The 58,841-nt window shown below is 33.2% G+C and overlaps 7 protein-coding genes across 7 annotated transcripts; 3 read left to right on the forward strand and 4 right to left on the reverse strand.

Moving 5' to 3' along the window:
- Positions 1–11,281: 11,281 nt before the first annotated feature.
- LOC121119274 (proteasome subunit alpha type-7-like) lies at positions 11,282–12,286 on the forward strand. The gene is made up of 2 exons (XM_040713908.2): positions 11,282–11,665; positions 11,731–12,286. The coding sequence occupies exons 1-2, from the start codon at positions 11,362–11,364 to the stop codon at positions 12,186–12,188; spliced, it is 762 nt and encodes a 253-aa protein (XP_040569842.1). The 5' UTR covers positions 11,282–11,361; the 3' UTR covers positions 12,189–12,286.
- Ocrl (Oculocerebrorenal syndrome of Lowe) lies at positions 12,207–16,005 on the reverse strand. Its single transcript, XM_040713906.2, has 3 exons — positions 15,504–16,005; positions 14,851–15,104; positions 12,207–14,795 (listed from the first exon to the last, which is right to left on the reverse strand). Exons 1-3 carry the CDS (start codon positions 15,743–15,745, stop codon positions 12,658–12,660), a joined length of 2,634 nt encoding a protein of 877 aa, XP_040569840.1. The 5' UTR covers positions 15,746–16,005; the 3' UTR covers positions 12,207–12,657.
- Positions 16,006–18,271: 2,266 nt separating this feature from the next.
- Positions 18,272–19,836, reverse strand: endos (endosulfine alpha). Its single transcript, XM_040714323.2, has 2 exons — positions 19,267–19,836; positions 18,272–19,164 (listed from the first exon to the last, which is right to left on the reverse strand). Exons 1-2 carry the CDS (start codon positions 19,523–19,525, stop codon positions 18,983–18,985), a joined length of 441 nt encoding a protein of 146 aa, XP_040570257.1. The 5' UTR covers positions 19,526–19,836; the 3' UTR covers positions 18,272–18,982.
- Positions 19,837–20,247: 411 nt separating this feature from the next.
- Positions 20,248–21,782, reverse strand: LOC121119612 (uncharacterized). The gene is made up of 3 exons (XM_040714322.2): positions 21,276–21,782; positions 20,677–21,162; positions 20,248–20,611 (listed from the first exon to the last, which is right to left on the reverse strand). Exons 1-3 carry the CDS (start codon positions 21,492–21,494, stop codon positions 20,303–20,305), a joined length of 1,014 nt encoding a protein of 337 aa, XP_040570256.1. The 5' UTR covers positions 21,495–21,782; the 3' UTR covers positions 20,248–20,302.
- Positions 21,783–28,720: 6,938 nt separating this feature from the next.
- Positions 28,721–34,056, reverse strand: LOC121120763 (dynein axonemal intermediate chain 3-like). Its single transcript, XM_040715622.2, has 13 exons — positions 33,928–34,056; positions 33,425–33,618; positions 33,096–33,338; positions 31,786–32,099; positions 31,477–31,664; positions 31,292–31,417; positions 30,933–31,238; positions 30,515–30,877; positions 29,917–30,218; positions 29,720–29,850; positions 29,482–29,665; positions 29,301–29,419; positions 28,721–29,226 (listed from the first exon to the last, which is right to left on the reverse strand). Exons 1-6 carry the CDS (start codon positions 33,947–33,949, stop codon positions 31,314–31,316), a joined length of 1,065 nt encoding a protein of 354 aa, XP_040571556.1. The 5' UTR covers positions 33,950–34,056; the 3' UTR covers positions 28,721–29,226; positions 29,301–29,419; positions 29,482–29,665; positions 29,720–29,850; positions 29,917–30,218; positions 30,515–30,877; positions 30,933–31,238; positions 31,292–31,313.
- Positions 34,057–34,781: 725 nt separating this feature from the next.
- On the forward strand, positions 34,782–36,694 carry LOC121119433 (ubiquitin-conjugating enzyme E2 S). The gene is made up of 3 exons (XM_040714094.2): positions 34,782–35,257; positions 35,320–35,564; positions 35,620–36,694. The coding sequence occupies exons 2-3, from the start codon at positions 35,345–35,347 to the stop codon at positions 35,973–35,975; spliced, it is 576 nt and encodes a 191-aa protein (XP_040570028.1). The 5' UTR covers positions 34,782–35,257; positions 35,320–35,344; the 3' UTR covers positions 35,976–36,694.
- Positions 36,695–36,720: 26 nt separating this feature from the next.
- LOC121119432 (maternal embryonic leucine zipper kinase-like) lies at positions 36,721–39,599 on the forward strand. The gene is made up of 2 exons (XM_040714093.2): positions 36,721–36,957; positions 37,011–39,599. The coding sequence occupies exons 1-2, from the start codon at positions 36,721–36,723 to the stop codon at positions 38,652–38,654; spliced, it is 1,881 nt and encodes a 626-aa protein (XP_040570027.1). The 3' UTR covers positions 38,655–39,599.
- The last annotated feature ends 19,242 nt before the right edge of the window (positions 39,600–58,841 follow it).

Below are 58,841 nucleotides of genomic sequence, written 5' to 3' on the forward strand. Positions count from 1 at the left end.
GTGGGGGACACAGCTTGAAAAGAAATTCTGAGTTTCTGAGGGAGCTAAAGAAGAAGATCAAGGATGACCCCACAAAATCCATGAATCACCTCTCTAACGAGTTTAACGTGGACGAAGGCTACAACCAGGAGGGATATGAAGGAGGACTTGGGGTTGTCCTCTTACACAAGGACCCCCACGCCACCCATAATATATTATATTATTTACATAATTAAGTTCGTGCGTGGATCAAGGCAAATGGAGCCAGGGTAAAAAATTTCTCTGACGAGAAGATTTTCACTGTGAACCAGATCTACAACCGTCGGAACAACTGGCTAGGGGGATCATCAGAAGAGGTCAGGAGTGTTCCGTACAAAATATCTGGCCCAAACAATGGTCCTGGGAGTAGTGGCGTCCAACGGCAATAAGACGCCTCCCTTCTTTTTTAAGGTTCGGTAGAAAATGGGCCAGGAGACCTATTATAAGGTGCTGAGGTTCACCATACTTCCATGGCTCAAGGCCACCTACCCAAAGAACAACTATGTGTGGATTCAAGATGGTGCACCCTCACAAATATCGGACAAATCCCAGAAATTCTCCGCCGACAACATTGCTGATTTTTGGCCCAAGGTATGTAGCATCAAATATTCACCGGATTTGGAACTGTTGGACTTTGCTGTGTAGAGCACTTTGGAGAGGGAGACTAACTGGACATCTCATTCGAATGTGGACTCCCTGAAGGCTGCCATTGTGAAGGAGTGGAACAACTTGTCCGAGAAGTTCACCATCAACTTCTGCAAGGCTTTCTGTCACCGTGTGGAGACTGTAACTCTGCTGAGAGTGGACATATTGAGTGAACATGTTCACACAAGACGTGTCTCAAAGTTTTGTAAAAAAAAAAATTTCAAAATTATTCATCAAAAAATAAAACTATCGAGATTTTTCTAAAATTCGTCATTCAGTCCACGTTTTGCTTCCGAACCCTTTATACCAGGCGCTACTCCTGTTTTTCTGAGGTTGAAAATGGATATATCAAAGCTTTACAGGATGAATTCTTTCAACTGTACTCTCCATTCCAAATTGGACATGATTGTCCCATTCCTTGGATTTGTTTTTTTTTTGTTTGTTTTTCAATATTCCCAAGGATCTTGACGACAGTCTTGTGCCGATTTTGTCGTAAACTTTGAAAAAAAGGGGCACAGGCTAACTTAGCCAAGATTAATGTGGCTGATCTACACGTTTTTCTTTAAGTTTATAGAACCACTGAAAATAAATTTTGGAAAATCCCACCAGAAAGGAAGTCAAGCGCACAAGTCGTGTATACGAAGGAGCTACATCTTGTGAGGGCAATTAATCATAAGTCTCACACATTAAAAGTCAATTTTTCAAAAAGGATAAAACTTTCAAAAAGGGGTGTAAGCGATGCAGAAGTACCCCAATCATGTCAAAGATTGCCTTAGTAGGAAATTAATCACATGTTTCAAATGTGGAGAACCAGGGCATTCGTCTACTTTTTGTCTTACTAACACAAATTCCGATTCAAAACTCAAAAAAAAAAGTCTTAGTCGATATAAGTCAAGAGTGAACAATCCGGAACGTAATTCATCGTCAAAAATCTATATCAATCCAACCCAAGGATCGATATATTTGGAGAAGATGAAATTGAGAGTTCAATCTAGTCTGAAAAAATACTCGAAATATTTCAAAGTTCTGGCATTGCCGGACACAGTGTCGAGCAAGAGTATAATTTCCTGTGTAATTCAATAGGAGAAAATGGATTTCCTTACACTACCACAAATCAACATTTGTTCAATGTGAGTAATAATCCTATGAAATGTGTAGGCATTTCTCAACTTGAAGTTACACATTAAATTCAGGAAAAAATTATGGTGAATACTATCATTACATGGTTTATGGAAAGAGAATTTCTCACAGGTATTAATTATCTAAAAAGACCATCAGTCATCACGGAAGGGTTTCCAAAGGTTTTAGTGAACAAAGTTAAATAAAGAGATGGATAAAATCTTGGAAGAATATAGCGATATATTCAGTGACTCTCCAGAAGATAAACCAATGTCTGAACCACCGAGGGAAATCAAGTTGGAACACTCTCAACAAATAAAGGCGTACAAAACTTTGACTCAACGACCAGTAAACATACAGTTATAATATGTTAATGGCTATTTTCAAATATCCTTAGAGGAGGAGAACAAGAATCTCCATATGTTTCTGTAAACAGATGGTAAATTTCGATTTACAGTGTAAATTTTACAGTGTAAATTTTACACGAGCACCAATGGACTTAAAAGCCACTTCAGATTAATGGTGTTCTCGTTCTGATCCTATTATTGGAAAATTTTGTGGAACTAAGAATCGTTCAATTCTTGTTTTGTTCAAAAAAGCAATTATGGATATCCCAAATATATCAATGCATATCAATGTAACTCCCTTCATGTTAGAGGTAAGGTTGAACTGACCAAATCTGAAATAACACACTTAGGAAAAGTCTTACACCTTGATGTGGATCAAGCAACATTTGAGGATCTGCAAGCTATTGACTTCGCCCTAAGAGTGGCTTCTGGAGGAAAGGTGCGCTTTCAGAACCTCGGAACATGCCCGTAACTCAAGAAAGTGAGGAAACTGTGGAAAAGGTGATAGACCAAGATGAAAATTGTAAACCCTATGTTGATAAGTATAATAAACACAAAACAACTACCATTGTTTATGATTGTGCAAGTAGTTCAACGGAGGAAATTGTAAATGTCTGTGTTGATGCTGCCACTGATAAAAATAATTGTAAAGATACTCCAAAGGCCAATGAAACTGGCAGTGTCAGAGAAACTGCTACTGAGGACAACAGAATGCCAGATGAGCTAAGAGAAGACCTTCTAAATCAAGCAGCAGGTATAAAATACTCTGGAAAAAATTCAAATATATTTTCAAAAAGTCGTGATGACAAAAAGCAGTCCCAAATAGATATATTCTTCGATTTGGTTGCCAAACCAACATGAAGGGGGGAAAAATGATTAGCTGCTTTTATATCAAAAGGATGAAGATATTAGTATTCTAAAATTTATGAAATGTACAAAAATATTAACTTAAGATCTTAGGACTTTAGATCAACTTCTGCTGTAGTAGCACATGTACCGTTTTGTGTGGTCGTGTTCTTTGCCATATGTATGTATAGTTTTGTAACGTATGCATATCCGTACTATTTTATAATGTATGTATATACTATAATAAACAGCAATAAACTCTTAAATAACTGTGACTATATCCCAAATAAACGCCTACTACGTTTCAGGGATAAATTAACCGATTATGACTTCGAAATGGAATGGGTTCTAGATAAATCCCATGAAATAGCGGACGTCTTGTCAAAAAATCCAGCATTTGATTAACCTTAGGAGTCGGGTGGGGAGTTTGAGGATAATACAGTGGTTATGAAAAAAAAATTGTACATATCCCAATGTGCAAAAATTGATCCACACAATAGTAAATGACAATGAAAATCCAATCTATACTAGGTGATCCATTGAAATCTGAAAAGATGGAGGGATTGAAATTCATTAATATTCTGATATATTAAAGAATAAATAATTAGTTACAAAATTTAAAAAAACCTTAGCTCTCTAGCTAACGTGCAAGTTAAGAAGATGACACTTGAACGTGATCCATGAATTTCCATTTGCGCACTCCTAGCAGTTGAGCATCTCGAGGACCACCGATTACGTTGTCAACAAGTTGAAATGTTGGAGAAGATGAGGGGCTCTGACAAAAAGGTCAACGGAGATTGATGGATCCGGAGTATTTAAAGAAGACAGTCCAGGCCAATCTCCTCAAGTCCACGAGAACCCATGCAAGAGATCTTGGGGTTTCACGCCATACTGTCCAATGAGTTATGAAAAAGTGAGCGGAAAGAGCCTTGTGAGGGTGAAGAGGCCACTTTTGATACTAGAAATGAAAGAAACCCATCTCTTCCGTTACAACACTCTTTTGAACTATTTTTCATACTTTTGCCCCCCCCCACCCTACAGCTCTGATGCCAAGCCTCTCGACTACACCTTTTGGGTACATATTGAGGGGAAGGCCTGCAGTGTCCGTTATCCAAACACCGAGGACCTCAAAGCCACTGTCAGTCAGTACTGGGACACCATGACAATGGACGACATCTGCAGTGGGTGCCAGGCCTTCCCCCGCCACCTTGAAGCCATCATTGTCGCTAAGGGCGGCTACATCAATAATAATTAATGTAGCCGTCCTTATTATTATAATTAATTATAATTAAGAGAGCTCTGGCAAACATCTATTTATATTATTAATTTTGATGGAATTCTATAGTTAATTCATAAATTATATATTGAAGTTTAAAATTCAAAGTGTTCAAATTGTATTGTTTCACTCGGTATTTAAAGCCTTCAGGTCAAGAACAGAAATGAAGAAATTTCCGATAAACATCCGTGAAACAATTTTCATCAATCTGAGATCAATGATCTCTATTTGATGAAGATGAAAATACATTCCTCATCTATGACAACAATTCGTCCGACCAAGAAAGAATCTTGAAATTACTTCATATACCTCAGGCAGGCATTGTTAAAACAAGGATGGCGGCGTAAAAAATCTACTTTAGACCAAATATCAACAATGTTATCAAAAAAATCTTTGAGTAATATGACCCATGTCATGAATTTTTCTCGGGTAAGCCCGATGAACCAATTATGAATTCAGAGGGCAAATATGCGATGTCACATTGGCTTCTAATCACTTTATTACAAGGGTGATCACGATCTTCTAATGACTGATAGATTCAGTGGCTTTCCTTTTGATCCCAAGTTAAATTCAATTTCTACAGTTATTGGGTTAAAATTATACTGCTATCGTTTCATTGGTTTCCCAAGATATATTCGTACTGATGGAGGACCACAGTACAGAAGGGAATTTGATAAATTCCATGAAAAATATATATTGTTGTCCATGAGATAACTTCACTGCATAATCCTCAAAGCAATGGTTTAGCAGAGCAAGCAGTTAAGTCTATTATCAAGAAAATGGAAAAGACAAATATTGATTAGGAATTTTTATAAGGAGAAATACACCCAGAGTATAGATTCAGTCCGGCACAAATGATGTTGAGCAAAAGACAACGCAGTTTCTCCAGAAAAAATCGACTCAAATGATGTTTATGAGCAACGAAAGAAAGCAGTGACTACCAAGAATTCAAACGGAAATGCACTCGAGTTCAAGATTGGGGACATTGTGTTTGTACAAACCCCTATTTCCAAAACTTGGGAAACCGAAGCTATTATCAATAATATTCGAGATCATGGGAGATCATATGTTTTAATGAAGAATAATTTTGCATTGATTCGAAATAGTAAGTTCCTAAGGCTGAACAAATGGGGGATATTGTCTGAGATGTCCAAATCCAGGGGGGAAGAAAAAAAGGAACCGAAGAATGCCGAAGAAGGAGAAAAAGTGATAGGAATATATAGAAAATTATCACATTTATTAATTATTGATTCAATTTCTTTATTATGTATATATATTTTTTTAAATATATTTAAGATTTATTTAAACCTATTTACTTCCTTGTCGTTTATGCCTTGTCATTCCTATTCTTATAAGCTGCTCTCCTTCCAAGCATTCTTCATATTTTCAGGGTGGCCATGTTCATTTGAGAATATGAAACTGGTGGGGTTCACTACCTCCAAAAAGCTTAAATACCAGGGATCTATTGTCACCAGTATTTTAGATTCTTAGAATTACCATATTGTAATAACTAATAGAAGGGAAATGCATGTAATTTTATCATCAATGGCAGAAGAATGAGCTCTTAATTTTCTCAGACGGGAAATCTCATATTTTTGTTTTTATGAAGCATAATGAATATGTAAAAAACCCTCATTTATCCTAATATACTGTCTTTTTGAAGACAAAGGGTATGGGGTAAATGCAACATATATGAGTCTTGAGTGACAGGTGTGGAAAGACAATAAATTTAATTAAAAATATGAATGTTGCAAACTTGTGATTTTAGAATCTCTTTTTTCAATATAATATTCAACATTTTAAGAATATGGCTGTATTCTTAATTTACTGTAGAATTCATTGTAGTTATAGTCCACTCATTACATGACATACTAAATACTGTATGGTTGATCTCAATCTATGCACAGTTTGAACGTCAAGGAAAGTTAATTAAATTGACAAAATAGCAGATGTAGGGACTTCCTTGGATTTGAGTCCTTATTTTGAAGACTTGACAGGAGATCAAAATCAATGACTTGAGACCAAACAAAAATTGACTTTCCTATTTTTCACTGGATAAAAAATTCGATTCAGAAAAAGTATATAAATACTCATTAACGTTGAATAATAAGCTATTTATAATGTAGATTTGGTTGTGGCCGCTCATTTTTTTTTTTTTTTTTTTGATTTATTATTACTAATTTATACTAGATTTTTTTTCACCAAAAAAGTCATCAATTACAGCACTAGTATATCGAATATCGAATTTTTGTATTATCATCATCACAATTAATAGTCTAAATTCTTCATCTCATTTTTGGTTCAAACTTGTACACAATATATATAGAATATATATGAGATCTTTACATGTTAACAGTGATGTTTCTATATGGTCAGGGCAAATTTTACCATGAGTGAGGGCTGGTGTGGGCCCCTTTTCTTTCTTTACGTTTCTAAAATTGGAGATGTTTAAATTTATCGAATGACTTTTTCAAAAGAAAATAATGTTTTATAGAATTATCCAAAGCATTACTGATCGACACTCTAAATTCTTGAGCAAGAGTGGAATAACGAACGAAAGTGAGAGCGCTTCAAAAAATTTTGTTCAAAATTTATATTACTTTTTCGTTTCTACCTCTTATACAGTATTGCCAGCCTAGCTGATTTTTGACTTGTCTAACTGGAAAAAGTATCATCTAGCTAATGGCTAGAAATCTTAGCTGATTTTTGAAATAATTTAGCCGATTTTCGGTCTACAGATATCCAAAAGAAGACGTTTCTACACTAATGCATATTCTCTGTGTATGTCATTCAGCACAGTTGGCTGTTTCGAACGTACGTTCTGATACAATGCCCAGGAATCTAGAATTTCTGGTTAGCGACACCTATTACTGGTTTGCTAGATCTTCCTCAAGACAGCATGCTTAAATGTTAATTTATTTAAACTAATAAATGATGGGAATTAATCTCTGAAAATTGTGCAAGCTAACCAAACAAGATGGTTATCTATAGATTCTGCTTTACAAAGAATGTGAGACATTGCGGAAATGATCCACTCTTTATACTGTGATGAAAATAATCATGGTTATTTTTTAGATCTGTACGAATGACGTCCAAAGAGTCAACAAGATTTTTGTATCCAGTGATAGTGATCCTACCAAATTGCTTGAACACTCGACTCTTTAGGTTGAAAATTTGGTAAATAAAGTTGTACTTCCTACCAATCAGCATCAGGTAGATCCTTTCACCTGTAATCTGGAGGAATTCCTTGTTCCTAAATTGTACTTAGAATATGAAGCTGAAAATGTCCTCTCTATTATGACCCATCACTTGTAGGAGGATCGAGATAAGAAAACTACTTCATGTTATAAGATACGATAATAGATTTATAAAAAAATATTTAGCCCATTTTTTAGCTGTTTTTTGTTTTATCTAGCAGATTTTAGAAGTATATCTAGTTGGTTTTGCTTAAACCTACCTCTCAACACTGCTCTAATGAGATAGCATCAAAAAATTAAGAGTTAAAGAATAATTATAAAAATTGCATTAAAAGACGATTGAAGATATGTCTCAAGATAAGCTAGAATATTTTTTTCTATGCTGTATCTGCAGCTCTACTGACTTAGGTTGACGAGTGTATCTCTCATGTAGCTGGCCACTCTAAGGAAGACTCAGACATCAGTTACTTCATACACACCACCATCGCATAAGTTCAAAAACTTAATAACCCTGTGTTCCACCTCAAATTAACTGGATAATAGTGCACGAAACCTCGTAATAACATGTACCAAACTTTTCATCCAAGGGACCCTAATGACGAATAAAAATTTCCTTGTCACACTTATTTTAATTAAAAGAATTATTTGGATTATTACAAGTTATTCCAAATAAAGTATGGCTGTTACAAATCGTACTGCACACTTGAACTTGCTTCAAAACACCCTGCATCCCACTACACATTAACACTTAATGGCTCTTTTCTAGGGAGGTCCTTATTAAATTGTGTTTAAGCTTCTTTGAGGTTAGTAATTTGCACTTGGTTTTGTACCGAAACAATTCCTTCGCTTTTTAATTTCTTCCTGGCCTTTAAGTCAAAAAGCTCAGCCTGGAGGTTCCGCTCAAAATCATTGGATGTAAAATGCCTATCACAAATCTTAGCATTCTTAATATTAATTGGATCTTTTCTCCTGTAAACTGAGATCCAAAGACACTGGAGCATCAATTTTTTTGAGGAAATGCAAAATACTGGGCATCCTGTGGATTGGGAAAGCAGGGCATGGCACAAACACGCATTGAACCTCGAGATGATGCCACATTTATGCTTAACAGATCCAAATTAGTGCACTTCACTTCAATGAAATTATCTGAACTGTCGCAACCGTGATGTGACTACGTCAGCTGAGTCAGCTAACGCCAACCAGACTGCCCTAGAAGATTCTTGTTGCCTAAAAGCATTTAATGCTTTATGTTGCCTCACCTTTATATAGTCATCCTTGCCTTCCTCTCTTGTGACAGCTGGTTGTAGCTGATCTAATGAAACGTCATGACGTCTCTTTGGTATTTAATTCAAACCATATAAAAAATTTAAGTTGCAAGTCCAAAATCCGCCTTTGATCTAATAAAACCATTGAGAATTCACTTCAGTTAAGATTCGTTGAGGAACTATATGTTGTCCAATTAATCTATTGCGCCAAGAACTGTTTGGATTAATTTGCAAAAATAGAGGCTTTATTCAAATCTTATGTAAATTCATTCAAAAAAAGGAAAAAAATTGTAAACTCAATAACGGAAGTAGCGGTTCCATTCATTATTTTTTACTGTGTCTAAGTATGTTAATGTAATAATGAACATACATTTACAAATGCAAACTGCGATTATCAAAAAAAATAAAATAGTTTCTTCTACTTTCGCAAGACGAAGAATGTGTATGCGAAATTAAGTAAGTTAAAGAAATTATTTTAAAGTAATTATTCTATTTGTTCATAATAATTAAGCTTAATAAAATTATTTTTTTAGTAATAATTTATTGTATTAAGTTCTTTTTGGGTCATTTGATATCTGTCACAAGGGGTGATGAAATCTCATGAGTCATGACATAACTCTTCTTATAGGGCTCTGTCTCCTCCAAAACTTTCTTGAAATTTTTAGGGTTACAATGTTGATTTTCGGTTTCTTTTTTTTAAGATGCCCATTCTACACTGGATTTTGATCATTGTGTATATATTTCATATGATATTATTTTTTTTTAGAAAATAATATTGTTTTCTAAGTCCCAATCCTCCTATTTTTATGATAATTTATAGTTTCGTCTAACTCGTTGTCAAAATGAGCCGTTTTCAACTTTAATCTATAAAAAATACCTCAGTTTTACATTTTCAGACATTAAATTTCTTGACTTTTCCTAAATAGACCTCAACAACTGAATAAATATCGTGTCTTAAATATGTAAATATGAATAAAGTAAATACTTGTTAAAATATTTGACATATCACTTAGAAAAAAGAATAAAAATGTATTCAAATGATATATTGTTTAGTACCATCTTACACCAGCATGACATAGATTTGTTTTTGCTGTTTTTATGTTTTAAAATTCAATTGAAATGGTATCTTTCTGTGAAAAGGTTATAAAAATCACTAATGGCATGGTTATTAAAAATTTAAATTTTTAGCTGAATTTAATGCGAATTAAACGTAGTTTTGAAATTTAATATTTATCAGTCCAATAGTTTGGTTGTGATATGCTGAAGAAATATGAGAGGGATAATAAGCTAAATTTCGATCAACTTTAATTGACTTTATTTTGGGCAAATAAATATAATTTATTTCCGAAATAATTATAAAATATATTTTATTGTAAATTGATTAAGCTCAATTTATTATTTTTTTTTTTTTTAATCTTTAATTCGAAGTATATAGATAGTTTTATACCAAATATCCAGTTTTTTTCTTTACAAATGTAAATTTTCTAAACTGTAGGGCTGCTGAGGTATCTCTAAATATTTTTTTAAACTTTCCTAACTTTTCTTTAATGTTTTTTGTACAATTAGGTACCATTTTTGAGCCTAAGCCACTAGGATATTTATAAAATTAATCCAGCGTGGCCCCCTCTCAGGAGCAGGGACTGAGGAACTTACCACCAGTCCCCTCTTCTACCGCTGTATATAATACATTAGTATTAAAAATATTTAATTACAATTAATACACGAAGCTAGAACTAGAGCAGGAGTATGTTTTATGAGAGAAACAAAATGGAGGCTGAAATGCATCGATGCCGAAAGTTCCTTTCTTTGTCTCACTTGTTTATATCTACCTATGTATTTGTAATATATTGTAAGAAATCTTTATACATAAGTATGTATGTAAGACAATTAATCAAAATGTACCTACTAGCTAGAGTTGAGCAGTGTTTTATCTTTTCCTTAGAAAAAATAATATTCCTTTCTAATAATATATGAATAATATTTATATAATATATGTGAATCTGTTGTATAACATCGCAACAAAAGGTTGCTACTCCACTCTGCTCTTGACAGATGGAGAAATTATGACCCTTATCTGCAATATGATGGAAATCTTTTAATATAAAATCTGGGTAAGGTACATAAATCAGAATTAAATTTTCTCAAAATTAGAATGGGATTCTGTAGCAGAAAAATGAAACTCAAATGTTATTAGATTTTATAGGAACGAAATTACTCTTGAGTAAAGATTCACATAATTATAATTTATAACCATTTTAAAGTTAAAAAACGTGACTTTTGCAGCTCTAATTAAAGTAAATAATCGAAATATATGTTCTACTACAGTTTGAAAAAGTTAGGGATATTTTTGTTCGAATACATCATACAGTAATTAAATTATACTATAAATTATATACAAAATGTATCTCTATCCTCGAAATACTTAATGAATCGATATGTAATCCTATATTAAGTAGTTTCTAATGAACGAATTGTATGATAGAATCTATAAGATGGTGAATAGAGAAATATTCGAACTCTTTCCGAATGTGTGTATCTCTACCATGTCTACCTTTAGTAGAGTCACTCAACCTTTGATAAAGAGAGAGAGAGAGAAGGAAAAAAAGCCGATTCATCAAGCATAATAGAACTTTTCATCTTGATCGAAAATGGCAAGTGGATACGATAGAGCAATCACTGTTTTCAGCCCTGACGGTCACCTGTTCCAAGTGGAGTATGCTCAAGAGGCCGTGAAGAAGGGCTCTACAGCTGTTGGTGTGAGAGGAAAGGACGTGGTGGTCCTTGGAGTGGAGAAAAAGGCCGTTCCCAAGCTTCAGGAAGAGCGTACCGTGAGAAAGATCTGCCTGTTGGATGATCATGTTGTGATGGCCTTTGCTGGGCTCACGGCTGACGCACGGATCCTTGTCAACAGAGGCCGCATTGAATGTCAATCCCATAAACTCACAGTGGAAGGTAAAAGATCTCGGAGGACGACTCTTTGGCGATTGCCTCATTCATTAGTTTCCTTTTTCTTTCAGACCCTGTGACCTTGGAGTACATCACTCGCTACATTGCAAGTCTCAAGCAAAAATACACTCAATCCGCTGGACGACGACCCTTTGGCATTTCTTGCCTCCTCACAGGATTTGACTACGACGGAACACCGCGGCTCTACCAAACAGATCCTGCTGGAATCTACTCTGAATGGAAGGCCAACGCCATTGGAAGAAATGCTAAAACAGTCAGAGAGTTCTTAGAGAAGGAGTACAAAGCGGATGCCTCCTCTTCAGAAACGGTCAAATTAGCGGTTAAAGCCCTTTTGGAGGTCGTTCAAATTGGGGCTAAGAACCTCGAAGTTGCAATCATGGAAATGAATAAACCTATGCGTATGATGGAAGTGTCGGAAATAGAGAAATATGTCAAGGAAATAGAGGCTGAGAAGGAGGCTGAGGCTGAGCAACGTCGGCAACAACGCACCGGTGCATCCAATCCATAAATTAACCAATGATTCATATTTAATAATATTGAATTTTATTTTTACTGAGTTATACTAACAAGAATTGAATTGAAAAATATAAATATTTCTAAAATGGAGATCTAGTTAGTACCAATATTGTAGATTCGTATAGATATTAATCAATTATTATAAATAGGTATTTTAGATAAACATGGAGGAATAACTATATAGTATCAGGTAAAATGCAAAGTTTTTTAACCTCATTTAATATGTGAATGTTATTAAAAAGTTATGTCTTGACTTTGGGTTGATTATATCATTAGAATTTGACAGAATGTAAAATAGAAGAAAAGCATAACGTATTGTTCAGTAGAGATCATTGCTTATATTTGCAGTAAAGGAAGACAAAAACGTTCTCTCCGACTTATTTTTCATTGGAGCAATGAATTTCGTTATGATCAAAGATAAATCATTCGACTAGAGGTATGAGGAAGGAAACGTCATTGATTCATTCACAAGTATTGTTTGTCAAGAAATGGTTAAGAAATTTAGTTTTCTTGTCATCCAAAAGTTTTTGTGTTACATGGCCTTTGATATTCATTTCTTTAGATGATCTTGGTGGATCACGTAGGAAAATTGAAGCAAATAGAGCTGTTAGGATTTTAGGATCCATCCCATTATAGGGGGAATAGTGAATCACCTCTTTGAGAAAAGCGCACATGTATGTAAATACATGACTGTGATAGGGCGGTAACTGTGCCACTAATTGTTTACATAATAGGAAATTATGTGCCGAATCCATACAGACTGAGTGCATATGATAAGGAATTACTGGCTCCCTTAGAGATTCAAGGAACAAAAGAAGAGCTTCAGCCGCAGAATGAATAGATACCTTGGGTTTACTTATGGGTAAACCAGTATCAAGCCAATCTCGTAGTACAATGATTTGAGAGTCAACCCCAGGCAGAAGGAACAATTGCTCTGTCTTAAAACTCATAGAAGTAATGAGATCGCAGAGGAACCAAAGCTCCTTAGGAACATAATAATAATTTTCGTTCATGCTTTTATTCTCAAAAGAGTCACTTGACTCCTCAAGTTCCACGATTTTCCCGACTGATAACTCAGAAATAGGTGTTGTAAGGCGTACAAGAGCATTAATGGATCCTCCAAAACAACTACGAATGTATGTACCACTAACGGTTACGAATATATCTTTACCATTAACTAAATGTAGTACCAAAATATCGTATAGTTTGTCGGATCCCAAGTTGAGAGGACTCGCCGTCGTTTTATCTACAGATACTTCAACAACAATATCCTGTTTATTTCCAGGACTAATGAAACCAGAGCTTGGTTTAACATTCATCCATGGTCTTGAAATTGCAGCCTCATTTAATTTTTTGATAAATTCAAACTGAACAGGAACTTGACCCGTGTTTGCAATAACAAGGACTCTACTCATAGGCTCATGGAACCTAACTGTATCAAAAATAATTTCTGTTGTATCAACTGAAACTTGTGGTAGGAATTCATTTTCCAACTTGTCAATTTTTTTCATGGCGTCTTCATAAATCTTACGATATTTGACCTGGTCGACTACTTTAATTCCAGCTGTAAAGACACTTGATACGGGTTTGTGATCACTAATTCGACAAGACATATGACTTGAATAACGTTTTTGAGAGATATTATTGCCACGCCACAAAACACGGTCGGTCCAAGAGGGAGTTCTAGCCTTTTCACTAGTATCCCAATCGTCTGTACCAAGATCGTACTTGTAAGTCGGAGGGAAAAGTATTTCCCCCTCTTTGAAATCAACGAAGACTTTTTTTAATGTCATTTGTTGCAAAAGCTGATCCTTTTCGAGTAAAACTTTCAAATTATTCTTGGGTACTTTTAGGAGCTCTCTTACATAGTAACTATCAATATCACTGTCATTAATACGATAATTAAGATCTCCGATCCAGTATATCATGTCATGTTCGTTAATAGTAATACTTGATTGTTTTAGCGAAAATAAAGTTCGGTCCATAATGCTATGAAAATCCTGATTCCTTCTCTCAGTTTGATTCGTGAAGGCAGCCAAGTGAGAATTCACAAAGCAAATACTTGTATTATGAAAATCTAATCGAATCGAAACTCCTCCTTTATTGCCCAATTTCCCCATAATGCCCGTTCCCACAGTTTCCGCAGAAACATTTGAAACATATTTGTAGTACTCCTCTTTAATGTAAACTATGATCATGATACCAACAAGTCTAACAAGTTTGACCTTGGTAAATTTCGCATTGGAATTCAGGGTTGATGTAACCGCATCATCCCAAATATCTTCCTTTGGACACTCATTAAAAACAAAAGCCTCTTTCGACAAATCTAATTCCTGAAATCCTACGACATAAATATCAGGTGGCTCAATATCTCCTGCTAACCAATCGGACATCGATCCATCCGTTGGAGGAAGTTGATCATTGACATTCCATGTACCACTAAAGATAGTAAATTCACGTAAATCCGTGAATTTATCCTCTTTCAAACTCATTTCATGATGAACAATGGACTCCCGTTTATTAATATCGATAGGAGTCTTACCCATTGCAATATCACGACGGTTTATATTCAGCTCTGGAGACAAAAATGACGGAAGGTCTGTAATAAAGATGTATTAGTATACCTTTTTTAAAATTATATAATTACTTATTACCTTCTTTAATGGTCGACGGCTCATTTCCATCTTTGGTATCATCATATTTATGAATCCAGGGCATGTTTCCATCCAAAGAAAGACCTTGTAAATACTTGGTTGATTCGTTGACTTCTGTGAGCCTGAAGATTTCACCGACAAGATTTTGTGTGTGAAGTCCTGGTAGCATATCAAATATAAGCTTTATATGACCAGCTCCTTCAATTTTTAAAATAATGTTGTTTTGACTATTGTCTGAGGGTTCAATAGCACATCTGCAATGAAATAAAAAGAAAATAATCAATATATTATCACTATTTAGCGAAAACAACGAAGTCTCTGAGGTTAAATTATTATAAGGTTGTCAGCAGTAAAGTCGAAGAGGATACGTAATAACTAATATTAGTAATATTACTTCAGCTCAGCTTAGTGTACAAGTGTTTAGTTCATAATACAGGAAACAATATTATAAAAAGAGCAGACAGAGTGTAATTTCATAGGGAAATAGACAACGACATTTGACACTCTTAAAGACTCCATCAAATAGAAATGTAATCAATAAATTAATAATGAATCATGGCAAAGGAAATGAGACCATGAAATAGCATGGATCCAAAAACAAGGATACTCATGCCAAAAAGGCGGTTGTATCAATTATCAAATGAGAATTCTACCTAAAATGCAAATCAATGGGAAGAACAACTTGTAAGGAGAGATCTGAGGAGGACTCTGGTGGATAATTGTGGGATTGGAAGACGAATAATGCGCTAGTGTTCCCTTTTTCCACAATGGAAATAAGTCTTGTCTTCCTCGTCGAATCTTGGTCGATGAGTTCAGCCTCTCCGATAACTTTAGCACTCTCAGACTCATCCTGCAGCCATTGATCAATAATGGCTAACTGATCCGCCGTCGTCATCCCCAGAAAGTTATTAATATATCGAGGAAGTCCTCACTTTTTGTACTCTCCAGCTTCCAAAAATAAAACCATCAGTGGCAACGACGTTTTGTATTTGTACAAAACTCACATCTTACAACTCTTGGCAAGTAAAACATCTTTATAAATAACAATTTCCTTAACGAAGGGAAAATTCATGCATCTCATCACGTGTTTTTAATGAGATAAGTACGTATATAGATTGCTTGAGGACGCTGACGTTGCGTAAAATTCTGTCAACTGTTGTGTTGCCCATCGGTATTTAAAAGACTATAACTTTTTCTCTCTTTACTCTGTATGATAAATTATCATTGATATTAATTATTATATCATTGATATACAAATACGTATTTTCATTAAAGTAAAATATGTCTTTGATTGATATAACAGGGAGGGAGGAGCACTATAGTCTATATAATAAATGAAGAATGCAGTGAGCACGCATTTTCAGAAAATACATAAATGATAATACATTGGTTTGATATAAGCAATCATCTAAAGTATTACTTAGTTATTAGAATATAGTCCATTCGTGAATTACTACTTGAAACGTAGTGACGAATGACCAACTTAAATAATTTTCTTTGCTTGACAATCATTTTGAGGAGCTTTAAGGAAAGTAACCAATATTTCTTAGCGCGAAAGTCAAAATAATTTTATTGGGGAATAATTACTTTCTACCTAAATAAAGGCAATGCCAACATCTATCAAGGATTTCTCTTATAACAATTTATAGAAATCTAAATACTATATTTATCAAAATCCTCTGATTTCTTGTGAAATGGAAGGAAATATCGCTGTTTTAATCAATTGTTGTAAATTTCTAAGCACTATAGAATTTGTTAACTTTGACTCATATTTCATATCAATTTGACTTTTATATTTTTCTTTAAAGAATGGTAATATTTAATACATATATGATGATATTCAGATGGTCTTTACTCTTTTTAAATTCATTTTTGAATATTGAAATTCTTTCAATTAATTTATTTAAGCTATACTTTTCTCATCATGTTAGAATTGAAACTATTTATTTTAAAATCCATGCGTTATTGTTAACTACAAATTAGTTTATTCGATTACTTAATTTGATATTATAATATTAGCAAATGCTGATTTCGAAGTTGTTTTTAATTTCCACGTTATTCATACAATTTCATAATTTAGGAAGTTAATAGCATCAGAAAATTGATTTGAGGATTCCAACAGTTCTTCAAATATTTGATTAGAAATGGTTATAACCATTTTTGAACCTAAGATTTAGAGTGAAAATATGGATATACCAAAATGATAATAATCTTTAAATATTAACCAATATCATTTACAAATTTCAAAAGTAGAGTTTATTGTCAGTTTTATTCCATATTCAACAGTTTCAATTCCTTAAACAATCAAAAAGAAACTCTATAAAAATAATTTGAGGAATAATATAGCAATTATTGAACTCCTTATATTTGTAAATATTAAAATAGTATAGAAAAAATAATAAATAAACGCAAATTATTTATGTATGTTTTAAAATTGGCATTATTCAATTTTTCGTAAATAAGATGATTTATTCCCTGCCAATATTGTAATGCTTCATTGAATAATAATAAACACAAAATCCTCATAAGTATAAAATTAATAATTACCAGTTTAAACTCTTTCGAAGTATCTTTATGTTAATTATCCGTCACAACAACTTAAGGAGCAATTCATGAATGAACTGTATTCTTATTATCTTGAAAAATCACCATCCAAATCGATAAGAGCTCTTAAATTTCTTCATGAATAATTCATTGGTCACTAAGGAAACCTATTCCCATCTATGTGAAGATGAGAAGAGCCAGTCGAAACTCATCTTGGAACTATTTCCGAAGAAATAGTAAAATTGAGCCTAGGAGACGAATAGAAGGATTTCTTCTTGGGAAACGAACGTTTCTCATGATTATTAAATCACTTTTAAAATTCGTCATTCTGCAGGTATACACATGATGAGTAAATTTAATCAAGTAAAATGATTTCAGATTTTTATTCCACCGTAATATGTAATTCCTTTTTGAATAATAGTATAGTCACAATCCTCAAATGTAAGAAATCAATCATTGTGCAGTTAAGACTTCTTTTTTTTTCTATTAAGTTAATTATTCGTCACTACGTATCGAGGAGTAATTAAAGATTGTTTGTATTATTAATTTTCCCCTTTTTCATCTATAATATTGAATGGTTACAAATTTCCTCATTTATATAACTTGAAATAACAATAAGGACGTTAAAAGACATTGCTGGATGACCTTCATGAAGAAGCTATAAGATCAAGCAGTTGTTTATCTATTGGGGATGCGTCACATATTTACATAAAAAAGAGGGGGCCAAATTATCAAGGACGATGGAGTAGTCACTTTCTTGGTGATGTGAAAGGATACAAAAATATAAGTTGACGATTTTGAGAGGAATTTTCCATTTATGAACATAAACTATCGTGGACGTAGAGTTGAAAATATGGTTAATAAGAAGAAATTTGAGTTTTAAACGTTGTTAATTGATTTATTCAACAAAACAATGACGTGTCTTATAATAGCTACACATATAAAACATTATTAGTAGTAAGTTTACTCTTTTGACTTGAAAGGGTGGGCGAAAGGATGAGGGATAGAGAACCAAATAAAAGAGGACTGATTGAATGTTTGTTGAAGGATATAATATATATTTTTGTGTAGGTCCGGCAAGGATGCTCAATGTCCTTTTTAGCACATGTACGAGCTTAAAATCGGCAAACGGCTTTTAGATTCCAAAATAGTAGTTAATTAATAAAGAAATATCGTCTAACACTATTTTCTCTTCATTCAGATTCTATAAGGAATAAACTCGAGAGAGGAGCACTCCTCTTCGAAAATATTCCCTGCAGTAGTACAGAGTTGTTCCTCAGAAATACACAGTGACTACTCAGAGTAAAAGAGAGAGGGGGAAAAAGTACAATACCGTTTCCAATCTCTCGAAGAATGAAGGAAAATAAACCCGGGAGAGAGATTTGTCAACTTTACACATTGATATTGCATAGTAGCACATGAATTGAATTAAAGAAAGTGCATCCGAATTTTAAGGACGAACATACATTTAAAAAACGACGTTTTCGTCAAAGAATATGGGAACAGATGGCAAAAAAAAAAAAGATGAAAGAAAATAAATAAAATGAATCTGTTTAATTAAATAATGAAAAGTAGTAGTATTATGTGTTTATGAGGCAAGATTTCTTAGGGCTGGATTGGGTAGAGGCTGTCCTGGAACAGGAGGATGGTGCGCAGGATCCGATGGCAAATGCATAGACTGTGAATGGTCGTGAAGTGGTTGTATGATGGATGTCTTTCTCGCAGGGACAGATTCTGGCGTAGGAATGGTTTCCCCCGTTGGAGGTTGCGCTGGAAATAGAGATAAAAAGAGCAAGAATGAAAAGAATGCCAAACTAAAAGAACTGATGAAAATGTCAAAGAAATAATAAATTGTCACTTGGTGACCCACACCTAAAACAGGTACAGAAGATGGGTAACGACGTGTTCCTCCCTTTTGAGATTGTTTTGCCATTTGATAATCCCCAGAGTCAAAGTATTTCTGTCCTTTGGCAAGTCGCTTTTGTAAGAAGGCCGAGTGGCCTCCACCACCAGTACGATTCACTTTGGGAAATTTGGCTCGCAACTTCTTTTCTTCAGCTTTCTCCACTTCCAACTTCCCCAACGGTACGATTGGAGGTCCCATTTCGTCGTCTTTTCGCTCCTCTTCCATTCTTTTTGTCTACCTTTACTTCTTCCTTCGCAACTACTCCACTCAATCCAAGGAATTTCAAAGCTTTATAGACAGTCGTTAATTTTTAATTTCTTCTCTTTTTTTTTCTTTTATGCTAGAGGAACTATTACTAGTTACTACTGGGGCAACTGCTCTTCCACTCCGCTCCGCTTATCTCAAAAGCTGCCTCTCCTTCTTCTCTTCTCAGCTTGCTGCTAAAGCAGCTGTACTCATGCTGATGGTGAAAAAATGTTGAGTTACTACTTCATGAACGTTAAACACTTTCTCACTCTCTTTCTCTAACTTCCTCTATCTTTCTACCCATCCATGCTATATTTTATTATTAATTAATAGTGTTTAGCTAGCTAGCTATATTTTTCCGCCAATATGATGTTCGAACCAGGTTACCCTCTACTCCCCAGCTTATTATTATTTAAACTTGCCACTAATTTCAATAAAATATATTTTTTACACCTTCTCCCCCTTTACCACTCGCGAGCTGGAAGAAAACTCCTCCTCGTGCGTAAGGATATCTTCATAATTTACGATATTTTTAATACATGTCCATGACGGGATCTTATTTCATATGTTCTTTTTATGTGTCATTATATATGAAGGGATCTTAGTTGTAGTATATCACAAATTCCGATTGTCTTCAGCTATAAATATATATGGCTTGGTTACTAACTAATAACAATTTAAAAAAGAACCAAAGCAAAATATGAGATGTGATGAGGTTATTTGTATATACATAAATATAATGGATTGAAAAAATGTTTAATAGGAAAAATTACAATCGTCATCTGGATCCATTTGATATAATTTATCAATGAATTTTGAGGAAGCGTCTCTTATTCCATCTTGAGTAATACAATAATGCACTGTCTTCATATCCTTCATGTCCTTGTACATACATTTCACCATTTGAAGGGAACGGATTTTTCGTCGTTTTGGATGAAAATCTAGGTGTACTTTAGCTGCACATGAATGACTCCAATTTTCTCCCAAGGCCGCAGTGTCCACCGAATAAGATCCCTCAATTATTTGTGTTGTCATTTGATTAGTAAGCAAAACCACGGATTTCCTCTGATAAGTAAGTGAATAAAGGAAAATAATCTCAAAGTTAGCACGTAAATATATTATATAAATACCTTGAGAGCAAATCGATTGAGAAGAGATAATACTTTAAATACTTGGCATGTATTGGATAGGGAGCATTCCATCTTTTCTTGAAATCGAAAATGAAAAGTAACGGAGTCCACAACCAATAGGCGAGTATCTTGAAAAAACTCATCCGAGGATGTAAGACTTTCAAGTGTATCTATTAATTCTTGAGAAGAACGAATTTTCCTGATATATACATTATCTGACATAGAGAATGTGGGGATATTTTGTTTAATTAGTACTTTCATGGCTCCAGAGGCAATCTCATCAAATCGTTTAGGATAAAATGAGCATTCAGTATCCAAATATAAAGCTTTTCCTTCTAATCCACCAACACGTGAGGGTAATTGAACAGTACAACACAACTGTTTAGCGAACTGAGTCTTACCAACGCCACCAGGTCCAAAGACTTCAATGACACATCCAAGTGGAAAGCCTCCACCCAGAGCATTATCTAATGATGAATTAAATGTCTGAACACACACCGATATAAATATTACTTAGGTATTTACTACAAATGAAACTTTTGTGTTTCAAATCTTCTTTAATCAAAATGGAATACAAAAGTTACATTTGCAGTGATGACCTTTAGAGTATTAGGAGAAGTGTAATTGTTCGTTATGGATTTCTTCCATGGTTTGGGTGCATTTGAAATTACATTAAGGATTTTACTTAATTCGGTTTTATTTTTGAAAATTGAAATTCGGTCTAGGGCATCTTCAAGTGTATAGCATCCATAAGACTCCAATAGTTCATAGAAATCTTTAAGAGAGGGAAATGATCTCAAAGGTTGAGACAAAGACATTATTGTCCACAAAAATATGAGTAAAAAGATATATCCAAAAAAATGTGAGTCAATGAAGTATGAACACTCACTGGCTTGGGTTTTAAACACAAATTATAATTACTACTTTGATGTATATAAAATTAATTTATTTAATTTGTCGAAATAGAAGCAATCACAAAAAAACGACGTTGTGCGTATTGTCAAGTTTCCCGCCAGGCCTTACACTTAGTTTTTGTTTTTCAGTTTAACGACCATCACAAAAGAAATGATCGAGCAACTAGTTAGCTGATGGATCAACGCTTTTTTTGTTTTGTTAAATCTCTTTGTTACATTTATTACTTGAAACAATTTTTACTCATGTTCAAATAATTTTTTTAGATAATAAATTATTCAAGGCACAATATGATTCTTGGATTCAGATTAATAATCATCATAATTATTTACACAACAATTCGTAGCGGAATGATATGATCCTGAATACTATTTTTGTAGGCTTGTAGATTATACAATTGTATATAATTGCATCAATTGATTAGTGATTGAGGATAGTATGTCATTACTTCCTCTAATTAATTATAGGAAATAGCTTAAAAATGTATCATGTTATTATGAATTATAGTATAATAATGAAAGTATTTAATCAAAAAGAAACTGATAATAAGTTCGAACTAAGGACAAATTAAACCGTTGCATCACATGATGTAGTTTGCCGTTTTGGCGTTGGAACTTTGTTGTTCCGACTTTTTGTTATTTTTATATTTTTCTCATTTAATAATTTCGTTCTATTATTCCTGGGGTGGATTCTTTTTAGATCGTTAACTCCTCTTTATCTCCTGACGAGTGAATGGAATGAGCTCATGTTCCAGAAAAGGAGTGTTTGGGCAATGATTCCACAGGTTTTGGAATACACGACTTACTAATTAATTAGGGTCTGACGCTGGATTATCCAGGCAATATTACTTTGTTGTACTAAGTAATCCCTTGGTGAAGATTTGAATCGAGTGAGACCTTCTGCTGTTGCAGCCTTGAGCGATGTAATGCGCGACTGTGTGTGAAGAATGGGAATGGCTCTCTATTCTGAAGAGTCGGTGTCAACGTCCCCTCCTTGGTCGCCCAGCTCATGCTCTAAAAAAGCCGTGCTCAAGAATTCCCTGAGTCAAATGAAAAGCCTTTTCTGCAAGGAAATCGACTCTCATCTCAAGAAGTTGCGTGCAAGTCCGTCCCTCACTCCCTCTCCCAAGAAAAAGACTCGGGAGCTGAGGGCAGAGAATGGAGAAGAGGAAGGAGTGAGTCGTTGGCCTCTAAAGGATCAACTCCGCCGTTCCTGCACTGCAACTACCTCGCCGCCGCTGCCTCCTCGTTCCATAATGAGCCCCAATAAACGTAAAGGCAAGGAAAATGTTTCCCTCGTGACTAGCAAGAGGAGGCGGCTCACCACAGAAGTCGTGTCCATCACCTCCTCTTCATCCAGTAGCACCTCCATATCCACTTTAGTCAATGGCAACAATTCCGTCCATGAGCAGAGCGAATTCAATCATTACTCGAGTGAAAAGTCCGTCAAAAAGTACAATACTCGAAAGACTTCTAAAAATAGGACCAAAAAAATTAAAAATAGCGAAACTGCCAGATCCATTAGGAATCAATTCCCTCTCATTAAAGCCTTTAGAAAAAGCCCAAACAAATTTGATCCCTCGCGGGTACGTCGTCCTGATGATGATCCTGTGCCTCCCTCGAACAATGGTATCAAAAGCCGTAAAAAAGTTTTCAAAAAGAAATTGGACATGGATGATGTTAAGGACACATCTGCCTCTGTTTTCATTCCTGTGAATCGAAAAGCAAACATTGTTCCTGGTGATTACCGTTCTCATGGTAGAGAGTACTTTCACGTTCGTTCCAACTCTAAAATTACCTATGGAGAACCTGAATCAGAAGAGAGTTATCAATGGCTCCCAGATCTTATGCATCGTCAAATTGATGAATTTCTTGATCTCAATAATGGTGAAAAGGAATTGATCAAACTATGGAACGAACATATGTTACTTGATCCAGCCTATGGATCTGAAATGTTATCCAATCGTTTGAAGGAATTTGTAGAAAAGAAAGGAGCTATTATTGCCTCTAGAGGCCTCTATAAAAATTTTCTTTTACATTTGACAAATTTATATGAGCACGAAGTATTAGACCAAATGTGTTTTTTAGAAGTTGTTCTCCAATTGCAAAGTTTGATGGCTAAAATGGTCGAAAAGCCGTGGCATCATTCCTGGAAGTACATCAAACCAATTAAGAAGGTGCTACGTCCATCAAAAAATGGTTATGTTCCTTCTATGGACTCATCTGAGTCAAGCCATTGCATTCAAAGCAGCGACCCTGTAGAGCCCTTGCAAACAACCTCCAGACAAATCCCTTCATCTTGGCTTATCAAGAAGAAAAAGAAAATAACTAATCAAGCGAAAAATATTAGAAGGGTGTCATCTAGGCGATCCAATGTTTTAAAAATGTCATCAGACGTCACAGTTAAATTTTGGGGAGCAGGAGACTATACCTCCATCAAAGACGTTAATCAGACTCCTCTCAAAAGAAAGTTTGAGCCGGACTTTGAAGACCTTGGTAGGAATGGGATGACGAATGAGTTTAAACGAAGAAAGATATCCAATGGGTATTTGCATAATAGTTCCTGCATTGATGTTACTTGAAACATTCATCGAATGATATTTTATTTAAGGTCATCTAATTATTTATATATATATATAAGTTATATAGCTCAATGTAACTGAATCACCAGCGTAGTTTGTAATGAGTCTGATGAATTACTTTTTAGTATATACTTTTTCATGCACCCATGTCAGCCCCATTTGTTTTACTAAAAGCTCTCTACCCTATATTAGGTTCACATAATTTAGAACAAATAATAAAAAAACGCATCATGGAAAGATCCTATTAACTAAACTATTATGTATAATATCCATCAATTCCTTAATTAATCATGTGTTCAAGATCGTATATTAAGTCATTTTTTGTTTATTTGAGAATGTCAGAGAATCCTCATTATTCTGGTGTGCCTGATTATGTGTTTGTATTCCCTAATTAGACTTTGTAATTTAACTTCTTTTTACGTGTGACTGTGTGAGAGTGAACTTTCCCCTCCCTCATCTGTGCTCTTCGTATTTGTTAATACATATATTATGTACTTACAACGTGTTCTTTTTTTTTTTTTTTTTTTTTTGGGAGGGAGAGGGGTTAAAATGTCTCAGATGATAATGTTGTTTGTTTTTATCCTAGATGTGCAAATATAAATTAAAGTAACAATAAAATATTGAAAAATTAGAATTTTTTATAGATTTTTTACCAAAAAATAATGCATGCAACTCTTTTCCCCGGAGGTTGTTCCTACAGCAAAATGGATCTCATTATTATTTGTGAAGAGGGGATTTCCTTTTATTCTAAATAATGAAATGTACACGTTTGAACATCAATATTATACATGTATCAAGTCCCATATCTTCAGTAATTAATAATATTTTTTTAATAGACTCATTCTATTATGTCTACAATGTTAATAATTATTAGTATTATATATATGATTTGCTGTATAGCCATTCTAAAGAAAAGTAATGGAACTTTGATATTATTATGAACTCTTAAAAGAAAAATAAATAGAATGTAGAACAAATATTTTTTAATGTTTATATGCTATACATTATAAACATTGACCTATTTATACATAACATATTATTAAAATAAAAATCGTTGTTCAGTGAATTGTAATTCACCCGCTTTTTTTAATTAAATTTTTTGAGCAGTATCGGTTGAGGACAAGTAGTTGGTGCACGACGTTGGCACGTTATAACTTTTATTATTACTTGTCACAGAAAGTTCAAATTTCGCGAGAGGTTGCATGAAACCTTAATTAATGTTACGTAAAGAATAAGTTTGTTTTAATTCCGCTTCCATAATGAGATATTTGACAATGAAACAGTTACACGAAAAAATCGAGGAGCGGCTCTTGGTTGGAAAGGAAATCAGGAGCAGCCAGGACTACAGAAACACTGGATCAGGAAGAGGTTGGACGAAAGGGGGCCTAATATTAATGATTTCCCACACCCTGGACAGTCTCGCTTAGAAAGAACACAAAATTCAAAAATTACTGAAGTGAAAGCCACAATTGAAGCCAACCCTTCTACAAGTGCACACAAGCTTGCTCGAGACCATGGGATGTCACGTAAGACAATGAGGAACCTTTTGTCCGAGGATTTGAGCCTCAAGTATCTTACGAAGACGAGAGTTTAATTGTTAACCTTAGAACAACGCAAAAATGTTGTTTGAAGATGCGGAATAAATTCAAGAAGAAATCTGAGGGGCGTGTTCTTGTCTTTTTCGTGTTGACAAATACCATAATCGAAGGAATGACTGGTACATAGCATCTTCAGTTAGCTCTGCCAATCCTTTTGATAGATTTGTGAGCAAATTAAAGCATCCTGTCGGTCAAATGATGCTCGGTTTTGTTGGGAGTGATGGGAAGCATTTTCTCCCATATGGTTAAGCGGAAGTGTCAATGTATGAGCCCTGCCCATACATCAAATACCGTTCAGTAGTATCATTGCTAGAAGCTGGGGTCGGAGGGATTTTGGTCTAAAGAGGCTTGGCCTCCGTCTTTGCCAAACTTAAACCCCCTTGATTTTAGCATTCGGAGAGAAATTGTGAGGGTTGCTTGTACTAAATCCTATCCAAATTTGGAGTCTCTAAAGGCCGTGGTTAATGCAGCCTGGGCCAATATGGCTACCAGCTTTGTTAAATAGGTTATGCTGCTTTAGAACAATAATTTACATGTGCATTAAAGCTAAAGGCTCAGTTTTTGAGGAATACATCATCCTTAAGGTGTCCTAATAACCACCAAAAAGTTTTTTCTTGTATTAATTCATTTGGGGCCTTGGCAGCAATTTTAATGTTGTGTGTCAGTCCTGTACCAGATATACTATGGCAAATCATTCGTTCCAGTGTTCGAAATTATAAGGATTTTTGGAGGTGCAAAATAGGGTTACACAAGATAAATAATTGCTTTTGATTACCAATTAAACAGTATTTTTCTATCGATTAATTATCATACTTTTTGTTGCATAAAACAAAAAATATTACTGATTTGGTTGTAATTAAAAAACATTTTGCAAATAGTAAGTCCGTGATAATTAAGTGATATGTATTTATAGAGCTAAGTTTATTTGTGAGTGGGAAATTTTTGACGAGCGTGTGTTGCTAAAGCTCAACGCCTCATATTAAAAAAAAGGCAAGATCATAATATAAATAATCAAAAGTGAAAATCCAGTGTAGAATGGGCATGTTAAAAAAAAGGAAACCGAAAATCAACATGGTACCCTAACCATGGGCGTCTCTAAGTTTCTGGACTGCAATCTTCAGAAGAAGAGACGCACGCCGGCTCCATAAAGTGGCTGGATGTTTTGCCGCGTATTATTAATTTTATTCGCTGATTAGAAAAAGAAGTACTTAGTTTTGGTGTGACGACGTTATTGTTTTTACTTGTCTTTACGCTCATTCTTTATTTAGCTTCATCACCGAAGTACAGGAAAGAAAGGATTCACTTCTTAACACCTCGAATCCAAGAGCTTCTTTTGTATTTACGTTTAGGGGGAAAATACTGGATAGTTCAGATTCAGCTATTGAAGCTATGAATCCCATTGCTTGCGGACAAGGTCACAAATGGAGTAGTTTGCACTGCAAGATTTCGCTAATTCTCTTCAATGTGATAGGCAAGAATTTGTTTAGTCAACTAAATGATGAGGTTTGTCAAGGGAGCAGAAAAAGGACTTCATATCGGAATACAGCTAAGAATGTCAAGTCCTCTTCAAGAAAGATTTCTAAGCTTCAATCATGCTCCACTTAATTATGTGCATGTTAATGTATTACTTGAATTCTCTTTTTTGTCTAATAAAAACAATTACCCGTCCTAATCATATTAGTTATAAAAACTTAATATTCCTTTTTAAGACTGTCAGCCACTTTCTGGAGCGCGCTTTTACAGTCAGGTGTCCATAGAGTAGAGACGTCCGTGCCCTAACAATTTGAAGAATGTTTTGAAGAAGAGAAAGAATTATGCTCATGATGTTTGATTAGATCAGCTACAATCAGCTGTGACAAGAAATGAAGGATATAAACAACCACATTTCCTAGTTTGACTCCGATGTCGATCCCTCAATTCCACTCTGAGTCCAACAAGGACTTACAATTATATCTCTGCAACAAATTTTCAGGGTTACGCTCCGTCCTTTATGAGCACCACGAACGTTCAAATAGGTTTTGAATATAGTTGAATCTATTTAGGAAAGGATGTTCACTACTCAGGAATGAAATAATAATGGAAAAGGAAAAAAAAAAAAATCCTTCTTTATGTGCCTATCAATTACAAATTAACAGGCCAGTTAAAAAAACACACCGTAGTTGCATAATTGACTAACATGTTATCGCCTATCGGGCTTGTTAGAATTTTCAACTTAATCCTACAAAATTATTTTTTTAGAAAAATAATTTAAAATATAAATTTTTTTGAATAAAAAGGTCAAAAAAAAACAGACAAAATTTGAAAAATTAAATTTAAAATGTTAAATTTTTGGGAGAAAAATTTCATAAATGATAGACAAATAAATTTTTTGGAAAACAATTTGAAAAATTAAGATAAATTTCAAATATTACATTTTTTGGAGAAAAATTTCAAAAATAAATAAATTTTTTGAATATGGAGAGGAAAGAAATCAAGATATTTTATTCAAAAGTTATTCAAAGAAGAGATAAATCGCCAAAAAGTAATGAAGGATGAGTTTCAGACGGATACAATACTATAAAAATACTGTTCAAATCGGTTCAAAAGTTGATGAAGAATAAAATATCATTTTGATCAATACTGTTGTACAATTTTGGTCATCACAGTCACTTGGCCTCATTTATTGAGGCTCTGGAGTGCTATACCTACTAGAATGTATTCAACTGATGCAATTGATTGAATAACTATATCATAAAATGGCTTATTAAAATACAAAGTATTTGTTTTTTCTTCTTCAAAAACATTAAATAATCTTATTTATTTAAGGGTCCAGATCTTTTTACAAGATCCGGTATTATAGTGTAATAATTTATGTAAACAAACTAGTAAAAATCAACATTTTACTATACGAAAGTGATTTGATACTTTCTAAAAGCTCTAATTATCGTATAATTGATTAAATAGACTATAAAAATTGAATTTAATCAAACAGTGCAAGACTTTTTTTTATTTTATGATTGAAACACCAATTGATTAAGAGTCCTAATTTTTTGAAAAAGTATATATTTAATATATGTTGAACATAAATGTTCTTGATAATATTTATTTTGCTGCTGTTTTTTTAAATGCATCTAAGGCTGAAGACGCCACTTTGACTGTTTTTTTATCTATAACATCTGTATCCTCGAACTCAGATAAATATTGACTTCTTGGATATCTTGGATTTTTATTGGCATGGGAGGTCCAACTGATTTGCCCATATTTATCTAAAAGATATCCCTTTTCAACTTCGAAATAATCGCTCCAGAATTTATTAACATCACTCCAAGCCGAATGTGAGGCTTCTTCTTCCTCGTCTTGCTGCTGGTTTTTTTTTCTAGATGAAGTAATCATGGATTCAAATGAATTTTCAGATATTTTACGATCCTTCTCTCTAACTAATTCGATCTCTCTTGTAATATATTTTTCAAATTCTTCAATCTACATTTCATACACATCAAGTAAAGGGATAATTAATCAATGTATTGAATGATAACATACGTTAAATATCTTACTTCGTTACTTTCGGTTTCCCAAAGCTCTCTTGGTAGGGATAATATTCTAAGTGTTCCTGTAGAGTCACCAATGGTCATTAAATGTTTTCCTGATGTTTGGATTTCATAAGGACAGAGAGCTAATTCAAAAAATTGATGAATATTATTAAAAGTATAATTCTCATGCGAATTTTAATCTTACATGTGATGGACTTTCCTGAAATGTTCTGCTTAAAGAATGGTGCTGATTGCCTCGACATGATTAACCAAGCTTGAAAGTTTCCTAAATTTCCTGATAAAAAATACACTGCTGGACGGGTTAATGACCAAACTGCTTGAGTAAATTCCTCTTCATAGTCAACAAAGTGAAGTATGACTGGTTTTTCCTAAAATTCAAATTGTATTAGGTGCAACTCAATTTAAAATAATTCATAACGTACAATGACATTGTCCTTCCAAATAGCAAGACTGTAACCACCCATGGTCAGTATAACATCACTATTGAATGGAGATCGCTCTATACATTTGGTTGGTCCGTCATGAGTACTTCGGTTCCATTTAATTTTACATTCTTAAAAAGATTTTTTTAACTTATGATTACTTCAAAAAGGCATATAAACAGAGATGAATTACTTACGAAGTTCTCCCAGATTCGACTTCAACTTTTACTTTGCTTAAATCTGCTTTAAAAATACTTCCCAGAAATGTTCCTCCAATGAAATCAATCGGAATTGCAAAAAAGTTATGATCCATGGACCTTCGACTTTTTCGGTTTGATCTACTATTATTTCCCATATCCTCGTCATCTACATCACTTAAATCGGATTCATCGTCTCCCGTACTTTTTTTTTGTTGTTGTTTCTCACTCTTTAACATTAAATCTGGCCGACTTATTACTGAAACTGAAGTAATCTGGACTCGGAAGTACTGAATTTCATCCTACAGATTGTTGAATTAATTAAATAATATGTGTTAGTTATAAAGATGTAAAAATCAAAAATAGTGGAATATATGAGTAATGACTGTTTATATTATCTGGGTTTGTCTAGAAACGTCTTCTATCATTTCTAACCCTTAAAATTTAACTATATTGCGCCCACTAGGTTAATGTGTCTTCAAATTTTTTGAAACTTATATATTATTTTAAGACATAATTGATTAAATTTGAACTCTGACAAACCCTTATTTCGTTACAATATTTTTATGGAACCGAATATAAATAAATATTTATTTACCGTAATTTTTTCAGATTGAGGTAGGAGGAAAGATATTTTATGCACAGGTTTCCATATTTCATTAAGAAATTGGTATTTTCCGACTCCGACTTTTTTAGTATTACTCGAACTCTCCGAATTATAATCCATAAAACCATGATGTTCTTTTACTTTATTCCAATTACTTGATTGGTGCAAAATACCTTGAGACTGTAATCCATCAGGTTGGCCAATATCTGGTGCTAGAGAATCAATATTTGTGTTATCAGAAGGAGGAATTTCAAAACCCCAAACTAAAATAAAGGCATCCCCACTGGAACAAGTTAAGAATTGTCGGACAGATTCGTCGTCATTTTTACGTGGATAGGCACTGTCAGAATGAAACTAAATAGACATCATGACTTTAGCATATGTGTATTTTTAAATTTAACTTTATTACCCGAACATCTGAGGGGAACCATTTTAAATCTTCAATCATAAATGAGTGCGAAGCTCCCATCATGGATTCTGCACTCCAATTTATGACTGGAATAAATCCATCTTTTACATATAACTTATCACCGCGTCCAGAGTCTGTTAAAACAATATCATATCGCCATATGCATGTCTTATTTTTAAGCTTTAAAAGGTATGGCCCAATGTCCCAAATTACTACTTGTCCATTAAAAGTACCTCCTATAATAATATCAGGTTCATTCGGATGCCATTCGAATTTTGTAATATCATCTGGTATCCTCAAAAGTAACTAATTTTAAATAATATTTGTGGACGAATATTGATAATAATCATAAAACATACTTGCGGGAAAATCGGATGAGCTTCACTCCAGATAAGTTAAGAAATTCGGAACAATCGTTCTTTCTGATGATGTTTTCAAATAATCTGAAAAATTGTTATCATCCATGACTGACATTGCCACTATTCCTAATAAAAAAAATAAAGGTTCATCAAAAAAATTTATGATCACTAATTAATTAATATACCTTCTATAATTGGATGCCACCGAATGTGATTTACTTTCATTTTGTTTGTGAAAGTAAGATCAGAAAAAGCCATGATTTCAATCATTTCTGTTTGTTCTACATGCTCAACCTCATCTCGCTTATAAAATTTGGTGATATCATTCCTGAATCTACCCATAATATCTGGGTCCTTTTGAATTTCATTAATGCTATTAATGGATAATTTATATAAGTAATTATTTAGTTCATAAAATTTAACCAGAGATAGATGGAACTAAAGAGACTCTAAGGTCTCTCAGAGTTTCTTTAGATTGAACTAGACCTACATACATATTAGAAACTTTATTCATGAATTGTTTCATTTCATCTGACTCCATGTGTTCTTTGATTTGTTCTTCTGAAAAAACTCTTGATTCATATTGACAATAAGTATTTTTAGGATATTTGAGTTCAGTTTGAGCAGAATTATCAACTAAAACTGGTACCGCCTGCATCCCTCTTTCCATGCTATGTACACTTCCCCATTTAATTGTATCATTGTAGGCATCACATCCTACATAGCCATCAGTCGCATCATTAACATCTCGATCCTCAAATTCTCTATTGACATAACGTCGTTTTGAACGCTTTACCAAAATACATATCTATGAAAATTGTTAAAATATGAATAAGTGAATAACTATACGTTTGCAATATTTATTCTAAAATCCGTTGTGACCGTTTATATTTTATAATCATCTTGGAAAACAGGTTCGAGTTATTAAAAAAAATAATAATTCGTTTTATTTTTACTTAGAAGTTTATGGTTAATCGTGTGTCAGACTCAAGATGGTGTATAATACCTTGGTCAAACTCTAATCATAATTAATTTACCAGATTGATAGAGCCTCATTGTCAATGTATCGATCAATCTTTATACACTCTTTTTATATTTTATGCGAAAATACATTTATAAAAATATAAACCAAAAATCATAACTGATATTGATAAGGAGAGTGAGGAGACATGCTACACTGCAAATAACTTTAATAAATGAAAAGTTATCTAACCATCCTGTTCTTATGCAATTGAATGTTTTTCTATGTTTATCAAATCAACATAAAACCAGGGGTAATGTTAGGGAGAATTTCGACATTGAAATTTTTGGCACAAAAAGTAAACATTTTAAGTAAGTGCTTGTTGAGATATACTTCTATAATAAAACTTGAGATTTTAATTTTATTTATTAAATGTCATAGTTGTTCAATTAATTAAGATGGTTGTAATATATTACTAGTTTCAATATTGAGTTCACATCATTTATTCTGATGGAGGAGAGTTGTTACACACAATTTTTATTCAATATAAATATATACAAATAAACTATATTTAATCATGTTTTGTTGTTTGTATAACTCCATGATGTATTTTAACTATACATCACAGTAAATAGTAAAACAAAAAATATATAAAACAATGGTGTCGCTAGCCCCTTTTTGGGTGGGCTCATGCCTCCTCCTCCATTTTTGATATCATATCTATTTATGTAAGTAATTATATTACGCTGTTGATAATTTTTTGGACCAAGCCCCCCTCCCAAATAATGAAAGCTAGCTAAGCCCTTGGGTTGAGCAAATATCAAATATAAAAGCTTCATTTACTTTGGGGCGAGTATCTCCGACCCAGTCTTGCTCAATTTCCTTTTCACTTCCAAAGTTCTCCCATTTTCTTGGAGTCGGAGGCTGATAAACGTAGTCTTTCGAACGATTAACGAGTCCCATATTCTTATTTTCCTCAATACATTTAAAAGTATATTTGGCTTGATCAGTGAGACATATGAGGAATTCGGAGCCATATTGTCGAAACTTATCGTATACGACAAATATTTCATCAAGTTTGCACATCTATATTATATAACATTAGCGTGAAAATTGACTTAATATTTATAATTTAACTTAAAAATAGGATAGAATGTAAATAAATATTGAACCTGAATATTTGTATAAAGCTTTCCTAAATCAGAGTCGGGGTATTCTCTTGCCTCTTCCAGGATAATATTGATTGAACATACTCTAATGGGCTCTATCTCACTAATATCCCAATTAATTACGCATTTCAAACGATTACGTGCATTTTCTCCGAGGGATATAGGATAGACTCCATCTGGAGTGTCGTGTTTATCGTCTGAAAAATATAGATATTGATTATAGCGGTATACTAATTTTTACATAATTGATATTAAAATAGTTACGTTTTTGATACAATAATGATTATAATAATTTACATACTAGGGAATCATGTAAGATTTTTTTAAATCAAAGTATATATTTTTAGAATAAAAGTACAAATATAAAACTTAATCCTTCTCTGAGTTTGTATATGAATATCCCTTCCAAAAGCAGGGAATATATTCAAAAATTAGTATTTATTGTCAATAACTATTCTTATTTTGATTAACGTGTCTTGATTTTATATCCTAAACATGATTCATACCCTGATAAGAATCCTTGTCCATACTCCTCGTGATGCTCTTCCTTTAATGTATTTGTGTATTGATTTAATTATTAAATCAATAAAACTCCAACTTTTAATCTGGAGCAAAAAATAATACAATTATAATTTTTTTAAGCATGTAGAGATTATATGCCAAAAATTATTGTTTTAAAATTATTTTCTGCATATATATTTGAACATCCTCAAAAGACTTATACCCAAGTAATAATCGCGAATGTTGGCTTTAAATGATAATTGGGAAATAAGTAAGAATGGTATACTAATTGAAAAGTATTGTTAAAACATTCAGTTTTTATTTCACTTCAATATAATTTTAAAAACGTATTAAAGCACATATTATGAATGTACCGCGCCATGAATATAATTTTGATATTTTATCAACCATTGTAAAATAAAATAATGAATAGAATATCCTAATCAGTAATCCTTTGTACATAATGAATCATTATTAATTTTATAGACTAATAAAACAAATTGCTAAATAGTTTATTTTAGTATAATTGAACATTATAAATTATCTGCTGAGTAATCCTTGAATTCTTTGAAGGAAAAATTGCATGTTGTAAATTATAATATCTAGATTTGCTAATATTATAAAAAAACTTATTTTACAATATAAAATTTAGATATAAAATGAGCAACAAGTATATCAGGTATTATTATTTAACATCAGTAGCGCTCAAAATATATTTTGTGAAGATTCCTAGTTTAATGCTATTACTATTACACAAAAAGCGACCCTATATATATGCGAAGAAAAGGGCATACAAACATCCATGTGAGAAAAATAAATTGAATAAGTAAAAGATAAGAACCATTAATATTAATAGCCCAGTACGTGTTAAAGGGTTTTAGTCCGCCCCGGGGAAAGAAGGGATACAATTATCCACTTATAATTTAGTTAAATAGCAATTAGCTAGTACATGGACAATGCAAATTGCAAGTGCTGGATGTAAAGAAAAGGTTGTGCAAGAAGAGAGCTAGATGGAATGAAAGAAAGAGCTAGCTGGCTAGCTGAACGTATATGATGGATGGTATGTAAATTCCAAAAAAAGAAAGAAGCTAGCTAGAAACGGCTCGTGCATGTAGAAAGAAAAAAGAGAAGAATATTTGAAATATTGAATTTTCCCCCGTTTTTGTTCGTTAAAGAAGAGTGTCGCCCCCTATGAGTGGAGAAGGAAAGGAAGGAAACCCCAAATCAGTTGTCGTTTATGAAAAAAGGATAACGGATAATTATTCATTTGAGGGTTTGATTTTGGATTTCAGTGAGTTTTTTTTTAAACGGATCCTTGTGAAAGGTGTGAAAGAGGTAAGGATTTCTTGTAGATATGTAAGTAGTGGTTGCCATTGAGGAATTCTCTATTTTTGCAGAGTGGCTTTCATCATCATCATCATCATGGAAAATCTCAACCCCCAGGTTTTACGACATGTTGGCAAAGAAATTCAGAAGCTGAGTCGAGAGCCGCCTTTGGAAGGTATTTCTCTAATTCTCAAGGAAGAGTCATTTGCAGATATCGAGGCCCTCATCGAGGGTCCAGCAGATACGCCCTTTGCGGGAGGAAAGTTCAGGGTGAAGCTCGTGATTGGGAAGGACTTTCCAGCCTCTCCACCCAAAGGTAATTCTTGACTCTACCATGCATTTAGAAAGTATTCCAAATGATTGATCTCTAGGTTACTTCCTCACGAAGATCTTCCACCCCAACGTCGCTCCTTCCACTGGAGAAATCTGCGTCAACACGCTCAAAAAAGACTGGAAAAGTGATTTAGGAATCAAGCATGTTCTGCTCACCATCAAATGTCTCCTCATAGTACCCAATCCAGAGTCCGCTTTGAACGAAGAAGCTGGAAAGCTTCTACTTGAACGCTATGACGATTACTGCACACGAGCTAAACTCTACACGGAAATCCATGCGTCTGGAATCTCCTCCAAAACAGGAGGAGGAGGAGATGCTCTCTCTGATAAAAAGACTCTTTCCAAGAAAGAAAAAAGTTTAAAAGAAAAGAAAAAAACTCTTAAAAGACTTTGAATCACATTGCATTCATAATGTATCAAAACTTATTAATAATATTGAATATTAGGGAATTATTACTTTCTTCTTCTTTTTCATTTTGTCTATATATTTGAGAAAAGCATTACTCTTAGTTTAAATATGAATGTACTTGTCAAGTCAAAGTAATTCAAGTGCATGTCTTTACTTACTTAGACCCATATATATATATTTTTTTTTTTACAGTACCTGTAAATTCTTTGTACGGGATAGTTGAACCACGTTTATGTTAAATGTGCCGTTCTTCAAAAATAATTTCTTCAAAAAGTCCTCAGCTTCTAACAATTTATTATGATGACTACTAGTAATAATTTAACTTAAGCTCTTCTTTGTTTCTTTCTAGAACAAAAAAATTAAAAAAAGGCTAATTGGTAACCCTCCTTTCTTCTTAGTTAATATACTTAAAATTTAAGGGGGGTAAGGCCTTATCTATTGGTGATGGGTTGCTGAGCCCCTCTCTGATTATTAAAGTTTATGTGACTATTATAATTATTATTATTATTATTATGAAGACTAGCTTGTGCAGTATATATATATTTTTTTATTATACAAAGAACGGTTTACCAATTCCGAATTTCCCATCAAGAAGTATTATCTTTTATTTTCTTTGGAGATGATTAAATAAAAATAATGAGATAATAAACTTTTTTTTTTCTTATCAATTGATTTTTCAATAAATCTTTTTTTTTACTTTCAGATAGTATAAAAAATTATAACGAATACCATGCCCGAGCCTCCTTCAAACCCTTATGCTGTTTTAGAAGGACAATATGAACTCCATGAGACTGTTGGTACAGGAGGGTTTGCGAAAGTCAAACTGGCGACTCATGTACTCACTGGAGCAAAAGTTGCTATCAAGATCATGGATAAGAAGCAGTTAGGAGAAGATCTTCCACGTGTTCGTCTCGAAATTGAAGCGATGAAGGTTCTGCGTCATCAAAACATCTGCCAACTGCTACAAGTAAGAAATAAAAGTACTATCAAGGGAAGTAAAGTCTTAATTTCTTTTTTAAGGTGATAGAAACTGAAATGAAGATATTTATGATTCTTGAATATTGCCCTGGAGGAGAGCTTTTTGATTATATAGTTGATAGAGATCGATTATGTGAGAGCGAGTCTCGGGAATTCTTTCGTCAAATTGTTGCTGCTGTTGCATACATTCATGAATCAGGTTACGCTCATAGAGACCTTAAACCAGAAAATATTCTTATCGACGAAGATCAGCACCTAAAATTAATAGATTTTGGATTATGTGCAAATCCTAGGGGAGGCATGGCTTCCGTATTAGAGACCTGTTGTGGATCTCCGGCCTATGCTGCTCCAGAGCTCGTCACTGGGAAAAATTATTTAGGTTCTGAGGCTGATGTTTGGTCAATGGGTGTTCTGCTTTACGCACTTCTTTGTGGATTTTTACCCTTTGATGATGAAAATATATCATGTCTTTATAGAAAGATTCAGTGTGGTATTTACGAAAAACCTGGATGGCTTTCTGAAGGGTCTTTACAAGTTTTAGATGCCATGTTACAAACTGATGCTAAACGTCGTATTTCTGTGATGGAGCTTTTAGACCACCCCTGGCTCTCTGAGAATGGACTTAGTCCACCCATTAAGTGGCAGTCAAAATATCATTCACAAGACCTTGATGAAGATGTTGTATCTGATATTGCAGCATGGAAGTTAATTCCACCAGCAAGGGTTAGCTTGAAAATTAAACGCTGGGACTATTGCTACCTCACAGCTACATATTTGATTCTTCTTGAAAATAAACCAGATATTCGATTAATGGGAGGTGATGGCTCCTCTGATGGTAGCACTCCAAAAAGAAGTCTCTTACGGGAGCTCAATGTTGCTAAGGATAACGAGAATGTACCGCTTTCTAACAGCCCTAGAGGACTTCACAACTCTCTTGAAGGTGGTCTCGATGACATAGATCTACTCAAGATTGGAAGTCCGAATACGCCTAAATCAGATGCTGTATTCGACCGTAGTAAGAATAGAGCATCTGAACGTTATCCTGTTCCTAACAAAAAGAAAAATATTGATCATTTGCTTGAAGAAAATAAAGAAAATACGCCGTCCACTCCAATCAAGTCTAATATCAATCCTCAGTTGTCATTAATGAATTCCTTATCTCCATCACGCTCCGTGGATAGTGGTCTCAATGGCCGTGAAAATGAACCGCTTCCATCTGTTCCGTCAAGAGATAACTGGGTCTTTGCTACTCCTGATAAACCCATGAAACCGATGGCAGTGAATCGAAAGGTTTTTGGATCCATTGAGCGTGGTCTTGACAAAGTTAAAAATATGCTCACACCAAGAAAGGGTCGCAGTATTTCTGGTGAATGTGGTCCATGTCTTGTAACCGGAAAGGCTCTTTGCAATGTTTCAACCACTTCTCATCATAATCCTGATGCAGTTCTATCTGAGCTCACACGTGCTCTTATGTCAAAAGGCATTCCGTGCCAACAAAAGGGCTATATTCTTCGCGGTAAAGTAAGAGATGCTAGTGGAATAAGCAAGCTTTCCTTTGAGCTAGAGGTGTGTCGTATTCCAAACCTAAATGTTATTGGTATTAGAAGAAAGCGTCTTAAAGGAGACGCGTGGTGTTATAAGAAAGTTTGTGAAGAAGTTCTTCGACTTGCTGCTGTGGGAAAATAGGAAATGAAGTCGAACTCTTCCATTTATCTTTTGAAAGATCGTATTGCACTATTTATCATGGATTAAAACAAATATAATTCTACCTGCATTTATAATCAAATCTTAAACACAATCGCACAATCATATTCCATTTTCACTTGATCTTCACTCTCAGTATTTGAAGAAAAAAAAAACAAGAAAAAAACATGCCATCTTGATTTTTTTTTTAAAGCCAACTATCAACATAAATGACCTAATGTATTGTGTTACTAAATTCAAACGGCATGTCAGCTATTATTCTGTTCAGAAAGAAAGAGTTTTCATTTCTAGCTTTCGAAATAAATCAACACAAACAACTAGGACTTTAAAAAAATTTCAAATAGGCATTTTATTCAATTTTTTTTTTTTTTTTTTTTTTTTTTTTGCATTTCTTTTCCTTGTTACTTTGTTTGTTTAAGACGATTCTAATTACATCTTTTAATATAAATATATATGCAATTCTGTATATGTGTATATATAAATTGTATTTTTTTATTATAAAAAAGTATTGTTCACTGACGATAAATCTTTATTTAAGTTTGAAAATAGGTGCCATAAATCCATTCATATTTTTTATTGGAGGATAACTCTTTAATATTATATTATTAATTATTATAATCATATATTGTTTCCTAGGCTTACTATTAAAATGTGTGTTTTTTTAATATCAAAATAATAACTCCCCTCTACTTAGACTGCCTTCAAAGATACTACTATTTTTAACTTCATTGCCGCGTGCCTTAAAATATACTTACATTCCTAACTACAATTCGAACATGTTGTGAAGTCCCCTTTAAAATATTTATTGAACCTATACGGAAGAGTTAAAAACACTCATCTATTTACTCCTATATATATATATATATTGAATACTCCTAATGTCGAACTTTATATTATATAAAAATATATTTTTCTTACATTTATTAACGAACTTTGTTTTATTTTATCTTAAGATTGGAGGCACTAATCATCCGTGTGCATGTATTTGTAAAAGCTCATTTTTAGCCATATATATTCTTTTGTCACAAGGAAGCAGTTTTAATTTCGTCAGCTGTGACCGGGCGAAATGTATTCGTCAAGTAATGTTTTTTTTTTTTGCATGACGTTTACGAGACAAAACATTTTTTTCTGAATGATTCGTTGGACTTAAATAAATATCTTCGTTTCTTGACGAAATACAAATGAAACTAAATGTAACAAGGACGTAACATGATGTAATCAAACGAAACAAGACGAAATCAATACTGTTAGGAAACAATGAGTTAACCACAATTTTTTGTTTGTGTATCCAGGTCTAAATGTCTAGCCATATCTTTATAGTTCAGAACAGTGTCGTAACTTCGAGGGCCGTGCCTCCCCTCCAACTGAAATATAAAAATAATTGAAACTTTATTCCACTAAAACTGGAATTGTGATAACGTTCAAAATTCTTGTACTTAACAACAGTTTATTTTTAAATTTACACTCCAGAACCCATAATTACTGAGGGGTATAATAATAACATTATTGTAAAATAAATAGTAATCTTTCTTAAAAATTAAATTTCAAAGTTTGGGATTATATATAAAGAAAAGTTTTGAGAATTAAAAATATCATCTCAAACTAGTCAATCGGCAAAGAAAGGTCATAGTCGCGGCACTAGCCCTCATAGAATTTGAAGTGCACGTCCCTTTGATATAGGTCCGGTTACGGAAATGATAGCACGTATTCGTAAAAGTTCATTCTTAATATGCAGGCCTCCATCCTTAGGAAGAGTTTAGTTCACTATTTTTTCCACTTATCATTTTTTATCATAATTGGTCTTGGATTTTCTATTTTGAACTACGAAGCATATTAATTATCATGTTTAAACTTGTTTGAATCTATGGAATTAATTTTAATTTAGATACATGCAAATTTCAATAAATTTGATCTATCCAGGTCTAAATGTCTGACCATGTCCTTATAGCTCAACCAACGACATATTTGATAGTAGAAGAGATCAGGAACTTGTTACACTTTTCTTAAACACCATTTATAGGTAATACAACTCAATCATAACTCATACATCCCCTTCCTAAACACACAAATTGCATTTGAATACAATCCTCGTAGCCAGGAACGGTTACAACAGTTAAATTTTAAAAAAAATAGACTAAAATATATTTTTTCACTAATAAAGCACTAGACTTTTTAACTTTCAATGTATCATAACAAATTAAGATATAATTATATTTAATTTATAGATCGGAGAAATTTACCTTCACAAAACTTTTCAGGACTTTGCTCTGATTATAAACATGTTTGTTGTGAAGCTTAAATAAGTATCTAACACAATAAACAATACGGGAACAATTGATAGTAAAATAATCAATAATTCATATCATATAAGCTATATCAAAAACTATGAAAAATTGACTAAATATTCACAAAAATACTGTTCCTTCAAAAAATTAATTATACCCATCAAAATTAATTTTTATCCAATATCTTTGAAGATACGGTGAGAAAATATTATTAATTTCCCCCCGGAATAATTATCATCATATACCTATGATTGTAGTTTTACCCCTGTTGTTTTTTAAGAGATAGAAAAAATATCTTATTTTTCTAACCATCTCGGATCTTTAGTCTCTACATAATTAATTGTCTTTACATTTCTTTATTTCAAAAGAAACAAAACCTCCCAATGCTGTAAATATACTCTGAGTGACCAAGTAGCTCAAACAAAAATTGCTAAATTTGATTTAAGGTGCCCTTATTTTATGTGAATCAATAACCCTTCTCCTCAAAATCATGCCAGAACTTCTTTAGAAAATGTGCAGGCCCTTGTTAAAACCCGGAATTTGACCTCATCCTATTCAATGCAATTACGTTTAATATTAAGTGAGGTTACATACTTCCGTAAAGGTGTTAAACAAAAGGGATTAGGCTTCATTGGATAGAGAATGTTTTTATGGGAGGGTAAGATTATTTTAGAATATCATTCAATGTCCGTATGTATATAATTAAGAGGGCTTTCTTTATGAAAAGTGTAATGCCCTCTTGTCAAAAAGTGTTTCTAATTAATAGGCTAAATATTTTCTAAAAGTCAGTCTTAAGCTAAAGTAAGGCACTGTATAAGAAATATTTGATTATTATATAAAGAAATCATTCATATTTCCTTTGTGAACAAGTCAACAGTAACCTTAGCAACAAGGTATTTCCTTTACTTCCGCCCAAGACCGACAGTATCAACAAGGCTATATTTGTAAATTTGCATCACAATTCGGAAAAAGTATTATCTGTAAGGACTTATTGATTAATAAATTATAATAAAGGAAAATCAATATTCATTTCCTTAAAAAAAAAACCGGTGCTAACTCCATCTACTGTGAAAATATAAATTTACTTTCCATTGTGTCCCTTTCAGCATTTTTTTTGAGTGTATATTGTGTCTATTGATGGAGAGGGGGAAGGGAGATTTGGAAATATTTTCCATCAATTTTTGAGCGTTGTAGTATTCTGTGTCCTCCCTAGGTTAGGTATAGTTAAATTGAGATATTTTACATTGAAAATTGGAGGCGCTCATCTTATACTTATAGAAAGGATTTCAATTTAATTGATTGGGTAAACAAAAAAAAGTACGATTTATTTACACTAGGGATGTTATAATATCAAAAGTTCGATATTAATATAGATATTAACTATGAACTAGCATTCATTTAATTTGAGAATAAGTAGAAAATAAAAGGTGATATATTTATTGGTCATTGTCCATTGAAGCAATATAGGTAGTTGGAATACCTTTCATAGTTGAAAATACAGATATTATCCAAAGGATTATATATATTATTATTATTTTTTTTTTTTTTTTTTTTTGGGGGGTATAGCCCTCCATCTCACTTCCTGCGGGTGCCCCTCTAAGTGTACCATTTAAAAAATCCACTAAATAAGTATTACAAAAATCAAACACAATATTCAAATTTCAAAATGACTAGTTAAAAAGTCATTTTGAAATTTGAATATTTTGTTGTCATTGTTTCAAGCAAGTTAAGATTCAGTTTCTATTGGAACTTTATTCAAACTTAAATGTATAAAAATGAGTATTTAATTTGATGTAATAAATTTATCGCTTGTAAAATAATACTTTGTAGTTATAAAATTCATTGAATACCTAATTCATTTACAAACTTGAGGACATTTTTATTTAAAAAATAAAAATAATTTTGTGATTTTTGTTCTTTTAGGAATACTGACCTTAGAAAATATAGTCTGCGCAGATAGTTTTCAAATAAATTGTATCTCAGTACAACCCCACAGCTGAAAAACTCCGTTTAGATTCAATACTTTTGGGCTTTATTATATCTAAAAAAAAACCAAAAAAACTCCAGATCTTGTCAAGGTTTTCTGTTCATTTCGGTGTTACCTTCATGTTTAAATCTAAAACCCCTACAGTATTATTTTCTGTGGTTGAGAATTTAAACAAATTACTTGAAAACGCTTAACTAAGTTTGCTCTAAATATAAAATTTGTCATATAAGTCAAGACCAAGTAAAATGTAGTCAACTGAACCAAGAAACACCTCAGTTTTTTTTTTTTTAATGTTCCTTTAATTGGTTGGATGGAGTTGCACTGATTAATCTTTTGGTGAACTCCATATAAATAATGTATATTTCTTTCTCTAGGAATCACCGGGGCGCAAGCGTACCCACATCAAGTTCAAGAGAATAACTCCCGAGCGTGCTGTCTATGAGATATGGCGATTCCAAGAGTTCTTTTTAAGTTTACATGTATCTCATAATTATTTTTAGTTTTGATAAAGTTATTCCTATGGAAGCCAAATTGAACTCACCAAATGATAGTGTTTTGTGAACAAAAATATCTGATTCTCCCCCGTAGGATCTATTGAACATAAAAACCTAAGTCAAAAGATCCCATAAGGGCCACCAGGGGTGAACATTTACGGCATTGAGTATGTTCACACTAAAGATAGAGGCAGCATACAATATTAATGATGGAAAAAATTTCTCCTGAAATTATGATAGGTTTAAAATATTTAAGTGTTCAATATTCATCTTTTGTCTCGCGTCATTGTTAGGAATAGGATTTTTGTAGATAAATGTAATAGTTTTATTCTCCTTGCATTCTACAAAGGTCCCATAATAGTCATTTTTTAATCGAGGGTGTGTGAAAGAGTGAACATAGTTGATAATACTAGACACCTATAAGTGAAGGCTCAAACACATCCACTACAAATGAGATATAAGAACTGAGAAATTACTAAAATGTCATAACATAAGTTCATAAGGCCATTTGTCAACCATTTATTCTATTTTTATGGAAAAAACACATTAGAGTCAAATGTATACCTATAACTAAAAAGGAGGCCTGTGATAGGCATAATATTGAAATTAAATAATAATTTCATAAAAACTGTGATTTATGAATTTTACAGTCCTGATTTTTTTGATAATGGTATATGTTTGATTATTACAATCTAACAAATACTTTTTTTTTATTAAAATATAAAAATGGGCTTTTGAACTTATGTTAATGTCATTGTTGTAATTTCTCAGTTCCTCAACCCGATTTGTAGCGAGTACACTTGAGCCTTTGCTTACAGGTTTCTAATATTATATGGTTAAGGTACATATTTTTAATTCATTATTATTTTGACTGTAGAGTATTTTTAGTTTACAACATCTGAGAACCATCCAATAGAACGCAAAACTGACTTTTGGTCTCATTCTAGCGCAGATTTGAATACGATTGATTTTAAAATCAGGTCCATTTTGGAAGTCAAGCTCTGCTTGAAGCCCCATCCAAATATAGATGCACGTAATTAGGAAATTTGCCAGCATTCCCATGGGGATGTCTTCCTTAATGGACTTTAGGCTATATATTTATAATTTTGTAATTGTGCATTGAATATGAAGAAAGAAGATTATCGTTTTTTATCATTTTTCATTCTAAAAATGGAAATATATCGAGTTCAGAACAAGATGATACAGAATCAATAAAGACACTTTTGCATAAGTTTAATTAATTCTACTTTTAATTTGGGGATTGTTTTAAGGATAAAAAATGACTCTGAACGATAATAGTACCGAATTACTTTAATCCCAGATATTTCAGAATTCAGATGACTGAGAGAAAAACTGAGATCAGTTGTGGATTCTGCACTCATAGATAAATTTGATTATTGTCTTCAATCCCCCCCCCCCTCAAACCCCTGTGTTATTCATTTCACAGTATCCACCTTACATCTGCAACCCATTGCGTCACTCCCAAAATTGATATTGTCTCCTTGGTATCGATACAGATATCTTTCATTCAATATCAACATTATACGGATATTCTTCAACAAAGAAATCTTACTACCAATTTGATGAAAAATATATAAGTACGAGTTGAATACACATCAAATACTTTCTTATTTGAGTCTATGTGGGATAGAAAATATGAGGAGCAAAAAGTAGAAGAAAGATTTCACTTTGGAGGTGAGAGTGAGGGTACCATAAGTGGTTTTTACAAACTTTTAGTCCCCTTATCTACTATAATATAATACTATTAGTGGTGTTTGTATGTTTGTCCACGGATTAGCAAGTTTGTCTTAGTATGTGCAAAATAAAATAATTCGTAATAAATAGAAAAAAGAGGATTAGCGAGTTTGTCTTAGTATTCTTTGTATGTGCATAATAAAATAATTCGTAATAAAATACATAATACGAGTTCATCCTAGTTTCTATATGATATTATTGTTTATTTCTCTTTTGTGTGTTTATGGCTGGATCGATAATGTCATGGACTAAAATGAAAGAAATGGATGAAAATGAGATATTTTGAGATTCTTATTCCTTTTGTAAACTATGCTATTCCATGTAGTAATGATTCCCACGCATGTTACACCAATTTTAGAAGATAAAATATTTATTTATTTGACAAAAATTACAATGCTTCATTGTTGATTAAATAATAGTTATTTCATTTAGTTATAAGGATGATTCAACAGTTGTCTCAAACCCATATTAGAATAAAAATCATGACAAATGTCCAATAATTAATGAAACAATTAAATCAGAAAGAGAAAAAATTCAATATACTAATAATATTGAGATGCAATGAAAAATCCATTATATCGAATCTGTTGGAGCTCCTATCTATCTTGTATATGTGTTCTGATTGACACTCCTCTATCCCAAGGTTGTCTCTGACCTTATAATTCTGAAGATGAGCTTATCATTGGAGTACTCTAATACAGGGTTTCCCAAACTTTTCAGCCTGCGACCCCTTAAATAACGGTGCCAGAGACCGTTTATAATGCTGCACACAGCCAAACACATGTACTATGCGTACGTGTCTGCTCTCCCAGACAGTATGCACAGACACAGGCCAAGGGACCCCGCTCACTCGACCGACGCACACAGTGACATCAGAGCTCGTTCACGTGAAACAGCTGATCAGTAACTGACTGCTTCTTAACAGTTGAAACACAGTGTCTCTCTGATCGCAGCTACTCGAATAGAGCAGAAGCTACTAGTGGGTTGTACCGAGTTTATTTCTCCGCCTCCAGTCCGACCTGCTCTCATTTGTAGTTTTAATATTTTGCCCACTAAAATTTATATTTTTAAGCTATTAAGTTGCATCTATATAATATTACATCTTTCAAAATTGAGTACTTCTTATTTCATACATATATGGGGAGGACTCAAATAGGCACATAGTTCTGTGTTTAATTTTTATTAAAGTAGGCTTATATTTTCACGCGTATTTGTTTTTTGTAATGAATTTCGCAACCCTGCACCTGTGTCTCGCAACCCCCACTTTGGGAACCCCTGCTCTAATAGATAATTATAAAGTATTCTAACATCAAAGCCATATTTCGAAATGATTGAAGATTTTAATAGTCATTTTCCTATTGTATGACTTTAAAAACCATAATAATTGTTGGGTCTAGTCGGCGGGTGAAAAAACAGTCGCATGATGTTTTAAAATGAATCAATAATACACCTCCAAGACCTTTCTAATAGGAATTGTGGCAGTTGACAATTTTAAAATCTTTCAGAAGTGTTAAACATGCTTTCCATTTACTCTGTGACTTCTCCGTACTTTATATCCGTTAGTGTGTACGACTGGTTAAATGATCTAAGGTTCTTTAAAAGTAGTAAGAACCAATACGAAATAATACAAATTCTAAATAAAGAATTTATGATTAATTTGGAAATATTAAGTTTGTAAATGTAAAAATCGTCTCGAGGTAAAATATCCCATTTTATTCTATTCATTCATATGTAACAACAGTTTTACTTTTCTTCTATTCCACTCCTTGTTAACCCACCTTTTTAACCAAAAATCCCTAATAATTCCGATTACAACCAATTCAGGACATCCCTTGGTTACATAATCCATATCCTCCTCAAATTCGTCTTGAATATCCTTCTTTTCCTATACAATCCTATACACGATACCCTCTCCATCTATTGTCAAGTAATGAAAGAGATACCTATCATATTATATCTGAAAGTGATATAAACATATTTATTCTGTACATACTTAGAGAGTAAATACATAAGATAAGGGCGGGAAATGAAATAATTGCTTAAATACATACATACTTTGACAAGTTAATATTTGTATATCATGAATTGTCAAGTAAATAAATTCAATATTTCTTGGAACTCTCCCAATTTCCACTTGGTAATAAAAATGAACGTGATTTTAAAACCATTCAAAGACATATGTGTAAGAAAAAATGATGAGGCTCGGTGAAGAGGTATTGAGGCTGTCTCTATGAGGAGGCAACCATAATCCATAACCGCAATACTTACATATGTAAAAAAATACACATCCTATTCGATCCAATAGTTTCTTCAAGGCGTAACATTGACTTTCTGGCACTTTTCCATATCTTATGAGTATGAATTATACAAATTCATATATATATATATATATTCAAATGTCTTCTCATAAATTACACTTTAATAAGGATGAGATTAGGGGTTGTTTACTTATATATTTATTTGTAAACAAAGCGGCAGAGTGTTGTAACAAAATAATACACATAACAAAGCCTTCAAACTTATTTTTTAACAACCATTGGAGCTAAATAGCGATAACAAAAGCTAAATGATAATTTAATCTAATACTATCCAGTCTTATTTCTTATATAGACGTCAACGAAGAGACAAACTTTGCTTTGACAATATAGAAGATAACTCCACAAGAAATCCTCAGTGTTACTCTCTGTTATTCATAAAAGCTTGAGAAAAAAAGATTAATATGACGTGAGATCCAGTTTCCAGATCGCTGCCTGGCTTGAGATACACACGTTTGTTGTTTAAAAAAGTACTCAACTCATATTTAAGATACACTAAAAAATGATTGTACATAACCAAACATACATTCAAACCTTGCTTTATACTGCATATTTATATGTTATACATCAAAGAGCACTATATACAGTGTAGTCTGTATACACGCTCGATGCTACATACAAAAGGAATGCGAAATTTCATTAATATGAGTACATTGTATGTTTTACAGAAATTTGTACATACATGACTGAACTAAGGAAATCTTCTGTGATAAGAAGATTTTCACTGTGGATCAGGTCTACAGTCGTCACATCGATTGCTGGCTTGCGAAGTTAATAAAGAAATTGAAGGGTGTCTTCAAGAGCAATCATCCAGCTAAGGTCATGGTTCTTGGGGTGCTTGGAGCTGGATGGGAGACATATGCCACCATATTTTTTGAGGACTGGAGATTCTGTGAACACTGAGTCCTACTATAAGGTGCTGAAGTACACTTTCTTTCCTTGGATCAAAGCCAAATACCCCAATCTGAACTATGTGTGGCAGCTACACGTTGCACTGGCGCATACTGCCTACAAGAACCGACAGTTCTGGACCAACTCCTCGGATCAGAAAATGTTGGACTGTATCTGGTGGGGTATCATTGATGTCAAGACAAGGGAGGGAGTGCACAGTCTATCCCGAGGAGCAAAACGCCTGTAGTGCCTTCAGACACCCTATTGGGCTGTGATAAACGCTAAAAGCATTCACATTTATAAATGTAAATAAAAAATATTTTATATTCTCTCATATAATATAAAGTTGTAACCCCCAAATTTTAAGTATTGAGTTGGGACAAATTTGCCTCAGCACCCTGTACAGAAAGAAAGACAGGCATACATATAGACAATCTTTGCTTGATTAATATAGATAAAATAAAATAATAATAATATAAAATTTTTGAGCTATATGCTATGTCAATGTCAATTTGTATCAGGAAAATCCAGATATCCCATGAAATTCTTCATTTCCATCCTTCTTTTGTATGTGAGTAAAAAATGGTTCTCATTATATTACAAAACCCTCATAATGTGTTCCTTGTTTGTTTTCCATGCTTCTCCTCCAGTTTTGGAGATGGTCCAGTGTCTGGTGTACTTCTTTTACTAACATTTTATTCGTACACAATCGACTGTAATTTTGCATACAGGACTCTTTACGGAAAAATTATATAGATATACAGTTGCAAGGGCGTCCACAGATTTATATTTAGGGGAGAAGTTGGTTTTTTTGGTAAGAAAAAATTAATTTTTTGTACAAAAATTCAAATATTTAATTATTAAAAATTTAATTTTTAGAAAAAAAAATTCAAATATTTCATTTTTTGATAAAAATTTCAAATGTTAAATTTATAAAAAAAATTTCCAACAGTAAATTTTCTTAAGAATTCACAAGTATTCACAAAAAATTAATTTTTTTCGACAGTCCAGTTATTAAAAAAAAATTAAATTTCAAATATTTAATTTTTTCAAAAAAAAATCAAAATATTATTTTTTCCCAGAAATTCACAGTTATTGACAAAAAATTAAATTTTTTTGATTTTTTTCAAAAGTCCAGTTATTTACAAAAATTAAATTTTTTTAATAATTAAATTTACTTTAAAATATTAAATTTTTTGAAGAAAAAAAAATCAAATATTAATTGATTTTAGTAAAAAAGAAAAAATCCAATTTTTTTGTTAACTTTCTTTGTTAGGGGGACTACAGCCCCTCCAGCCCAACTCCTGGGTATGCCCCTACAATGGAAAAAGTGAATGGATTAATCGATTACATCAAATGTATTGGAGCTCTTATGTAGCTGGTCAAGTCCTGATGGACAAACCTCTATCTATCCCGAGGTTGTCTCGGACTCTATAATTATCAAGAATTATTTGTCTAGTAGAAAGAGCATCCAAATCAAAGTCGAGTTTTTTTCGAGTTTGTTCAATACTCGAATCCAACACTACTTTCTACCCTTCCACAAGTAAAGCCCTACTCCCACCATCAATGCTGTTTATAAAATCATATTGAAAAACGGGGAATAATACTATACTAATGCAATAATAAATGAATACAAAAAGCTACATATATTTACTCTCAATTTCCTCAATAAATCAAGGTTATCGTTGTTGATTGCATCGAATTAAGTGTCCCACGTGAGGCCCATACTCGCACTGCAGACCCCTTGGAGGCTTGAGACTCTATAATTAAACCATGTTAATTCACGGTAGCAATTAGAGAAAGATATATACCAACATCTATACATAATTCATTAGTTCATTCAGGCAGACTTTTAATTAATATAAAAAACAAAAAAATATATACCACCGATGACTAGGATCTAACTAATGACTAGAGTTAAAGTGTAAGTCATTCATTAATTACGCATGTGTATTATATATATTTAAGTATAAGTGATAATTTTGTAGTATTTTTAAAGTTGATATTTCACTAAGGTAATAATTATGGGTAACGCAATGCCTTTGTTTAACTCTATGAAACTTTATGTGTATACTGTAATATAATACGTAAAATATGTAAACTCTTATAAAATGCAGATTGAATTCCCCATTTTAGTAAATATGGAATATATTGTTTAGTAGAAAATGATTCTATTATGTAAGGAATAATGGATTTGCAATCATTTTTTATGGAGCGAATATTGACAATGAATACAAAAGCGTAGAGCACGAATGTACTTTATTGTATCTTAGAAGCAATGTCGATTTTTGCAGGGACATCAAGGGGAAAATAATAGCTTTTGTACATATTGAGAATAATATGGCCTCACATTTGATTATTCTCTCAGAGCCAGCTCACGGTGAAACAGAGCCTGTTTTCAACTGGGTCTTCAAAAAGATCTGTTGTATGTTAGCCAATTCTTACCAATAATGCAGTATCGTAGGTACCAGGAGGCTCGGGCCCTCTACCAATATTAAAAGTATGACGGAGTCCTAATGTAGTGCGCCCCTTTCAAAAATAATTATCTACCATATATGTCTAACTAGCAAATTAGTCCGCTCAATAAATCCTGAGCACGCTCCCGCTCGTTTTTTAAAACAATCCCGCCACCACTCAATGAAAAATGAGCGTGGCTGAATTTTTCGTTTGTATTTCAACTTGACAACTCTTTATGCATGTATGTTAAGTTACCAAAATTTCAATTTCTTTCCTTTTAAACCTGTTTTATCTAATAGATAATGGTAAAAAATATATTTTGATACCAAAAATCATGTCCCTAGCTTCAAGATTGAAGTTATGAACAATTTATCATCGGAATTTGACGGTTTTTTTTTCGTCGTTTTAAATCAGTGATCTAATGAAATATGACATTTCAAACAACTTTCTAAACATCAAGCGAATTGAATGAAATTTGAAAGAATTACTGAGTACAGTCTTGTGCTAAAGATGATATTTTAAATACTTGCAATGGAATTGTATAATATGAAATTAGATTATATGAATATCTTCCCACGCTTTCCAGACAATTAAGGATAGTTATTAAAAAAAAGGAGAGGTTGAACAATGAAGACTCAGTACTTTCATATTGCGCAGTAATAAAGATTGAAGTTACTAATGTCGGATTAAAATTAATGTACGTTGCATCAAAAAATTTTGAAAAAACTTTATAAAATACTAGAAAATAAATTTTGTAAAGTCCATTATCACTTTTTATAATTACAATTATAACCATTGATCCATTAATCTCTACCCGTGATTTTGAAGACTATCTTGAGATGACTTATTTTCTACAAATGGTGCGATTAAACGAAACAACGGATTGAAAAAAGAATACACTGGGTAAAAGATGAAGAATTTATCTATACTAAATATAAATGACGTCAAATTGATTTACCGAATTTAAGTAATAAACATCCAGCATTTCTACTTGTAGACATCTGCGCACGCCTCCTGCAAGATTTTCGTTTTACAAACTTTGGCATCTATCTTTAAATATTTGACCACCTTTTAAAAATACTCTATCAACGGCAGCTGAGGACGGCAGTTTTTTATTATTTTCTAGATATATTTTTTGAATTTTTGGCAAAGAGTTATAAAGATCTAAAGAGGTGTCTTCTAAATTCATAATTTTTTTTTACAATTTCAGCGGCAGTTTGATTTCTTTTGAATTTTTTCTTCATAAGAAAAAAGCTTGATGTTGACTCCATTGCTACTAAATCCTCAGGATGATCACAAACAATCTCAGTTTGGATGAGAAGGCTATTTTCATCCACAAAGACTTTTTTAATATATTCTTGTATGTAATTCTGGAGAATCATTAAAACATTCCAAATCTTTAAATGATGGACGAGTAGTTGTAGCTAACAAGTGGATCTTATCTTTAAAAAGATGCTCAAATCTTTTTTTCGATTCCAGCTTTTAAAGCCTCTTTTAGAGGCTTGCAAAATGTAATACTGGTCATCACAAGTTTGAGCTTTTCCTTTACCACTAAAAATGAGGGCAAAATGTAGCCAAGAAATATATTCTTCTCACCTTCCAAGATATCTAGGACAGCTCCAAAATCCTTAAACACAAAATGTATTCATTAATTAAGTCTATCTCTGGTTTGGTGATATACATCAATCCAAGATTGTCAAATAACTGAAGAAGTTCATCACTACTTTTTTCAAAATCTCTGGAAATTTCCAAATCACCATCAAATATTCTATTCCACCTTATCTCATTTGGGACTCTCAGAAGTTTCCCAAAAAATATCTATAATAGTTTAAGCTGCAATAATACTACGACTTTGTTTCTTCCAATGCGATCGACATTTTCCAAAAACTTTGTAAAATAATCCTTTAAACACAGGATCTTTGAAAGCTGAATCTATGTCTTACAGTGATCAAATTCATACAGTGAGCAGCACATCTGAAATGATTTGGTAGGCGAAATTCTGAATCTTTAATAAGTGGACATTCAAAAAATTGAATATCTTCATCCAGGAAATCATTTTCTTCATCTTGGATTCCATAATTTAAAAAAAAATACTTAATGAAATTTCTTACATTGTCGGTAATAATTCCTACATCACAGTTATTTTGCATGAAATAGTCGAAAAGAATGGTTTTTAAGGCTTCACCAATTTTATCGTGAGTAAGGCTGCCTTTTTATTCTAGAGCATGCTAATATTGCTTGACCACGACAAAATCTGGTTTTATCCAATGGTAAGTTACACCAATTTAACCATGTTTTACAGCTGACCAACAATCTGCTGTGAAATAGAAAGAGTGAATTTTTAAGAATGTTTGTTTCATATTTTCTTCATGTTAATAAATTGATGATCAATATTTTTCATGAGTGTTTCATAAGAAAAGACATTTAAGCCTTGACAAATTAATAGAATGAGTCTCTTGAAATGTTCATCCCTCAATAAAGTTAACGGCTGAGATGACTTAGATTTAACAATAAATTATGTTATTAACAAATTTAAATAGTTTTAAAAAATATGAGCTCCAAAACTTGAACCTTTAGTTTGAAAAAAGATTGGATTGAGGCTTGATATTGTGAATATACTTTCAACTTTTTCGTCCTTTTACCGGATTGAATGATTTTTTCGAAATTTTGAAGGACTTTTGTACCATGGCTAGACTCTAAATGACATCATAAATTGTCACATTTTTCAAATTCACAACAATATGTAAAACTTTTTTTTTCAACACATAAAAAAGAAAAAAAATGGTTCCAAGTTCCAATCACATTTTAAAGATTCTTCTTGTGCTTCCTTATCAATATATTTTATAATGATTTTTTCAAAATGTCCTGGAATGATTTCAAATGAATACCAAAATTTAACTCTATATAGACGAGTGTATTTTCAGAAGTGCAACATAAAAATTAGTCTTTTTCACTGATGCGTGTTGTTAATGTTAAAATAGATCACATCCTTGTTTTATTTTGTTCAAAATTGGTCTGTTCTAAAGCTTTAAACCAAGTAGTGAAACGCGACAGTTAGCCTAAGGAAATAGTATGGTCAGTATTTTTCATATTTTTTCACAAGATGTCGCTTTTCCTATGAAGTCAATCATTTATTTAAGCTGAAGACAATAAGTCGTCTTTTGTGTTTATCTATATTCATTAAATTACACATCAATATGCATAAAGACATACATTTTGATAAAATTATTGGCAAATTTGCCACTTCTATCTCTGAAGATTACAATTGTATACCTTCAGAGATGAAATCAGGAGAGCCAAAGGCACTGTGTGAGCATTGCTATTGCAGGGTGAGTAGTTCCAATGTAGTTTAAAATATCATTTATATTATTAATTACCCATTTCCTTCATACACCCCCAGATAAGTAAATTTTGACCTACGTGTTTCCTTAAAGTCATCCAATCGCTCCCATTGTCCACCAATATATCTTCTGGATCTTCGCTTTTAGTACCAACGTTTCCCATGGAATTTGATTAGTAGCTGTACACGAAGATCCTCCTACAGGCTACATATGAATAATTTCCCTTACTTCATAGGTAAAATAAATAGAGCAGTATAGATCAGTGGTTCTTAACCTGGGGTTTGATCGAACCGCAGGGGTTTTGATAAGCCCCCCACAACCACTGACGCAATCAGGACATCCCGCTTTCAGTGAAACTGCGTTGCATTGCTCAGAGTGCAACATAACATAACAACAGAGGTGGACCCGTTGTGAGATTCAAAAAGTTTCTTCTCCTTGTTAGATTACAAATAAATTAGTCGTTTTGTAAAAATGTTTTACTCAAAATAAAAACAGACCAATTCTGTTATTTGCAAAGTGACTATATATAAAGTGGGTTGATCAGAGATTTCTTTGTTATTGTTTACAAAAGCTATTTTGATGACGTCACAGACGAGTCAATTGAGGAGGAAATTCAAATTTATATAACTAATTGTATTAATACATCCTATAGTAGTATTTTATTTTATTATCATACAATTCCATAGTGCAAATTTTTACCCTATGACGATTAATGTACTAAAATTAATTGAAAAAAAAAAATAGATTAGAAGTTGTTTTGAATATAAAAAAAATAGTTTAGAACATACATTTTCAAATAAATATAGTAAAACAAAGAAATCAATAATATATAAAGAATAAGTGGATATTATGCACTAAATATGAAATGCTCATTTGAAAAATATAAAGTAACAATAGGATCTTAGTTTGTCTTTTATCTTAAACATAATAAAAATAGAGTTCAGTGTAATTATCTTGCTAACGTAACCGAATATGATGCCTTGAATAAGCCTCTTTTGACTGATCATATTCATTATTATGTCTAGATATATATATATATATATATTTCTACTAGGGAAATCAAGTTTTCTAAAGTATTCCCACTATTGTATATCACGAAATAGTTAGTAATACAGATAGTTATTTAACTAATAATACGAATAATTTTGAAGTCCCTACTCGCCTGACAAAAATATCAAGAACGAAATAGTAATTGTAATAATATATCAAGAATAAGTGGATATTATGGACTAAATATGAAATGCCCATTTCATAAACATAAATTGACAATAAGATCTATTAATCTTTGAAGTCTAGATAATCTTCCACTTGTTTTCCAATCACAAAAGGGATTCATAAGTAATATAGAAATCACTAATCACGGGTGAGGCTTAAAGTGTCCTAGTTATATAATTATCCATATATAGTATATACCATACATTTCTGCATTAAATGCATCAAGGACAATTATTTATGAAATATTTTTCTTAGAGTAGAAGACGAACAGAGTTGAATTAAGGGAGAAAAGGACTCAATAACTTTAATTAAGGAGCAGAGGATGGAGGATGAGAACTATTCATGTTCCTCACTGTATCTTTCAGTCGATTATTCTGTAGTTTTGTCGAACTCCATAGTTCTTATATATAGATGTATACGATGATCTCATAAAAGATCTTCAATGATTTATGTATTTTTCAGCAGAGAGACAATGATTCACGAGGTCAGAAGTCATCATCATAGACCTTGATGTGAAGCTCATTTGCACAATCTAGGATTTTTCCATTAATTAAGATGATATCCACCGAGTGAGGCACAAATACTAAGAGGCGAGATCCCTTTAACATGAAGTTGAAGAGAGGATCAAAAGACGTATTGGATACAAAAATGGGAAAAATATGAATTCCTAGGAGCGGAAAAGATGGATGGATGATGATGAATATATCTTAATCCTTCGCATGAAAGATCAATCCAAATCACTATGAATTAAATGTATTTCTACACAGTTTACAACTTTTTTATTCCCTTCTGCTTCTAGTATTTGTCTATAATTAACTACTATTAACACTTATCAGTAGTGAGTAACATTGAACTTGGCTCCAAGGTGACGTCATCAAAAAAGTTGTAAGCTAACGTCAAACAGATTGAGTTGCAAGTTTCTTATCGACACACTTTATATATAGTCACCTTGGTTATTCATGACTTTACGTTCCACTTGTCAGGCCATGAGCTGCAAGTGATCAGACCACATTGTTAACCTTTGATATTTGTACTGCAGGGAATTTGGTACACTTAGTAATCAACTTGTGACTATAATGATTGTTCATCATTTATTATTTTCTTTTAATCATTCAATCCCTTCTTACTAACTATGTCGACCAAAAAAAGAAAGTAGTTTGACGAACATGCAAGATATGGATTCACGTGTATAAAGGAATGTGATGGGAATGGAAAGTTGATAAATTCTAGTCTAGCACCAGCAAAACTGAAGAAACACTTCCTAAAGCTGCATTGAGATGGGAAATACAAGGTTCACAACCCTTGGTGAGTTTAATGTGAAGAGAACCAGATTTGATGAAGAAACTCGTGGATTATTTCTTCAGAGACAACAATCTTTCCTGGAATATGGTTTCCGCAATTTGTTCAGACGGAGCTCCACCCATGCTGAGACGACACTCTGGTTTTGGAGCACTGGCGAAATCCGGTTCACCACAGATCATTGTTACGCACTGTGTTCTGTACAGACATTCGTTGTCAACACAAACCTTGACTCCAAAAGTGGCACAAGTATTAAAAGTAGTTTTTGAATGTGTGAACTACGTGCGAATTAGTGCGATGAAGTACTGCATTTCAATGAGCTGTGTAATAAAATGGGCTCATAATTCGAGGCACTTCTGTACCTATCCAACGTACGATGGTTGTTCATGGTTATCCAAAGGTGATAAATCATGCGTGTGGAATAAGCACTGTTTTTGCAAGATTACAAATATGATCATGCAGATTATTTCGACAATTCTAATTTCATTCTCACTTTGGGCTGGATGGCAGAAATTTTCGATGCTCTTAATCATCTCAATCGACAGATGCAGGGCAGTGGAATAACCTTAATCGAAGCTGAAGAAAATACCAATTACAGAGTGTCCACGATAAATTGGAACTACTTGAAAATTCATCCAGATCCATAATGTGAATATTCGGAGTTAAATCATACTAATATAAAAGGTTGCATAAACAATACGCTATAACTTCCACCACAATTGTTTTGACAACAAACAATAGTTATCATGGAACAAGCAAGGAGAGACGCCATCCTGGAATTGGCTCGCACGGGACACAAGCCCTCTGCTATCTACAAGCTTCTTAACTACCCCAAGACAACGTCTTCAATACCTGGAAGGTTGAGGGGAAGGTCTGCCGCAAGGCCCACATCATGAGAAATGACCGAATTCGCACTCCCCGCTTCATTGAAGGCCTCCGGAAGTCCATCAAAGCTTCGCTGGGGACTTCCGGAGGCCTTCAAGGTTGGCCGAGAACCGTGGAGTGAACAAGCAGCTGGTCTCCAACGCTGTAAATAAGGACCTTGGGTACAGGTCATACCGAATGGCCAAACAACACATCCTCACGGCATCCATGAAGGCCACCAGGCTCACCAACTGTAAGCGTCTCCTCAATGACCTGAAGATCCATGAAAAAAGAATCATCTTCTTCTCCAACGAGAAGAACTGGACTGTCGAGAGAAGCTACAACGTCCAGAATGACAGGTGGCTTGCCAAGGAGAGAGAAGAGGTCCCTGTGGTCTTCACCACAAAGTTCCTGGCCTCTGTGATGTCCCTGGGTGTCATCTGCAGCACCGGTGAGGTGATGCCTCCTTTCTTCTTCCATCCCAAGGAAAGGTTAACGCGATAACGTACTGCGAAGTAATGGAGGAGTTGGTCATCCCCTGGATGAAGGATACAGCTGCTGGGAGGGAGTTCATATTCCAACAAGACTCAGTGCCCACACACATCGCCATGAGGACCACTAACCTCTTCAACTTCCACGGCATCACTTTCTGGGATCGCAACACCTGCCCCTCCAACTCACCCGACCTCAATCCGTGTGATTACTACTGGTAGGGGAAGTTGGAGAGGGAGGTGTGCAAGGTCAGCAACAAGAGCATGGCGGCCCTGAAGGGCTCCATTACGAGGGAGTGGAATGCTGTCGATTCTGCGGAAGTTATCAGGGCATGCAAATCCTTTAGGGACAGGATGGAGAAGATGGTGGCTGCTGAGGGAGGACATGTTGAATAAATTTATTGTTTAATATCATGTCTAACTTTTTCATATTAACAAATACACTTCAAATTCCATTTTTATCAAGCAGGTTGAATTTTAAGATAGTTCTAATTTATCGTGGACACCCTGTATACCATGCAAGAACCTTTTTAAGCGCAGGCTGAAACCCACATTTATCGTTGCTATAGCTGTAGAACAGAAAAGGGACCATTAAAACTTTCAACCTCTACAGTTTTGGCCTTTAAAGCGTTTTTTTAGAAATTAAGTTTTAGGGTATAACTAGGATTCACTGCCATATTTCGACATGAAAAACTATATAGATGAAAATCAAAGAAATAACACATTGATACAAACATTCATCATATGAAAATTGAATTACCATAATTTTATCATC

The sequence above is a fragment of the Lepeophtheirus salmonis genome, chromosome 6 (genome assembly GCF_016086655.4).
Source record: "Lepeophtheirus salmonis chromosome 6, UVic_Lsal_1.4, whole genome shotgun sequence".
Taxonomy (NCBI): Eukaryota; Metazoa; Arthropoda; class Copepoda; order Siphonostomatoida; family Caligidae; genus Lepeophtheirus; species Lepeophtheirus salmonis.

Excerpts from the sequence above, each read along its gene's own strand:
- LOC121119274 (XM_040713908.2), top strand. The coding sequence starts at position 11,362 with ATGGCAAGTGGATACGATAGAGCAATCACTGTTTTCAGCCCTGACGGT. Across the intron at positions 11,666-11,730 it reads CCATAAACTCACAGTGGAAG|ACCCTGTGACCTTGGAGTAC; the intron begins GTAAAAGATCTC and ends TTTTTCTTTCAG.
- Ocrl (XM_040713906.2), bottom strand. The coding sequence starts at position 15,745 with ATGACGACGGCGGATCAGTTAGCCATTATTGATCAATGGCTGCAGGAT. Across the intron at positions 15,105-15,503 it reads CCCATTGATTTGCATTTTAG|ATGTGCTATTGAACCCTCAG; the intron begins GTAGAATTCTCA and ends ATTTCATTGCAG. Across the intron at positions 14,796-14,850 it reads GCCGTCGACCATTAAAGAAG|ACCTTCCGTCATTTTTGTCT; the intron begins GTAATAAGTAAT and ends TCTTTATTACAG.
- endos (XM_040714323.2), bottom strand. The coding sequence starts at position 19,525 with ATGGAAGAGGAGCGAAAAGACGACGAAATGGGACCTCCAATCGTACCG. Across the intron at positions 19,165-19,266 it reads ATCTTCTGTACCTGTTTTAG|CGCAACCTCCAACGGGGGAA; the intron begins GTGTGGGTCACC and ends CTCTATTTCCAG.
- LOC121119612 (XM_040714322.2), bottom strand. The coding sequence starts at position 21,494 with ATGTCTTTGTCTCAACCTTTGAGATCATTTCCCTCTCTTAAAGATTTC. Across the intron at positions 21,163-21,275 it reads CTTCTCCTAATACTCTAAAG|ACATTTAATTCATCATTAGA; the intron begins GTCATCACTGCA and ends GTGTGTGTTCAG. Across the intron at positions 20,612-20,676 it reads TCAATCGATTTGCTCTCAAG|AGGAAATCCGTGGTTTTGCT; the intron begins GTATTTATATAA and ends CTTACTTATCAG.
- LOC121120763 (XM_040715622.2), bottom strand. The coding sequence starts at position 33,949 with ATGGACAAGGATTCTTATCAGG. Across the intron at positions 31,665-31,785 it reads ATGAATAAAGTTTCTAATAT|CATTAATGAAATTCAAAAGG; the intron begins GTATGTAGGTCT and ends ATCCATTAATAG. Across the intron at positions 31,418-31,476 it reads GTGGCATCCAATTATAGAAG|GAATAGTGGCAATGTCAGTC; the intron begins GTATATTAATTA and ends TTTTTTTATTAG.
- LOC121119433 (XM_040714094.2), top strand. The coding sequence starts at position 35,345 with ATGGAAAATCTCAACCCCCAGGTTTTACGACATGTTGGCAAAGAAATT. Across the intron at positions 35,565-35,619 it reads TCCAGCCTCTCCACCCAAAG|GTTACTTCCTCACGAAGATC; the intron begins GTAATTCTTGAC and ends ATTGATCTCTAG.
- LOC121119432 (XM_040714093.2), top strand. The coding sequence starts at position 36,721 with ATGCCCGAGCCTCCTTCAAACCCTTATGCTGTTTTAGAAGGACAATAT. Across the intron at positions 36,958-37,010 it reads ACATCTGCCAACTGCTACAA|GTGATAGAAACTGAAATGAA; the intron begins GTAAGAAATAAA and ends TTCTTTTTTAAG.